Genomic DNA, 72089 nt, shown 5'->3' with positions numbered 1-72089 from the left:
TTTAGTGACTTTTCTCCTTTATATATATACTTGGAGAATAAAATGAATACGTTGATTCAAATCCGTTGGCTTTGTAAGTGCACCTTGGTGGAAAAATATGCAAATGACACTTTGTATAAAACTGAAATTTCGACACGTGACACCCCACTTTTTCAACCTAAATGTAGTTATTTTATGTTGTGATGACGTTATATGATTTATGCATATCAGAGGCCATAATATTCGAGATATAGCTAGCTATTCGGATAAATTAAATGATACATAAAAATAATAAAAACCAAGTATGATTATAATGTAAAAACAATAGCCAAAGTTTATGTTTCCAAGATTGTCATGAAAGGAGTTAGAGAAATGGAGGACGTGCCAACCCACATACTAAGTTCGCTTCGATCTTGTATATGCATTGTCAAACCTGCTACGATCTTGTATATGAATGGTTAAACCTTTCTTTGGTATGTGCCAACTCGTACACATCAATGAGACAATATTGTTTTTTAACAAATGGTTACAAAGGTTGATCGAGTATAGTGGTTTCTGGATATCCTCTTTTCTTTAGAGACCCGGTGACAACTTGCTTCTTTACCTATGATGTTTGATGGTATGGGCTTGTGCTACGGAAGATGTTTTCACATATACTTTTGTGGTCTCTAGAGCCAAATCTTAGATGTTATGATTCCACATCTTATGAGTCGGTGACATATATCATATGAATTTTTGATTGGTGCTTTTTGGCTTTGTTTTTGTGATACAATTTTAAGTTTAGACTTTGGCAATTTTACCAACAAGGACACTGCCTCTAAAATCAAACATACATTGGTAAGTACGTTTTTTGGCCTACAGCACAAAGCAGGATCGCATCAACCCACTACTACCATATGTCAACATATAAACAAACAAGGATCAAGTAGGCACAAAATACAGACAAACATCAAACATACAGCTTACTACTACCTACAAGTCCTCTCACAACATACAATCCCACTACCATCTAGCCTCCATGAAATGTGTAACCATAAGTAGCCATAGGTGAGATAGTCACCCAAACAGATGACCCTACTCTAGAGCCACAACCAAATAAGGAACATGTAAGAAAGCTTAGACCAAGAGTTCTCAGTCTATCCTACATGACTATATACAGTCCTTAAGGAATCCTTCTACTAACAAATAACCGAAAACCAGTAGGCCGACATTGGTACCTTCGACCCACGGTACAATGAGGCGAAACTCACATCACAGTCTGAACAATAGCTTACGAGGTCCCGACTCCAAATCTCAACTCTAACCGTCACCTATTCATCCAAATGAGCAATTGTCAAACACCATTCAAAATACCCAAAATACTCATTGGTTAAACTTGGTCAAAGTCAAAGTGGTTAGAATCAACAAGTCAACTGAGTCAACCCAACTGAGTCGACACAGAACGTGTATGCGGGGCGTACTCAAGTTACGCATACCCAAACCGTGACCGCATACGGGAGAGTTGACCTCGTACGTGTTGCGTACTCAAGTTATGCGGGGAGTATGCCCAGTATTCTTAAAACTTCATTAAGAGCTGAATGCCTTCAGCTCTTACGCCAAGCTTTCAGATCCAAGGCTAAATCATCCTCAAGAGTCATAAAGTTTCCAACTTTATGACTTTGCATGTCCATCAAGTGCTTAACTCAACATCTTAATACATTAAGACATTTTAAAGAATGCATGGAGCAAAACCAACCATTAAGACCCCATTTTTATGACTCAAGACCCTTCCTAAGGTCTGAAAAGATGGCTTAATGGGTCAAGAACAGACCATGCTCAAGAATTACCATTTTAGGACCAAAAAGTGACTTAACAGAGCAAAAACCTATATCTAGAAGATGGATTGGTAAAGTTGCAAGCTTTATACCTTCTGGAGGTTGCAATCAAGGTAGAAATTACAGATCCAAGGTGCTTCCTAACTCCAAGCTCTTCACACTTCACTCTTCACTTTCAAGAATTCCTCTAAACACTCCAATAGCCTCCAAAGGGCACTCTTTCACCTAGGGTTAGCTTGGGGGTTGTTCTCACAGAGGGTGGCTGAAGAAGGAAGGGGACATGAGGTTATAATGATGTTTATATAGGCCAAAACCCTAAAAATTAGGGTTTTCATGATCTTCACGTATACCCCACGTACGAGGTCTACGCCCAGTGTATGAGGTCTACGCCCGACGTACTAAGGCGTGCCCTAGTACGCTTAGCGTACACATGTACGCTCAACGTACTCCCAAAATCCTGAAAGTACCAAAATGCCACTATAAGCCCTTTTGCAAACAAAACTAATTCCAAGAGTAAAAAATGTAATATTTAAAAATATGGGTATTACAAGGCTAGGGTTTGCTCGCCTTTAACCTCCATCAGCCTCTTTAATATCTAAGAAAACCCTAATCTCTTCCTCTTTTATTTAAGCCTTGTTTTGGTGTTCTTTGAAGCTATTAAAGGAAGAAAGAAGAATAAGTGAGCTAAAATCCAACTAGCAAGACCTCCTTCTTCGTGGTAGCATTCTTCTGGACATTTGTAAGTATCTAAGACTCGATTTTTATTATCATAGATTGCTAGATCTTGATTTTTGTCCCTAAATCTTCATGTTTTTTACTGTTGTAGTGGTGAGATCTCATAAAGTTTGCAACTTAATGAATCTCCAGGGCATTTAGAGTTTTTGGTGCTTTGGATCTGGATTTGTAGTGAGTTTTGGTATCATGCATGGATTTCTAGTCAAAAACCCTCATTTTGACCTAATAATAACCTAAGACATGTATTGGACATGCATGTCTGGAAAGTAAGGTTTTTTATGTTATTTTATGATGCTAGAAACATTTATGGAAATATTGAACTATAAGTCTTCAAAAATAAGTGCTTAATGAATTAAGCCAGGATGTGTTTTGCCCTTTTTTGGACCTATGAGTGAAACGCTTACCTCTTGGAGATTCTAAAGGGGTAAAGTTGGAAACTTTATCCACTTGGACCATAATATGGACCAGATCTGAGCTTTAGAGAATTTGAGCCCTTAGAAACAAAGAAAAACGGCTTAACCCATTAAGTTGTTAGGAACCCATTGCCCATGGCATGTTCTAGGTTTCCACGACGTGATGTCTAGGCCAAGACTCATCTGTTTTTTCATTTAGTGGCCACAACGTGGCGACCAGCTGGAGTGACTGTTGACTTCGACTGTTAACCGTTGATTTTGACCAAGTTTGACTTTAGGTCATTGGGATATTTTGAGTAGTAAATTGATGCTTGGTCTCTAGGTGTTGTGCAGGTGACCCGTAGAGCTGGTAGTTGGAGTATCATTCATTTCCGCTATCTTTTTGTCATTGATGTGATTTTTCCCCATTGTACTTATGGGTCGAAGGCACCAATGTTGACCCACTGGATTATGTATCTTAGTATATTAGATTGATGTTATGCTAGTTATATGATAGACTGGTAGATATGTATGATTATCTATGCTCACTAATTATGTGTTAAACTGGTAGACCTGTATGATTACCCGTACTTGCTGGTTATTAACTGTTATTGTATATGTCGACATGTTATGGTTTGTTGGATTGAGGCGGTCCTGCTTTGTGCTGAAGGCCAAGATACCCGAGAGGTCTGGATAGACTGAAGGTCTGCGCGGTGGTCTAGTCAGGCCGAAGGCCCAGAGAGCGGTCCAGATAGGCTATAGGCCTTGCGAGGCGGTCCAGCCCAGCTGAAGGCTCATATATACATGATGTTATATGTATGGTTGTGTGCGGTACTTTAGGGGAACTCACTAAGCTTTAACTTACATTTTGATTGTTATGGTTTCATGTACTTTAGAGGACAGGGGCAAGGCAAATGCTTGGTCGTGCACATCCTTTGGATTTTTATGAGATTTGATTTTGGGATACTCTGATTTATGATATGACTTTTAGGAACTACATTTTGTAAACATTTAAGGTTTTTGGTTTGGTTTCGAAAATGAAATTTTTACCTTGATTTTTTGGATGTTATAACTCGAGCTTAGGCGGAGACTCGAAGACAAGTCTTTTTCAAAAAGGAGAGAATGATGGAGAGAAATTCAATTATAATTTGAAGATTTATTTTTATTAGTTTTATTTCATTTTAAGATTTTTTTGTTAAGATTTATCTTGATTGATAATTGTCTCCTAACTCGATAAAATCTTATGAATTTATATTGTTTCTTTATTAGTTGATTTTTATCATATTAAGGAGTCATATTAGGATTTCTAGATTATTATAAACATGATAGTCATCATATGTGGAATCAAAAGTAGTGTAGAAGTAGGTTAGATTTGTCGTTTAAAAAAAAGTTTATGAAATAATTAGTGATTTTTTTAAGAACATAGATTGTTCTTGTTGTCATTAAGCTTGATAATTTCCGATCCATGTTTACTTTACATCATTTTTCATGACATGGAATTGAAATTTGACATAACGATTAGACAGAAACTAGTAATTGAGTGTCTACAAACATTACATGTAAAAAAAAATCTATAATGATCCTTATAAATGGTCTAAGACAAAATGTATCATAATTGGAATATCATACTATCCTTAAATATCGTCTCATGTTTCAACTATTTTTAATTATTGAGTTATGTCGAGTTTATCGCAAGAGATGTGTAAAAGAAGCACTCGTAAACTTATTGAATGATGCATTGAAAGGAATATCATCATTTATGCTCACGTTCGTTTTGATTTTTGGATGGATAGACATGAAACATGCATGTTTGAATCTAAAAAATGTTTCCCCTCTCCTAAGGTTTAAGAATGAATGTTATTCTAAAAATTCATTCTGAGGTATGTTGTTTTAAAAAGTCATGTAAAACGACAAATACACGAGAAAACATACATAGATAATTAACACCACATGTTTATATCATTCGTGTTTGATAATTTTGATTTCTTTGCAACATAGATTACGAAGTTCTTTCGTAGAGTCTAAACGAGTCATGAATATTAGTTTTGTAATCCATAGTTAGCAACCAAACTTGTTACTTGTATACCTTATATCTCAATATAATTAAATATTATTGAAAATTTCGGAAAAACTATTTAAATATTTAAACAATTAATTAGTTAATTATTATAACTCTAAATAAAAAATCAAATAGCTATTTCTTTTTTCAACCAATTTTATTATAATAAGACATCTATCACTTCATATCCACAATTATCTCAAACCATAAAATATAACATGTCATGTGCGACTCACGTGATCCCGAGAATTGACAATGGAGCCCTAACTTCGATTGTCTATCACGGCGATTCTGCTGCTGCTTGATTGTTTCACCGGCACACCAAGCACGGTGCTTGATTATTGATCCAACATCGCCGAATTCTCATTCTGTTCTTGGACATTCAGCCAAAATCAATTTCACAAGGCTCTCTATTGATCGTCTTTCCTTCTCCATCTGCAACAGCTTCAGGCTTCAGGTTTCTTTCCGCCTATAATTGATTTCCGACATATTTTCCCCAGACAATAAGTTAAATCTTAAGACTCCTCTGTACGGTGGTCGTCAGATCGAATTCTATATGCTTTTGTTCTTCATGTACTCCGGTGTTTGTAATTTATGTTGCTTTGATTCTGAAGAGTTTAAGACCGTTTACTGTGTAATCTGTGTATCTGGGTGATCTAAGTTGAATTCCGGTGTATGTGTTTGGTTTCAAACTCTTAATTTCTTGAAACCTAGGGTTTATTTTATGATTAATTTGCGTGGTCTAAATTTCACCAGAGTTAATTACATATTTAAACTCAGTATAATAATTCGTGAAGGCTACTGCTTCCTTTCCACATTTGGAGAATTAACCATGCTTGTTCTTCATTTCTTCTTATTTTTCAATTATCTTATATTCTTCTTTCTGATTAAACCTATGACCTAGTTTTTTGCAGTTTCTTTAGTTTGCACTATCCTGTATTCCTTTTAGGAGTTATACCATGCTCTTATTCTATTATATGTGTGGTTAATGGTTATATACTTATATGTATTTGAAAGCTGTCAACCAATGTGTTCATAAAGAATTGTTTCAATTTGGTGCTTAATTTTGCACTTTTTGTATGTTTAGTGGTTCAGGAGTTCTGCTAATGACCATAAGGGAACAAGATTCTAAACATTGATTTCACATAATCATATTGCTTAAAGAATTAGCAAAATACTGATGGGAGCAAAGAACTAAATCACAATGACTTCATCACCTTCACCATCAACAGAGAATAGGTGCTCCGATGTTGTCACAGATGCTGCAAATTTATCCAAAAACAAAGATCTTTCTTCCGAACACATGGAAGATGATGAAGAAGAGGACGAAGAAGGAGACATCGATTTCAACCCTTTTTTAAAAGAAGCTCCTTCTGTAGAAGCTTCTTCAAGCCTCAGCTCTGACATTGAAGAATTCAATGCTGATGTGGACAGTGGACAAAAGCATTCACCTGTTAAAAATGTTGAACACACTCAGGAGACAGTAACAAAAGCTGCCGAATCTTTATGTAACAAAGATAATGAACCAAACATCGCCACATCAGACTCCCAAAAACCAATTCTTGACAGTGATGATGAGGATGCCATCTGGAGGCGGACAAGAGCCCGTTACTCTCTTGTGGGGTCCACTCTTGATGAACTCGAAACCTTCCTTCAAGAAACAGACGATGAAGATGACCTTTATAACATTGATGATGAACAAGAATACAGAAAGTTTCTTGCAGCTGTTTTACAAGATGGAGATGCAAACTCAGGGGCATTACAGGAAACAGAAAATGTTGATGAAGATGAAGATGAAGACAACGATGCTGACTTTGAATTAGAACTCGAAGAGGCACTCGGGAGTGATCTTGATGAAAATTTACAAAGTGTGTCACAAGAACACGAAAGAAGACCTGAAACAAGACAAAAAAAACGTCAAAAAACCGATGTTCATAAGAAAAAGTTTTCAGGAGAAATGAATAACAGACCATTACGCCCCATTTTACCATATGCACCAATTTCTCCCTATATGTTTCAAAATATGACTTCAACTTCAAATGAGTACACTCACATGAGTGCATTCACGCCACATCAGATAGGCCAGTTGCATTGCTTAATATATGAACATGTTCAGCTACTTGTTCAAGTGTTTTCTCTTTCGGTTCTAGAACCTTCCAGACAACATATTGCTTCCCAAGTTCAGAGATTACTTTTGGAAATGGTTCATAAGCGTGATCAAGTAGTGGCCTCTCAAAAAGCACCCTATCCTGGTTGTTGTTTTAGCTCGCCTTACATTCATTCCACTGTAAATTTCAGCTTTCCATCCAACAGCTCTGAATCTGAGGAGGGTTCTTTCTTCTGGGTGCCTTTTGTTAGTGAGAATTTGTTATCTGTCATAGATGTGGCCCCACTTAGTTTAGTTGGAAGCTATATAGATGATTCTTCTATTGGTATGTCAAAAGTTACTTACTTTATGTTTCTCTATTTGGCTTGTAAGTTGTTATGCTAACACCATGGTTTGATATATTGACAGCTATTCAAGAGTATCAAAGAAGACAGATAGAAGTTACATATGATGCTACTACTGATAAGGAATGTTTGTTTCCTTTCAGTAATTTTCCTTCTTCAGCTGACTCAGATCCTAATACAGTGTCTCCTAGAGCTAATGACCGGAAATCAAAGAAGACAATTGCTGCTACAGCTGTTGAAAGGTCTAAGAAGCAATCGATTGCTTTAGTTCCAAAAGAAATTGCAAGATTAGCCCTTAGATTCTTTCCATTTTTCAATCCAGCCCTTTTTCCACATAAGCCACCCCCTGCATCTGTTGCAAATCGATTTCTTTTCACTGATGCTGAGGATGGGTAAGTTATTTTGTTATGGATTCCAGAATTTATTGTGTTCCATTCTTTCTGGATTTTTTTTAATTGTTTGATGTATGAAGGTTATTAGCTCGGGGGTTAATGGAGTATAATACAAACTGGGAGGAGATTCAGAAACACTTTCTACCCTGCAAAACTCCACATCAGGCAAGCTTCTAATTTTCTTAATTTCTTTTTCCTTCTTCTTTCATTCAAATCCATAATTTAGAGATGATATGTAATTATGTATTTTCAAATTATGATGTTATAAGGTTTTCAACATTTATTATTACAGATCTTTGTGAGACAAAAAAACCGCGCATGTTCTAGAGCACCAGAGAATCCAATAAAGGTATATCTATATTTATATAAATTTGTTATTAATAATACCATTTTCATAACTTTAAGTATTAAAATAATACCCAATTATCAAAATTTGCAGGCAGTTCGGCGTTGGAAAACTTCTCCTTTGACTCCTCAAGAGAAAGCTCGAATAGAGGAGGTATAAATATAATTTTATTTCTTGATATTATTATTTAATAATGCCAAAATACTAAAAGTTATTGTGTTGTTTCAGGGATTAAAGGTTTATAAACTTGATTGGATGGCTGTATGGAAATACATGGTCCCATACAGAGACCCCACATTGCTTGCTCGCCAATATCGGACAGCTGTCGGAAACCAAAAGTCATATAAAGGAGATGAACTTTCAAAGTTAAAAAGACGATCATATGAATCAAACAGAAGAAGGTCTAAACTTCAAGGGTCAATTGTTTCTGGTCAAAATAGAGAAGGATGGTCAACCGAAGACGATGCTACTCCTGGATTTTGTAGTACCGATAATGCCCCTGGAGAAATCAACAGTGGGGACGATGCTGGAAATAATGAAGAAGAAGAAGAAGCAGCTTATGTCCATGAAGCATTTTTATCCGATTGGAGGCCAGAAAACCAACCTGCCACATCATCATTTACACAAGATAGATTATTACCAAACTACCCCCCAAGGGTAGTAAATCATCATCACCAAAACCCAATCCCTGCTGCTAATAAATTTTCAAGGCCTGAAGCTCATTTACAATCTTATCAATCCCGTAGATCTCGTTGTTCTCGTGTAGTCAAACTCGCTCCTGATTTGCCACCTGTCAATCTTCCACCTACTGTTCGTATAATGTCACAATCAGCTTTCACAAAATACAATGAAGCATCTTCTAAATCTGTAACAATGTCTGTAACCCCGTTGACTCGTCCAAGACCAGGTCAACCAGATGAGGAAAACACCGGAAAGGGCGATTCCGATCTCCAAATGCATCCGTTATTGTTCCAGGATAACGAAGACGGGAGTTTACCATATTACCCTTTGAATCCCAGTGTTGGCTCTTCTAGCTCATTTGATTTCTTCCCGAATAATCTTAACCTCTTTCGTTATTCTCATCAAGAAAAACATACGTTGAATTTCTTCAACAACTCTTTGAAATCCAAGGAGATAAGTTCATCCAGTGTCGAGTTCCATCCGCTTCTACAAAGAACAGACGACGGAATTCGTGATTCCGGTGTTACGGTTTTGAATCCACCTGCTGAATCATCGACACCGCATCGGAAAGTACCTCGGAGTCCGAACGAACTGGATTTGGATATTCGGTTGAGTTCTAGCGCCCGGAATCGTGATTCCGGAACCACCGAAACACAGGATACGGGTTTGCCGGAGGAGAATGGAAATGATCATGATTCCGGAGTTGGAAATAATGAAATTGTGATGGAACAGGAGGAGTTGAGTGATTCCGAGGAGGAGGAAACGGCGGAAAGTGTGGAGTTTGAGTGTGAGGAAATGACAGATAGTGAAGGTGAAGGTGGATCTGATTCCGATCATGCTGAAAACCTTCAAAATGAGGTAATATTACTCAAATCTTTAACTTTTTTTTTTTTTTAATAAACTGTATTCTGTCAATGAGAGTTCTTCTAACTTGATGATTTTGATTGTAAATGCATAGGAGTTGCAAGATGATGTTTTGGTGAAGGCTATAGACGAAGTAGAAAGGTGTAAATCTGACGTGGCAATGGGGTTGAGTTTAAACCCTAGACTCCCGTTGACCAGAAAGTCTAGAAGTTCAAAGAACACAACAACACTGCCAGTGCCAACGCCAACGCCACCTCAGATCAAGAAACCAAGAAAACGGGCACAAAAAATGGACCCCAGGTGACTTAAGGTATAAAATACACAAGTACTAACATTTTTATAAGCACAAATGTAAAAATTAATGATTGTAAATATGGATGGATTTAAATGTCGAAATTAAAAGGCTAGTAAGTATTTCATAGTTGGAACTTTTTGATTTGAAAATTTGAAGAGCTCTGTTTTTTAAAAGTTGTAAGGGCTTTTTGAGTTGGATCGTAAGGTTTGAAAAGTAGATAGTTTTATCTATAAGGCTTCACTCATGAAGCTTCCACATATACCTTTTTGTTAACCATAAAAGGGTTACTTCTAAGCACTACAAACTTCGAATGCTTTGCACTTGAACTTGAAATACATGACATTTAAAAATAAAGTAAGTAATACAATATTGTTTTGTGAGTTAAATGAGTTTTAGACACAATAAACTATTGAAATCATGTGACAAAAACTTTTACATATCATAATTTATGCAAGATGTAATGTATGCAATGCATGATCATGTTTCGATATAAATTTTGGCGACCCATCCCACATCATTATATAGTATGTCCTTTGATCTATCTATTATGTACCAAATCGTTGATCCTTATACATAGGACTTGGTCACCAATAGTGACACTCCATACTCTTGACCTATCATAGCATCATAATAGTGTGACATCTACTTCCCGGAAGAAGGTACTTGATAAGCTTTAGCTACTACAGAATTCACATTCAATAAATGCATGCTCATCACCATGTTAATCAATCATATTCAAGTGCCATGCCTACGTATATGCTTGAACATAAACTTTAAATAACTTGAAGAATATTAAAAACCTTTGCATAATATCAAGACAAATTAAGTTTTAAAATTATTAAATAAGAAATCTTATACAAGGAGCATGCGATCGACACAAATCAATTTTCCAAAGTACAATGCTAATATGAGAAAAAAACCTTCAAAACATGACTAATGCTTTGGGAAACATGGTAGTGTAAGCGTCCAGAAGTCAGCTTCAATAAAAATAAGCATTAGAAATCTTCGATAGCAAAACACAACCGTGGTATGAGAAACACAGTAGTGTAACTTGAATTTTTTGCGTTTCAGTCTTCAAATCTTCATTCCAAGATGCTTCCATCCAACTTCCAACTTCCTTCGGTATATTTTAATTCTAGTGAAGCTCCAAACCTCCATTTTGAATCCATAAGCCTCTGTGATCACGTTCCACAAAATATATATAAAACGAGCAATACGAGCCTTATGATCATGTTCCACACAATCTATCAAACGAGCAGTACGAGGCGTTCTATGACTTTACACATGTTGTCCATTTAACACTTAAAAATGGCAAAGAAAATATGTAGATAATGCTATGCAAAATAGAAACAAAACAAACAAAAAGGATGTATAAAATGCATCTAATAACCATCTTCCTATTTCCTATGAGCTTATGAAGGCCATTCTCATGTACCACAAAGATACCATGAAGTATGCAAATGTTACTTGAAAACTTATATTTGAAGAGAAAAATACTAGAAAGTAGCATTTATACTTTGTCAAAAGGAACAATTTTGATATACAGGAACAACAAGAAGAGAAATTCATAGAAGAATACGATATGTTGGAATTATGAAAAGTCTGTGCATGTCAAGTGAAATTACCCAGGTGGAGCAGATTCGGCAAAAAGCTCTAGTACAACTAACAATGTCTCCATTGTTATTGACGACGATGATTTCCTTTGAGATTCGACATCCTTATGGTATCCCTGTTACCATGAAAATGATGTATTTTTGTTAGCATGGTCATGAATTTACACATGGCATTTGTAACACCCGTAGATTCGAGTCAGTTAATTTATAAATAACAAACGTTGAAAATGATTTTTTGATAGAAGATTACCAAATAATCTTAACAAAAGTTATAGTATATGTAACAAGGATTCCATACATATAAAGAATGTTGAAATCTGACTTCGTATGAAGAAATTATGCTTCTTCAAAGTTTCACGATTAAACCAGCACGACTCTACGTATCGTAAAAAATGAATTTTTGATAAAATTACTTTTAGCCTAAGTGGTCTAAATGAAAGTTATAATATTCGTTAAATCGAGAACGTACATATAGAGAACGTCCAAATTTAACTTCAACATAGAAAGTTATGATTTTTCGAAGTTTTAGCGCAACAATATACAACTCAGAAATCGAATTTTAGATCGGTAGATTTTTAGCCGAAACAATCTAAACGAAAATTGAAGATCTCTTTAATAGGAGTTCAACGATATAAGGAAGTCGAATACAGACGTCGGATGACAAAATTATGAATTTTTAACGGATTTTAACTGTCTAAGCCTGTTAAAATATAACTTTAAAAATAAAGTCAAAATTAGCCAAAAGAGTCTAAACGAAAGTTGTAGATCTCATCGATAGATACTCTTGGATATAAAGAACGTCGAAAATGGAGTTCGTATGCAAAAATTATGAACTTTACAAGGTAATTCATTTTCGAATTAATGAGAGAGCAACACGTGTCGCGATCTGCACACATCGTTCTCCCCACTACTTGCCATTAGACGGTGACACGTGGCCCCATTACATCCAACGTATTTAGAGTACGCCCAACATACCGGACATTTTTACCATTAGATGGTGACACGTGGCCTCCATTACGCCCAACATACTAGGCGTCTTGGTATCGAAACTGGAACCGGTTCTTTAATTTTAGGAACCAATATAATCAGTTTGGTTTCCGGTTCTGACATCCGAGTTCTGGTTCCGGTTCTAATATAGAAACGGGGATTCGATGATTGGAATCCACCTTTTGTAGAATAGTATTGGCCAAGAATTTAGATGTGCAAGCCTTGACATTTCTAGTTGTAAGTATAAATGCTCATCAATCACTATTTTTACAAACAAGGGTTCCTCTTAAGTAGATATGGAAACTTAAATTGCAAAAGGACAATAATCTTATTTGTGAATTATTGTTCTACCTTTGCATGTATGTGACTTTATTTATCGTAGAGGGCCCACCATTAGTTGAATTTGGAACCACCCATTTCATTTCACTCTTACTCTCATCTTGTCATTTTTTTTCCATGTGTGGGGTCTTACTATTATGGATTGAAAACTACTTTGTATGTGCCTGGACATCTTTCTTTGTTTTAAAATGAGAGTGCAAGAATTTAGGGATTTCATGTGTGTTGTTGTATTCCAATGGTGATTAGAGTAGAGTGGAGACGAAAGGGGTTTCTTGGGGTGTGTTAGAGTGTTGGGGGGGGGGGGGGGGGGGGGGGGGGGGGTTAGTTACATAGATTTAAGCCTAAGTAGCATTAAATGAGCGCAAAAATTTGAAAAGACCAAACTACCCCCTACATGTGAGGCATGTGATATGCTGTAACGGCTAAAAGATGACGATGTGAGGAAAAAAGAGCAACCATGCAAGTTTTGTAAGCCACAAGGACAATGTTGGTAAAAACAAAGTTAGCAAGGATTGATTTTGATAGGCCACACTACCACAGGGACCATGTATGTAATTTTGTCTAAATGCAGTATAATACAGATATCGAACAATAGCAAGGAGACCCGGTCATCCCTTTGGGTTAAGCATTGGCAAAATTGGTTTCTGAGAAATGAGCGATTGCTATCATCATTAAAGCCACGGTAATCTGTGGAATTGTACTAGGTACGGAAATCGTCTACAGCAATCAATCAGGTAATTTTTGTGGAATACTTTTATATATCATTTCGATAACCTGATTATCTAGGAATTAATGGCTGCAATTCGAGAGTCGTTTACATCTCTTGTTGAAGTATTGATTTTTCTGCTTTTGTGGAGTAATCAGAGGTTAAAATGTTTAGCGTTTCTTGAAGCATGTTACAATACAAATTATGGTTTATCTTTGATGGTTCAGACAAGGAGTATGACTAGAAACCATGATAATGCATCTAGGAGCAGGAGCAGGAAGAGGAAAAATAGTTGTGGTGGGGTAGCCTCAGCCTGGTCGTGGTCAGATGTTACCCATGACGTGCTTTATTTAGTTATGATGCGACTAGCGGGAGTTGTTGAATTTCTTTCATTCAGCGGAGTTTGCAAATCATGGAGGTCACTCGCACTCTCTAACAGGAAGATGTTTATGGCATCCAAACCACCGATGCTAATGTTTATATCTCCTTGTGGTAATAACAAAACCTGCCTCCTGCAGGACTTTGAAGGAAGAAAGTTCAAAACCATGATTCCCCAATTGGGTGGCAGGGAGTGTCTTGGATTAAGCTGTGGTTACCTGATTTTGTTCGGGGAGAAAACCCGTGACTTTTGGCTTGTGAATCCTATCACACGTCATCAACTTCATTTCCCTAATGTCCCCACCATTAAGATTGACAAAGAAATCACGATCAGGATCAGGGCTGTCCTTGTCTTTTCACCTTCACTAAATAGCTGGGTATTTGTCATGACAAGTAGAGCGACATATGAAATATGGTTTTCTATAGCAGAAGAAGGTGAAGGTAAAGGAGGAGCATGGAATTGTGTTTCCTCGAGTTTCCGCATCATTGATATACACGCTTTCAAGGGGAAGATATATACCCTAACTTATGCTGGTGATTCATGGCTACGGAGACATGTATGTGAATTGCGACTAGATCCACCGGTGCCTAAATTAACATTACTCGATACACATTTTGTGGGTTCAACTTCCTGCGTTTTTAATTTTGTAAGTTGAGACGAAAACCTTTATGTGATGCAATGTGTGTCGAGATATGCATACATGGTTCACAAACCTGTAGGATTAGGATCTCAACTGAATTGTGTTTGGGCGCCTTGTGAAAAGACAAGACAAGAATATGCATTGTTTCATAGCGGCTTGAAGTTTAGTGTTGCTGTAAAACCAGAGTCATGGCCATCATCATCATCATTCTTTTGATGCTAACAGGCGTGGAGACAGATTCTATAGTGCAAAAGGGTGGTACTTCCCCCATGCTTGTTTGAATGTAAACTACTATACATAATCACATACTCTCATAGATGAGAGTCATGTTGGACTTGTTATTTATTTATTTTTTGTTTTCATATCGATCCTTGAACCAATTTTAAACATATTTATTCATTTGAATTTTATATGTTTCTCTGTAAGTAAATTATCTTTGCATTTCGGGTTTTTTGTTTTTAGCTAATTAACCACCCTTGAAGATGCATGATTATCAATTAATTATGTGTATCTACCTACCTACCTAGTACCTACTTCCTCTTAGCGATTTAATTTCTACTTGCTAATTTTTGACCCTCCATGGTAAAAAAGATGAGATGTTTTATGGCACCTATAATATTTTTCTTCACTTGGTGCATACATGGTGCAGTTAGTCTATATCTACCATGCTCTTCCCAGCCCATCTTCTGATTTCAAAGCTCTGGTCATCAAGTCTGTGATCTGCTCCTTTGCCCCACAGTGCAACTCACTAGCTAGCTTGATTTGCTAATTCCCTTAAAAAATGAAATCAACCTCTGATATGCTTGCAAGTATTGTCACACACATGATGGTGATGGTGACTTAATAATTTCTTCAGCACTCGTCTCATCCACACTGCAGCCTACGACTCAGCTTCAGTGGATTAAAGAGTTACAATTGGTCTGGTTGCTTCTTGGACATCAACGCACATGACATGTACTTTTTGAATCCTTCTCCTCATCCCCTGCTGCATAGTCTGAATCTGTGACTGTTAGTAGCTCCTCTTAAGTACCTTAACATCCTATAGCAGCTTCTAAGTCTTGCTTAGTGGCCTTTGACATATACCTACTGATTAAACTCACACTCAACATGATAGGCTTGCTCTTGTGACCTAATTGAGGTACCTTAACTTTCCACCGCATGCACCTGTTAATTTGTTTGTAATTAATGAGTACCTTAATTAATATCCTATAGCATCCTCTAAGTCTTGCTAAGTGGCCTTCATGCTGTAATTATGTCATGAACATTTTTTTCCCTGTTTCAGATAATAATTGGTGAGCTCTTCTGAAAATAAATTTAACATTACAATTGGTTAATCACAAAATACTTACGCTTTCGGCATCTCTAACTGCATTAATTTGGCATAAACATAATGAAGTTTTTAATATCCCGAGTATATATATATATATATATATATATATATATATATATATATATATATATATATATATATATATATATATATATATATATATATATATATATAAGTTTCATATTTTTATAAATATTTTAAATATTGTACATTTGTAGTGGTCCAAACTCAAAAATTAAAAGTAAAATTCAATCTTTCAAAGTGACTTAATTTTTACTCCTCCTCATTACGTATCTCATTTGTTTGCCAACTCTAACTCTTTTTATTTTGCTTTCTAAAGTTATAACTACCTCCGTTCCATATTTATTGTCCAATTTTGACTTTCAAAGTCTTTATTCTTCAAATTTGACCTTAAATATTTTTGTTTTTGATATATAACATTTAATGCAAAATGTATGAATAGATTGTGTTTTAAATATCTTTTCATTGGTATGAGTTTTATCAATTTATTTATTACACATATAAAAATGTTTAAAGTCAAAGTTGAAAAATAAAAACTTTCAAAGTCAAAAATGGACAATAAATATAGGACGGAGAGAATATACTTTTTTTTGCTTTCCACCTCCCAACTCCAGCATTTCATTGTTTCATTTTTTTCCACCATGACTCTTACTTTTCAACCTTTAAAATGTTTCAATTCGACATGATGCAACATATTTATAAGGTTTAAACCATAACCCGAAACCCGACACGAAAATAAACGGGTTGACACGACACGACATGATAATTAAACGGGTCGGGTTAGGGTCAAGCACTCTCAACCCGTTTAATGTCTTCACACGACACGACACGTTTGCCAGATATATATATATATATATATATATATATATATATATATATATATATATATATGTTTATTTGAGACCACCTATATTTTGTGAGACATGAGAACCAAATCTTAGTCTTTGATCAAATTTGATCTTGTGGCTCATAAAAAAATGGATTAACACTAATTAATCTAACTGATTGGTTAATAAGCTGTAGATTAGTCACTAGGTTAAATTTAAGATGATCAGATATCAAGTTAGCTTAATTTTCACGTCATCAAGAAATCATCTCATGTGTTCCGGTTTTTTACCAGTTTATTCGATGAATCAACATTTCTTGTTCTTCAATTCAATTTGATCGATATTCTATCTCCAATCTTATATTCTTTCAACCGATAATCGATTTGATTTGGACATTGATCGGATGATGCTAAATCATAGCTTTTAAATTCGCGATTTTTGTGTTTTTCGAGTTCATGTTCTTGATTCTTTTACATCTGCAATTGTTAATCTGAGTGATTGATGTTTATGTTCATGTATCGACAATAGCAATTTAGTAGAAGATTTTGATCAATTTTAAACTCTATGATCATCGATTTCGGTAGAGGTTCAAGTGTTCAACGATTTCTGCTAATCTTCGTCTTCAACAATTGTTTATGATCTTTCAAGCTGTGAATTTTACTCAACATCATGAAATCTTCAATTGATCAAGGTTTGAGCTTTCATCGATTTCACTGTTACTTGCATATAACATATTCAATTTTCAACCTAGTTCTTGAATTGTATCATCAAGCTAATTATCGATTTCTCCAATTTTATATTTGTATGATTTGTGATTTCAGCAATCAAACATCATTTGTTGTTGAATTTGTTTGACCTAGAAAACAATTTAATCTATAATATGTTATTTGACAATGCATCATTTATTTCATTGTTTGATTTTTAACTTTCATTCAATCATTATGTTTTTCAGCAATATGTCATCTGTTTTCTTTTGATTAACATCATCTATTTGCTTTTCATTAACATCATCTTAGTGATAAGTTCATGAGACTACATGTTATTCTTATAGAATATTGTACATACATTTATATATCAATAATGATAACAGTTATGGATGATTTGGATATGCATGACATCGAAAACAATCATCTCGATGAAGAAAATCATCAGTTCGTTTCTAATGATTCATATATTCCTTATAACGAGGAAAATCAATTGGAAACCCAAGGTAATTTTGTTAAATTTTACTTTATATCATGATTTGATCAATTGATCAAGGTTTGAGTTTTCATTGCTTTCATTGTTAGTTGCATATAACATATTCAATTTTTAACCTAGTAACAGTTATGGATGATTTAGATATGCATGACATCGGAAATGATCATTACAATGAAGAAAATCATCAATTTAGTTCTGGTGATTCAAAGATTCTGCTTAATGATGAAAATCAATCGAAAATCCAAGGTAATTCTGTTACTGATCTCTTTAAGTCTTTAGTTGATACTTTTGGAAAATTGGTGTTATAGTATATGGTGTCACAACTAGAAATTTTGTGTCTTATAATCACTACACTCAAGTAAAATGTAGAATCAAAAACTTAAGAGCATGTATGATGCTTACTCTATGACAACAAAAATTTCAATCCAATACACCATACAAGTACTGCAAATAGTCAACGAGCAATTGGAAACCCTAGAAGTTCTTGTTTAGGTCCATTTTGGACTAGGACTTCCTTATTGGACTCAATGGACCAATAAGCTTCCGATTTGACTATCATGGGCTTAGAACCTTTAAATGGGCTCTAATTGGACCCACATTCATTTATTTCAACATTTTGGGCCATATTGGGCCTAGAATGAAATAAATTAAATATTATGAACCATAATTAACCTAAACTAGCCCAACAAAGTATAAAAATCACACTTATAGGGCCAACAATCATCAAACCTAACTCTAATATGGGCTTAGGGGCATTAAAGCCCAATACTCTCCTTTTTCCTTCAAAATCTCGGCCCAAAGCCTAAATCCAAGGGTGAAGAGTTGACTATTGGAGTGTCACCTCACTTATACCTCACATGCCTCCATGCATGGACCAACATGTATCTAGAAGTGTCACTTCCACTCCCTCTCTCTTCTTCTCCTTGCTCTCGGCCGAACACAACACACACACACTCATAAAAATTTGTTCCACTCTCTCTAAGTCTTGAAGAACATCCCCTCACTCTTTCTTCAAAAATTTCGAGATCTAAGGAGCATTCAAGAAAATATCTCCACAAATTCTCTACTTAAGGTAAGATCAAGTTAAGATCTATGATTTTGGTACTTTATTTTATCAAAATCTTCTTCTAATCCATGTAAAAATCTTGATCACTCTCCTAGAAACTCTCTAAATTCGAGATCTTCCAAGGAAAGGTTGCTTAGGCCGAAAATCATCTCATTTTCTTCCATCTCTCTCCAAAACCGAAACCACACCCAAAGGTGAGCTTCATACCCCCTATTTTTCGGTTTTTATAAGTTTTGGGGGGGGGGGGGGGGAATACAAGCAAATGTGTAGATCTATGAGTATATGTATGCTTTGTATGATTTCTATGTTTATTTACATGTTCTTATGTGATTATGGTGTTGAAACTAGTCAAAAAGTCCTTAAAATCGAGATTTGCATTAGGATGTATGAAACAAGTGTTAAACATATTATTATACACAAATCATTTCTAGAAAAATAACCAAGTTGGTTAAGATGAACTCCTTGGGCTAAAAATCCCATTTTTGGACTCAAAATGTTAAAAATATAAGGTTAAAGGGCCCAAAATGACAAAATACAAATTCTGATGGATGAAATGAGTCAAAACAGTTTCAATAATGTATTTTTCTGGAAATATTCTCTTTGAAGGATTAAATGTGAAATTTTTAAGCATAATGGACCAAAAATGAATTTTTCGGCCCAATAAAGCCCAATATGCGAGATTTTCAAATTAGAGGGTCTGAAACTGTGATTTTCTGTAAAACAGGGGACTACTAGTGCTCCAAGTCCATTTCAAGGGTTAAAAATGCTTTTCATATTCAAAAGGGACCAAAAATGCAAAAATTTTCTATTTTGGGCCAAAAGTGTAAAAACTGCGAAAATAAGGGTTTCAGCCGAGAAAAATTTCATTTGATGGACTAAAACTGTTTTTCAAATAACTTTGAGCTGAAAAATAACTTTTCTACAAGTTTTGATACTAAAGTGTCAAGAAAAATAGTTTGAGGACTAAAATAGAAATTTATTTTATACAAAGGGTTAAATGTGTAAATTATCTAAAAGAAAGGGGCTGCAATAATGAAACATCCTAATGTTTTAGACAATAAATCTGACATGATGAAATACTAGCACCTCGACTATCGGCGAATTATAATACACCTTCAACACCAAAAATCGTTATCAAACGAATTGATTCGGTCCCGAATCAATAATGAATCCGAAATTACTAACACGACGAAACTTCAATACACACGCGGAAATTTCGGGAAGTCAATACACACGTGAGAATACACCAGACGTCGATACACCGTCTTTGGGCCCAAAAGTTTCAAATCATGTTTGTTGGGCCTAGCTAGCCCAATGACATGATCTTTAGGCCCGAAGGAAACTCGCTTACATGTAGTTGGGTCTTATATGACCCAATTTCGTGTAAAAGGACTTTTACAGGCTTTGTGTTGTTGGACCCCAAGGGCCCTCCGGTGCTGCTAGTAAAGTCGAGAATTCACCAAATGCGAGTCGGGCTAAGGGCCCATCGCATTCACGATAGCCTTGAACGACTTACGGAAAATATCGAGGCTTCGCACCCTCTTTTCCTCCTCGGCTGTGGGGCTACAAGAGGTCCGGGTGATTAGATTAAGTGAATAGTGCGAGCGACGCCTAAGGGATCGTTTGTATGGTTGTAAACTAGTCATTTTCATTAATGTGTGTTTATAACAATTCACAATCGATAATTAATCCAACGTCACTGGGACTCAACGAATACACCCGTCGTAATGTAACAATACATAAATCATTTGATGCAAAGTATTAGGAAAACATCGGGTTTTCCTAGGGTTTTCAATAAACACACCTACGAGATTACCTACCGAGTTTTACAAATTGTACTTTTACATTTATAGAAACAAACAAACATACTTACGGATCTTCACACTTTTTATACTATGCTCTTTTCAGAAAATATCGGATTTTCTGGTGATTTTCAAAACAATACAAACCACTATATTTCAAACATTACTTATGAACTCATCAACATTTCATATGTTGACCGTTTTCAAAATACTTGTATTCTCAGGTAACAGGTAAATCGAAAAGGAAATATGTATTCAGTAACGTCTTGCTGTTGTTTTAAATAATATCGAGCAATGTACTTTTGGGCATGTAATATTATGTATCAATGTACTGAATGTAAATGCTACCAGTTGTAATATTTCAATGCTTGGTAATGTATGATGTTATGTTTCATGTATATTCATTATGATGGTATTCAATTGAGTCACAATAGCCCTCGGACGTTTCCGCCTTCTGGTTCGGGGGTGTGACATATGGTGTACAAAAAATGAACTAAATATAAACAAAAAAACAGTTCATTACCCTCCTAAATCATTTTCCCTTAGTTTAATGACATTGGTCTATTAAATATGTTATATCGGCTTTTATAGTTAAATTACATCAATATGGTATCAACAATTTTTTAAGTGGTCTCCATTGCCTTATCATTCTGTAACAAATATCATAACTAAGATTATTATTAATTACCTGATAATAAATTTACATAAAATTATAAAGGCTAAAAGATCTTTTATTGAGTTTTTTCGAATTAAACTTTAAGTTCACTTTTTTCCTTGTAAAAAACCTTGTATTTTTTAATTTTTCCCAAAAAAAGATCTTAAATTTTTATTTTATCTTTATGAAAAAAACTCACTCATTTTATTTTTTTCGAAAGAAAAACCTTCAACTTTTATTTTTTTCGAAAAATCCCTATATGACAAGACCGGCCAAATAAAAAATGAAAAAAAATAAAAGGTCTTTTCCAGTGGCGGATGCAGACTGTTTTATTAGGGGTGTCTATCGTATTTTAAGCCGGTACACCTAATTGAAAAAAAAAATTTACACTACGTGCCGGAAATTAAGTTGTGGCCGGGGACCCCCAATGCTCCACTAAGGTCCGCCACTGCTCTTTTCAAGGAAAACATAAAATTGAGGTTTAATCAGATATAAATGTGTGTTTGGTTTGGAACTTTTGAAAACTTTTAACTTTTAATTTTAACAAAAACTTGAGAAGAAATTTCGTTCGGTCATAGGAGTTTTTAACTTTTATTTTTAACAAAATGTTCATTATCCAAAAGCTTTCAAGTAGTGTTTAAGATTTTTTGTTTTTATCTAATTTTATACCTTTAAAAATTAATTATTTTTGTCTAAAATTTCTATTCAAATAAAACCCACAATTTCTATTTTTCCTACTTTCAGATTTCTATCTACCGACCAAAAACAAGCACTCACACATAGCTAGGAATAGGAGGTTCATTTAATATTTTCTTATATTAACCCTAATTTAAATTAACTTTTTTTTTTATTTTTTTATTTTTTATGTGAAGTGAGTTGTACACAACAGTTTTTTGACATACTCAACAATTCATGCATTATGGGAGTGTTTGGCTTAGCTTTTAAAAGCTCAAAAGTTCTTTTCCAAAAAGTTACAAAAAGTCAAGAAATCCTGACTTTTCCAAAAAGTTGTTTTTCTTTGTATTAAAACTCCAAAAGTTACTAGCTTGCCAAACATCTTTTTGTTTTTTTTCTTTTACAAAAAGGACTTTTGGCTGTGAAAAGCTAAGTCAAACACCTCCTATATAATTGTACAATATAACATTTTAAAACACAAATTGTTGTGTATAAAGAAAAATTATTATGTACGGATCAATTTTTTTTATACATTATGAGAACCGTTGATTCAAGTTAATGGGCCAATAAACCCCAATCAAGTTCATGGGCCAATAAACCAAAAACTTACTATTGGTATTCAAAATCAGTTTGAAATAGAATAGACAATCGTTGATTTTCTTTAAACAAAAAACTTACTATTTATTTTGTTTTTTTTATTGCGAAGGATTCAAAAAGTCTGGGGAGAAGTTACACCTTCGACAAGGGGTTTTGCCCCTAAAACCCTATTGCTATGTCTTCGAAGCTTTGATCATCTCTTTCTTTCATCAATTCCCAAACTTGATGCTTTTACAACGCACCTTCTTCCCCATTAATCCGAACCTGATTTGGGCTTTCTCAGTTCTATGTTTCTGAAGTTCCTACGAAGTAATCTTTCTGCACGAAGCGTTCACTTTGGTAAGCATTTCAACCTCCCAAACCCCGAAGATATTGCTTTTAATTCAATTTGTGTGAATTTAAGGCAAAGAAAATGGAAATTCCTAGACCAAATATTGTCTTCAGATCTCACAAACTCATTAGTAAATCGTGTGGTTTCAGAATTTCGAATGTCACCAGAGCTAGTTTTAGGGTTTTACAAACGGGTTGGACTGCAAACGAGCTTTTCACCATCACTGGAATCTGTTTGTATCTTGATACATGTTATGATTAGGTCCAGAAGATACGATGATGCGTTAGTTTTTATGAATAACTTGCTGCAAACAATGGGTTATTCTCATTTAGATGTTCTGGAAGGCTTATGGGACAGTTATAATCCCGATATTTCATGCCCTCATGTGTTTGATACATTAATTAGGGCTTGTACTTCGTTTGGTGACATGAATTCTGCACATGAAGTGATTATAAACTTGAGAATGGAAAAGGGCTTTCATGTTTCAGTTCATGCTTGGAACAACTTCCTGAATCATCTTATAAAGTCCAATGAGCTAAATTCTTTTTGGAAAAAGTATACCGAAATGATTTCATATGGTTATACAGAGAACATTTATACATATAATTTGGTTATATATGCCCTTTGTAAAGAAATGCGATTATATGAAGCGATTAGCATATTCTACCGAATGTTAAAAGTAGGAATATATCCAAATGTGGTTACTTTCAATATGATTATCAATGGTGCGTGTAAAACAGGTGATATTGAATTGGGGTTAAAGTTGTATAGGAAGATGGGAATCATGTCAATGGAGTACATTAACCCTAATTCCATTACTTATAATTGTCTCATCAACGGGTATAGCAAGTTAGGAAATATGAAATCCGCAGAAAGCCTTAAGGATGAAATGACGAAAATGGGCATCAAACCGAATTTAATTACATATGCAACTTTAGTCAACGGGTATTTGAGAAAAGGGTGTAAGAAAGACGCGTTTAGGTTATGTTCTCATATGGTAGATAAAGGCATAGCTCCAAATAACGTTGTTTACAATTCAATCATTCATTGGCTTTTCTTTGAAGGTGACACCACAACAGCTTCAGTTTTCTTATCATACATGATAAAAACCAACATCTTATTCGATAAATTTACTAATTCTATATTAGTTACCGGATTATCAAGAAACGGGTACTTAAATGAAGCTCTGGATTACCATAAATGGCTTGTGGGAAAGAATCTTGTTGATAAAGATCTTTTCTTGGAAAACACCCTTGTTCATTATCTTCTTAGAAGTGGGAATGAATCAACATTGAAGGTAAAACAAGTTCTTGATGATATGATTGCTCGTGGACTTTCTTTAGATAGTGTCACTTATGGTTCTATGATTGATGGATTTAGCAAACAAGGGAGCATATCAAATGCAATTAGGGTTTATGATGATATGATAAAAGAGGGCAAGAAACCAAATTTAGTGATCTATAATTCAATCGTGGATGGTTTGTGCAAGAATCTTTCGGTGGATTTAGCCAAGATTATGGTGGATGAGTTAAAGAAACTCGGGTTATTTGATGTCGTGACTTTAAATAGTTTGTTAAACGGTTTTTGTGCGAATTGGAATATTAATGAGGCGTTGAATTTGTTTTTTCAAATGCAAGAAGGGAATTTAGCGAATGAAGTGACATATAATATACTTGTGAACTTTTTTTGCAAAATTGGATCGATTCAAGAAGGGAAGGAAATTATGGAGATGATGGTGGATAATGAGGTTGCTCCAAATTCTATAACTTATACAATTCTTGTTACAAATGCTTTTAAAAAGAGTAAAGTAGGTTGCTATTCTAGGGAGGAAGTAATTGAATTGCATGATGATTTGATGGTCAAAGGGGTAAAACCGGATGGTCAAACGTATGATGCGATTGTTGGTAAGTTGATTGGTGAGGAAAGTTTTGAGATTTCATAGGTGTTGATGATGGATGTATTAATGTAACATTGTAATGTGTATATATGATTAAAATGTACAAAATGGTAATTTTAGTTTGTTTTTTTGTTGAAGTTTTTTCTTTATTGTTTATGGAGTTATGATTCTTTTTTCACTCTGTTATTTGAGTTACCTATTTGGGATTTTTTGTTGCTAAGATATAAATGCAAGAAGTAACAACTTACTTTTGTTTATATGTTTGTTATGGCTTTCTACTTTTGAATGTGAGTGTTGTACCTTGTGCATTGTAAGCTGTACATTATGTAATGTAAGTTGGACCTTACAATTGTTGAAATAATATTGAATTTTAAAAAAGTATATTCTATCAAGTTGTCAACTTGCATTAGAGACTTGTACTTTATGCAGTAGATGTTGTCTTGCATTGAATTTATTCAAAACTTCAGTGAACGAAAACATGAATTTTTTGAAGTCTCAAACGGGAAATAGCCTATAAGAACTTGTACATGAAGCAGATTGAGTTGTACTTTGCATTTAGTTCGTTGAAAACAAAAGTATGGTGGCAAAAAGAGAAAAAATGAAACTTACTGGGGTTTATTTAAAACCCCTGATCCATATACATGATCTTGATCATCTCCCTCCACTCAAAAGCCTCATCCACATTCTAAAATTCCCACACATACACAATCCACCATACAAGCAAAAGATAAGATTTTTATCAAGAAACAAAAACTCTTTACGCATCCCCAACCTCCATTGTTGAATTCTGGAAGAAAACCCTAATCGGACATTATGTCTTGCTCGAATCTAACAATGTGGGTATCTTCAAAACCCTCATCACTCGATTCATCTGCCCTCTCCTTCAGATCGTTCATCAGCCCAGTTCAAATCCCAAATTCCAATCCATCAATTTCGAATTCCAGACCTTCTTCTTCCTCGATCAATTGCAGTCTGAAGGAGCTTCGTGGTCGTATAGAATCAGTGAAGAACACCCAGAAAATCACTGAAGCAATGAAGCTTGTTGCAGCTGCGAAAGTGAGAAGAGCTCAAGAAGCTGTCGTGAATGCGAGACCATTTTCAGAAACTTTAGTTGAAGTTCTTTACAGCATCAACGAACAGCTCCAAGTAGAAGACGTTGATGTCCCACTTACCAGTGTCCGACCGGTGAAGAAGGTGGCGCTTGTGGTGGTCACCGGAGACCGTGGTCTCTGCGGTGGTTTCAACAACATGATCCTTAAAAAAGCAGAAGCAAGAATTCGTGAACTCAAAACTCTTGGACTTGAATACGTAGTCATCAGTGTTGGCAAAAAAGGTAACTCTTATTTTTCCCGGCGACCATACATTCCGGTGGACAAGTTTCTTGACGGAAGCAACCTCCCCACTGCAAAAGAAGCCCAGGCGATTGCAGATGATGTTTTCTCACTTTTTGTAAGTGAAGAAGTCGATAAAGTCGAACTGTTGTACACAAAATTCGTCTCTTTGGTCAAATCCGACCCTGTGATTCATACATTACTTCCATTATCGCCCAAAGGTGAGATCTGTGACATCAATGGAGTCTGTGTTGACGCAGCTGAAGACGAGTTTTTCCGGTTGACCACAAAAGAAGGAAAGTTGACCGTTGAACGAGACGTCGTGAGGGCTGAAACCATTGATTTCTCACCGATCTTGCAATTCGAACAGGACCCAGTTCAGATTCTTGATGCTTTGCTACCATTGTATCTAAACAGTCAGATCTTGAGGGCTTTACAGGAGTCTTTAGCGAGTGAGCTTGCTGCTAGAATGACTGCTATGGGGAACGCGACTGATAATGCTGTGGAGTTGAAGAAGAACTTGTCGCAGGTTTACAATCGGCGACGTCAGGCCAAGATCACCGGAGAGATTTTGGAGATTGTTGCTGGTGCTGATGCGTTGGTTTGATTGGGTTTTGGAATCGGTATACTTCTTGATCTTATAATGTTTATCTGTCTTTTTCGGAATTAATTGCGATATGTAATCATGATACTCCCACTAAGCAAATGAAATTTGTGTATTTGAATATATATATATATATATATGTATATGAAGAAGTTTATCATCTCCTGTATCGAGGTTGTGCTTTAATAAGTTTTGCATCTAATAAATTCTTTAGAATATTGATAAAACTTCATCGTTGCCAATAAATAAATGATTTCGGAGCTTTTCAGTGAGATATAATCACAGACTTTATTAAATATTATGCATGTTTAAAATTTATACTTTATACAATGATATATGTATTTGTTATGCTATCACATTTCAGTGTCTATCTTATATATATCATGTCATTCATAAATATATCATGTCATGCATAACAAAGTGACTAAAGTGTTCATGAAATTCATGATCATGTTAGTGTCACAAGGTTTCTGCGCATTCGACCATACAAAAACACGATTAGTGTCACATGGTTTCTGTGACCCTTATATATGTTTGTTAATGTTCTCCCAAACTTTGCAATGGCTACACAACATCGAGGATGCCTCTGCACGTGATACATGAACATGGGGGCGGAGTATCAACAATTGCAACCATACACAATATCGTACATGTAATGTAATCCACATATACACTTAAGGATAACTAGAATGTATGTTTAAACATACTTATTTATACGTTGGATTTTAGTGTAACACGAAATATAATGTTGTATAAAGAACAATATACTTAAAATATTCTTTTAGTGTTAAATATAGTATAATAGGTTGGAGGACTTTAGTGTTTACATTATTTTTTACATTATAATTATAAGTATAATGTAAAAAATAGTGTTAAAGGTTGAAGATGATCTAAGTAACTACATCACATACAACAACATATATAGTATACAAACTAGATAAGACGTCACCTCATGACCCAAGATCGGTTTAGGATAGGATCGATTATAGGAGACCCATTCCCATATATTACCAAGCTTTGTTCAATGGACCGGATCAAATGACCCGTTGTTGGCATGGTTTAGACCAAATCCAGTGTCAGTAGTAACATCATCAAATATTAGTAAACCGTTCGATGGCAATCAAGTAGCACAACTTTTTAATACACTCACCATAAGAACATCCACAATGGTGAGTTTAATGATAGGATTTAATGAGGTGACATGTCTAGTTGTCAATCAATGGATGAAACTCTACCATAATGAAATGTCACCTTGACATTTAATGAATTTGAAGTTAATAGTCATTGAACTCTACAATAAAAGAAAACTTTTCTAATCTTAAATGTATACTATAAATTAGTTTTTGTAACTTTCTATTGAACTTTGTAAAGTTCAATGCAGTGTAGGAAAAAATGATAGAGTTGTATGGAGTGTAAAAAAATGATGTGACAATCCATTGAACTTTATGGATGCCAAGACCCATGGACTAATGTGGCTACGCCACTGGAATTAGAAAAGTGTATGTGCTTAAGTTTTATAAATTTTAGCGAGCATTAAGGCATTTAAAAATCTAAATCCTTATTTTAGTTGCAGGTTTATGGAACCATAATCTCAATTTACTAACCCTTCAAACTTACATGATAGGTAATGAATCATTATTTTAGTTGCAGGTTTATGTTGGTGTGGTGAATATGGAACCATACAACACCTCGTAACACTTGATTTGAGACGCATTACCGGTTCAGGTTTTTTTTTTTTTTTTTTTTTTTTGGCTCATTCTCAGGATTGCTTTTTCTTGTATTTAATTTTAGGCCTAAGACCGGTTCTAAGTTCTAACCTATACAAAGCACAGTTACACAATTCACATTAATAACCTTTTTAAAAATGGGTTTTGTCTTGCATGCCATTCATGCAACAACGCTCAATAAGTCAATATGGCTGTGAAATGGGGCTTAAGCCTTTTTCCTTCGATTATGGCCCAACTCTGTATGTTTTATCTGGGTTTTATTTTGGGCTAGCCCAATGAATGGCAAAGGGATATGATCTATCTATTCCTATTTCCTTTAAAAAAAATCATTATTTCACACACACATACACATACAAATACACACACATATATATATATATATATATATATATATATATATATATATATATATATATATATATATATATATATATATATATATATATATTACTTTAATAAATGAGGCTTTATAAGTACTGCATGAATCACTGACAACCACCATTAACGCATGTTTTACTGGAAACCTAAGAACCACCGCCCGTCAAACCTAAGAACCACCACCCGTCAACCACCTCTTTGAGTTCGCACCAGGAAGAAAAGAAAATAATAGAGGTTGCATTTCTTATGTTTTGTGTGTGGATGCAATTGATCAAAGAAAGAAAATAAATAAGGGAGGAGAACTTTATTTGAAATACAAAAAGAACGACAACTATATTTATAAGAGATAGAGTATGTAAAAGGTAATGATTAATGATTTCAAAATTTAAATCCTAATTCGATGATATAAAAATCCCCGAAATTTCCCGGTTGCATTCGCTATCCAATTAGAATACAAAGTGTACTGAATTTCTACCTTTTAGTTGTAAATTAAAAAATTTCCACATTAAATTGGGGTCCAGTTGGGGCACTAAGAAAATGCTAATTATTTGAAAAATTAATCCAAGTCTCTAAGCATATCATGAAATTAATAAAAAAAAAAACTACTCTAACTTTGACTTTATCAAAATAATAAAATCTAAATATTAATTTTAATATTTAAAATTTTATATTTTAACTTTTCAATCATTTTTTAAATAAGCTCATTAATCATTTTATAGTTAACATTTTTTTAATGAAATTTCAATTTTTTTTATTAGTCATTAAGATTTTGAATTATAAATATTATTTTTCTTTCTTAACCGTGGTTTTCACGGACTTAAACACAATAATAATACCGTAAGTAACGTAAGTATAATAAATCAAGTGCAAATTTGGAAAGTTGAAGGGATTAATTGATGATTTTGAAAGTAACAAAAATTAATAGAAATTATGAGGTGGGTAGACTGTGGAAGATGGACGAATAACCAGGAACCAAAGATTTAGCTGGATTTGAATTGTGATCATGCATATCATCTATTGAAGTTTTTTCTCAATCCATGTCTTCGCCGAGTCTACATCTATGTCCACAAGCTACATATTTTTATAATAAAACTTAAATTATATATTATATTAATTTGATTGGCTTGCATAATGTAACATACATGTTTTGAAATCGTGTTTTGTAATGAATAAAATTGTGAAATATTATGTGAAATTGAGTGTTGAGTTCTAACAGATAGTTTTTACTAAAAATGAAGTAAAACTATGTTTAAAATCACTCAGAAAATATTGGAAGTCTTATGAGATTCCAATTAAAAGTCAAAAGGTGAAATTTAGCGAAAATATAAAATTTAAAATAATTAAAATTTTATTATTGAAAGTTGTAGACAATCTCGTTAGAAACATTAAGGCGAAAACCTCATCGAAATCCGAGTTATAACGAAAAAGTTATGACCAATCGAAGATTCGCGACAAAACCGACACGGCGCCGAATGACATAAAAAGTGAGTTTTTGATAAACTGCTTTTTAGCCTTAGTGATCTAAATGAAAATCGTAGTATTCATTAAACCGAGAAGTTCGATAAAAAGAACGCCAAAATCTGACTTTGTATGAGGAAGTTATGATTGTTACAAGTTTCAGCTTAGCAGTAGACAACTAAAAACTCGAATTTTAGATCGAGTGATTTTTAGCCGACACAACCTAAACAAGAATTGAAGGTCTCGTCATTTGTAGTACAACGGTAAAAAGTATGACGAAAACGGATGTCGGATGAAGAAGTTATGAATTTTTAACGGATTTTCCTGTCCCGGTCTGTTAATAATAATAATATAAAAATTAAAGTCAAAATTAGCCGACGAAGTCTAAACGAAAGTTGTAGATAACAATTTTAGCTACGCGTGCATATAAATAACATAAAAACGGAGCCCGTATGCGAAAGTTATGGATTTTAGAAGATTTTGGCTCATTTTCCGAGGAATCTCGCAAGGATAAGGCTGATTTCGGTGAGTCAGCAGCCATGTGTCACGTTCTTCTTGGGTTCGATCTCGGTCCAGTAGGCGTCCGACGCGTGTCGCGGTGACTCCTCGCTTCCGAAGCCGTGGCGTGTCCGAGGAGCGACGCGTGTGCAACCTCGTCCGAGCGTCGCTCTCCCTGCCGTGTGTCCGACCTTCGCACCATCTGTCCTCCTTACCTCTTGCTTCGGATCCGAGGCTCGTTGCTATATAAGGCTGCGAGACCTCCCGGGTATTTTGAGAATCTTAGCACTTTGTTACCCTTAATCAATATTTTTAGTATTTCCAGTTTCCCCGAAGCCCCGGTATCAAATTTAGCACCCGAAGCTCCCGAGAAGCCCGGAAAATTTATCTTTTCGGTTTTGAAGCCCTACCTTCGCAGAGCTCGGTTTTCAATTAAGCTCCCGGTTTTCAACATAGAAAGTCATATTTAAAGCCGAAGCACTGTCCAAATTACTATTTTGACCCCCGATTAATTCAAGGTGAGTTCAATATATAGGAACAATTGTATGTTATGTGCTATATGTGCTATGTGCTTTTCAGTGTTATTATTCCGAGTTATTTTCCCGTGTTATTTTATTCACTATTTTTATAGCAAAAGCAATACCTTTGACCATGTGATCAGTGAAAGGACTTAGATTCACATTGGTACTGGTACGTAGCCTCTGGCCATGTAGAGTATGTCTTCGTAAGAGAATGACTTCTATTCTATGGCATTGGCAAATGGTTAGACAGGGCTATAAGCCTGAAATCTACCAAGATGTTAATCAGAAATCTTATGTCTTCTGTGCCATTTGGGGCGAAGCTTTATTGATGTATATCAAGTATGGAAATTGTTATGTCTCATTGATTGTATACCTTTGAATCAAGTCATTGATTGATATGGAAAGCTTAACACATGATTCATATATGTCTTTGTTGCTCCTTGATTCTCTTTGCTTCTGCCATATTGAAGTATATATATGACATAACATTATATTGTATCTATTATTGAACTCACTAAGCGTCACCGCTTACCCTATCAATGTTTAACAGTTGCAGGTGATAAGTAACCAGTATAATCATATATTGTTGAAAGAAGTAGAATAGTTTGTAATAATACTTTTGTACTTCAGTTTATGTTTGAATAATTACAATATCCTGGATAGTTATGTAATATATAATACTTTGTAATAGTTGGTTTGAATTCAGTAGTTTCTAACCTCTTTATCAATGTAAAATATTGATTTTATGAATATGCAAGTAGCATGTTTTGGAGTAATAGTATTGTGAAGTATGAAAGTTTGGGTCTTTCAGAAATACGAAAGTTGGGGTCTTTCACATAATATTTCTTTAAAGTTTTAAAAAATGATTAACAGAGTTAAATAAAAAATGAATAATCAAAAGAAAATATGTTAGTATGTCGTGTGTCACCTTATAAATAAAACTGTAAATTAAACATAATTTCTAGAAAAATGACATTTGGCACGTCGACATTTTTTTATTGGGTAGTATATATATATATATATATATATATATATATATATATATATATATATATATATATATATATATATATATATATATATAAAAGGAAAAGAGAATATACCTTACAGCCCCACCTAAACTTAGGTACTAAACCTCTTGAAAATACATTGTTTTACTATATAAAGATTACGGTTAATGGATTCATGATTAAAACTTCAAGATGTAAATTCAAGATTGACACAACAGGGTTTAGGGGTTAGGGTTTAGGGTTTACATAATGTTCACTTGGGTGGAGTAATAAACGATAACGAGGAAAGAAAATAGAGATGGTAAAACGATAATGAAAGGAAGAAATGTTATGGAGGATCTTATATTTATCAAGTGAAACTAAACCGGGTATATTTAGTAAGTTAAAACGACATATTTTAGAGGTTTAGTATCTAGGCTTAGGTGGGGCTGTAATGTATATTCCCTATACCCATATATATATATATATATATATATATATATATATATATATATATATATATATATATATATATATATATATATATATATATGAGACGCTTAACTTGAGATTCAAAAAAAAAAGATAGAGATCTTGAGATTCAACCCCAGCCACATATTTCTCATTTGTCTCTCTAACCCTCCAGCGTATCGGTAACAACGGAGGTTCGCCTATTGATCCATGTTCAAATCCTGGCACTACTAAGCCCTTGTGGCCATGGAGGTTCGCCTGCATTGACTCCAGGGCATGAGGCAAAGTCTCATGTTTGCAGCGGGGGATTAGTCGGTGCGCGAAAGCTGACCCGGAAACCCTCGTTAGGGAAGTTTCCTTTCCAAAAAAAAAAACAACGGAGTACGCCTAATCATAAATGATTATATGGCAGAGAGGTATAATCATATATGAGTATATATGTTTATACGTATATGCATAATCATAAATGATTATACATATATGTCTGATCAAAGATTGAGTAATCATATATGATTATAACGGTTGTTGGCAGAAGAGGTGGTGATGACAGAGATAACGTTGGTATAAGTGACAGGGTTGGCAATGGTGCGGTCGGCTGGTGGTGGCGATGGTGGTTGTGGGGAAGGTAGCGGATGTGAAAGGAATGAGCGACGCTACATAATCATTTATGATTATAATTGACTGTACCGGTATGTCCGATGGTTAGAGCAGCGGATGTAAATTATGTGGTTGAGGTTGAATCTAAAATTTATTTTATTTTGAATCTCAACATATATATATATATATATATATATATATATATATATATATATATATATATATATATAGAGAGAGAGAGAGAGAAAGAGAGAGAGAGAATGGATAAAAGTAGATCTCCAATTATACTATACTATATATTAAAACAAAAGTTTTTAGGAATAATATACTTTATGTGTTTTACATATTGCCATAAAAGTTTTTTCAGTTTGAGATTTTAGCCACAATAAACTTGGAATAGTATAGTTTTTTGTTTCACACTTTTTCCACAAGAATTTATTATTTCAAAATTTGGCCACATGACTTTTCTATCTCATATGTTTGTTCCAACTGTTTCGTATGTTGGCATTTTCCATCTTCTAATTTGTACAACGATACTTTCCACCCCTTTACTTTTTAAAATATCACTTTCACCCCCATTAAATTTGGACAACAATATTTCCCACCCTTTTACCTTCCGTACTGTCCCCATAATTTACAGATGAGGTCCTTGTGCATTATTTTATATAGAAATGGCCAATGTTTTTTAAAAATTTACAAAAATGGGCATGTTTTGTCTCTAAACTTTTTTGTGTTCATACTTTTTCCACATGAATTTTGTATATTTTCAGGTTTACTTCATCCACTTTTGTAATTACGCAGTTTCAACCCGCTTGCGTCCCCCGCGAAGCAGGGATTATACAGTTTCTAGTTATTTTAAGAAAACGTGAGTTGATGTATTGATGTTTTCTTTCTTAACCAAGTTTTGTTTTCTTTTACGTGTTATGAAATAAATTTAGGTTTAATAAGCATGCATATAGTACATGATCGGTCTTCCAAGCACCCTAATTTGAAATTCATCCAAACTAGAAACGAAAACTGATTACTAAAATCAACAGTATTTTCACCATGATAGAATTTTGAGAGCGGAAACGAAAAGAAATTTTTTAATTAATCTTTACTTTGATTTATTGGAGATACTAAAATTAATTAAGGATGGGTGATAAAAGGATTAATAAACTGAAGTCATATTTTTACTCCATCTTATGGGTAATTTAGAAAGCCCAAAATGTGATTGTCTACATAAACTGATGTATTTGATGTATGTCTCACATTTCAATATTTCTCTTGTAACTGGATTTGAGCTCCTTGTGTAACACTCTAAAAATTCAAGCCAATTTAAACTTTTCAAAAACAACCCAATTTCATTAAGTTATTACAAAAAGGTTTTCAATACATTTATTATCAGAGTATTTCCCAGAAACCACATCGTAAACGCATAAAAACTCGAGGTACGGTACGATTATGCCTTCGCCTTGCCACGGTCTCCTGAAGTACCTGAAACATTTAAACCACAACTCTAAGCCCGAAAGGTTAGTGAGATACCCCCAAAATACCAACCACATATACCATACACATAACATATCATAACAGAACAGAACAGCTATGCACTTCGGGTCTACTGTGTGACTGGTCCGCCATACCGGGCCTTCAGTCCACCTCGTCCACCCTCCGAGTCTAGCCATATACATTGAGTCTACAGTGTGATTGGTCTGCCCGCACCGGGCCTTCAATCCACCTGGTCCACTCTCTGAGTCTTCAGTATGACTGGTCCGCCCACACCGGGCCTTCAGTCGGCCTGGTCCACTCTCTGAGCCTCGGCATGTCTGGTCCGCCCTCATGGGGCCTTCAGCCTATCCGGACCGCTCGCTGGGCCTTCGGGATAACCGGTCCACCCTGGGTATGTTGGCCTACAGCACAAAGCAGGACCCGCCTCAACCCATCCCCAGTCCAACAACCATGTGCACATAAAAATACAATCATATAACAATTCGTATCCAATCAAACCGATCTAGCAGATCACATAACATAACATCATCCTAACCAGGATACCGACCTAACCGGTCACTAGCATAGCGTCATCCTAACTACCAGGATGCAAACATAGCAAAGCAATAACATAACAACGATACCCGGATTACAATCCAATAAAGGGTCGGCCTTGGTGCCTTAGACCCTGTTGATATAGTGAGGATAACTCACCTCGCAACTGCTGACTGAAAAGGATAAGATCACGCTGCTCCGACCTCCGACACGGACTCCACCACTGATCAATACCAAAAGACTGAACTCAATAAATACCCATAATTACCGAAATACCCCTGGAAGTCAACTGGTCAACTCTTGGTCAAAGTCAAAGTCCTCAGTCAAAGTCAACCCTCCTGACTGACTCTACTCGCCGAGTCAACCTGCTGACTCGTCGAGTCCCCATGCTCTGAAACTCCCATAACACGACTCAACTCGCCGAGTCTCCCCAAGGCTCGTCGAGTCTCACAACTCTGAGTCTAACCATACTCAACTCACTAAGTCATCCCTTGACTCACCGATTCACAGCTTAACCAGAAAAGGTTAGGACCTCACGACCAGACTCGCCGAGTCCTAGGCTATCTTCAACCAACTCGCCGGGTTGTTCTTCCAACTCGTCGAGTTGCTGCCTACCTTCATGCAACTCGCCGAGTACACCCATGTGACTCGCCGAGTACCACTAGCTCTTAACCCATACAGAGGCTTTCCAAGCCATGCAGGGTCTTAAATCCATAGATCTACTCTTATACAAGCCATCCATCACGTAAAGTAGCAAACTTTATGTGAATCCAAGGAGATCTATGCATAATACACTATTGACTAAGGTTTGGGACTAAAAGGCTTCATCAACAGCTCTTGAACAAGGACTTTATGCTCTTTTGGATCATCACTACTCTAGATCTGAGGTAGCAACCTCAGATCCAACCTCCAAACTCAAGATAGCACTAGATAAATTCCCAAAAATCACACAAATGATAGATCTAGATGGATAACAGCTCAAGCAACGAATCCTTACCTCCAAAGAAGACTCCAACAGAAGAATAAGCCAAAACCTTGCAAAGCCCCTTGCTCCAAACCTCTTAATCTTCAAAGATTTCTTCAACCAACACTCATTCAAGACCCAAATGCTCTCTAATTCTCTCACACACGAAAAGTTAGGGTTTCTGGACTTCAAGGGGGAGCAAAGAGGTTGGGGAGAGGGTATTATGTTCTTTATATAGGGCTTAATCCCCAGAATTAGGGTTTTCTCCACACAGCACCAACTCGGCGAGTCCAGCCACCGACTCGCCCAGTTGGCCATTTACCACGCGACCAGAATCGCGACCCTACTCGCCGAGTCTACCCATGGACTCGCCGAGTTGACCATCCATATTTTCATTTTGAACCCTGAACTTGCACTCCTAAACTCGGGATGTTACAATTCTCCCCCACTTAAATTAGGCTTCGTCCTCGAAGCCTGCGGCAACACAAATCCAGAAACTACTCTCGCAATGCACCACCTGACATTAACCAAACCAGGTTCCTCAAAACACAACCAAAGGAATCCAAAACCTAACTCTTCCCCTGTGGTGTCCTGACCACCGCCTCATCCTCTGATAACCACACTTATCAACCGAGTACCATTCCAGGATACTTCACTCGCCTCAAGTCACAACGATCGTTTGACCCTTACACAGCTAGACATCCCCCATACCTCCGGGTCCTGACCCGGTACCAAATTGCTACATACATAACCTCCTGATCACAACCATACTAGGAATCCAAGGCTCCATCCTTGCATCCCCTTTCGAGCCTTTTTGGCTCTACACCCTCGGAATTCCTTTTGATCTCAGCAGACATCCAACCTGGATGTGCTCCATACCACCGACACAAACACTCTGCTCAAAACCATAATTGGAACACCTCAATCATACCCCCGCGCTACTGATTTCACTTCCGTGAACTTACACTCCCTCTCGGAGCTACATACCTTTCCCTTTCCTTATCCAAGGAAATCTACTTGGTCGCCTTGTCACTACAACAAGTGCCACGGTGTACACACTCCATTCAACACTATTCCCTTATAGCATAACCGCTATCCCATGCACCACACATGCTCTGAATCTGCTCGCAAGTACTCTCGAGTCCATGCACTACCTTCCACTAATCATGACCAATACCCGGGGCCAGACCTTCTGATGCTATCACATCGCAACATACTCATTCCATGTCCTCATACAGATCTATCAACACATGCAGAGTCTTCACCATGACTGAACCGCCTTACCAGACCTTCAGCCACTCTGGACCACTCTCAGAACCTTCAGCATGTCTGGACCGCCCTCCAGGGCCTTCAGCCTGTCTGGACCGTCCTCCGAGCCTTCGACCTGACTGGTACGCCTTCTGGCCTTCAGTCTCCCCGGACCGCTCAAACTATCATGCATCATCCCGAACTATTCCTCCTGGGAATTCCGTCCATACATACTGTTCCAGCCTTCTAGGGGTTCCGAACTCTAACTCCATTCCATATACTCAGATCCCGGCCTGATCCTAGGCCTTACAACCACCAATCACCCTATCCGAAATCCTTGGTCTGTATTCCGCCCCATCAAACTGTCACTTACCCAAACCAGCCCACACTCTTGGCTGACTGAAACACTGCTGGATCCCAAACAGCTAATCGAACTCTAACGCTTATCGATCCTCCTGAGAAATTTCCAATTCTCCCCACTTAGAGCACTGACTATCCACCACCGGTCGCCATAACCGACCTTCCTTAACAACCCTTCACAACACATTCCCTTACACACGAACTGATTCACACTAGAACGAGCAACCTTCACCAAATCACATATCAACACTAATCATCTCGAACTCGAAAGAAACCCGACCTTCAACTAACCACTCCTCAGACTGCAGATGCTACCCGACATTCAGGCCAAAAGCCTGATTTTCCCACTAATAGACCCCATGGATGATAACCAATAAAACTCCCAATACCAAAACCCTTAACCATACCACAACCCTCAAGGAACAAACGAATACAATACCCAAAATTCACACAACGAGACTAGCAGATATACAGTACTCCATAATAATCACAAGATAACAAAATATCAAGAAGGAAACATACCCACAGCTGCATCCGGCACTACCCTGACCTCCTCTGCTGTAAGCTGAAAAGCACGACCCTGAGCCCTCGGGGGCTCCGCTCCACCCTGACCTCCACCCGAAATCCTCAAAGTGGCCGGTGCTGGAGCCTAAACCGGTCCTGCAGCAAGCTGTGGACAGTTGACCCTCAAGTGTCCAACCTTATGGCAATGATAGCAAATCCTCAAATACTGAACCGGGGCTGTCTGCTGACAGTCCCTCGCATAATGCCCCTCCTTTCTGCACTTGCGGCATGCACCACCGGACCTACAAACTCTAGTGTGACCCTTCCCGCATTTCCCACAAGTGCGGCTGCTCTGATCTCCCAACCTTGAATCAACGGTCTTGGACCGTTTCGGCGTCGGCTGCGACTGTGCCGGGGCCTGCCTCTGTTCTCTCAACTGTAACTCAATCTCTAACTCACGCCGTCGAGCGGCCTCCTGCAACTCCAGCAAGGTCTCGCACCTCTGTGTAGACACAAACTGTCTGATATCCCTCTTGAGCATACTCAGATATCGGGACATCTGAGCCTACTCCAAAACAAACTCCGGGCAAAACATCGCCCTCTCTGTGAACATCCTGGTGATCTCCGTCACCAACTCTGAATCCTGCTTCAGCTCCAGGAACTCCTGAGCCAATCTCTCCCTCTCAACTCGCGGAACATAGCGAGTACTAAACATCTCCCTGAACTGATCCCAAGAAATCGCAGCTCGCTGCGCATCAGAATACGATCCCATTGTCAACCTCCACCAATCCTTCGCCCCGAGCCTCAAAAGGTTCAGAGCACACCTCACCCTCTGATCAGCAGGGTATTAACACATGAAGAAACACCCCTCCACGGCTGACAACCATCTCATAGCAACAATCGGGTCTTGAACTCCATCAAAGGTAGGGGGCTTCGTATTATCAAAGTCCCGATACTGAAAACCTCTACTGGCTCCTCCCCCTGCCGCTACTATAGCCGTTGTAGCTGCCTCGGCTACTGTCTCTGCAAGAGCTGCATAGCACTCATCAAAATACTCGACCATGGCGGACTTGATCGACCCAAACAGTTCCGACAACTCGGCTCGAAACATAGCAGCAACCTCAACATGCAGGATCTCACGAATCCTAGCTTCCAACTCGTTTGTGCTCATCTGACCGATAACCTCGGGTGGTGCAGACCCACCCTGACCGCCTCCTCCTGCTCCCGATCCTGACCCGGATCCACTCCCAGCATGCCTCGTAACCACCATACTGAAATTACCGCAAAACATCAGACGCTTCTCACTAACCCAAGAACCGACTCTCGACCCAACCCTAGGGGTTGTGACTTCCTTGATACAAGTATGGGTCCTGTGCTTTCGGTAGTACATGCCCATACTACCTTCCACACCTACCCATATTTATATCAAGTATCACCACAACGCCCTAGTGAAGAACAGGCATAACAAGCACTCAACCCTCACTCCTAGACGAACACTGGAAATCTCATACAGAGGGAAACCCTAGGCTAGCAAGCATCATAAATCAGGAAACTCTATCATGCAATTCCTGAAGATCCCTAGCCTAGTACTAGCATGCTGTTCTATTATATCTCATAAACAAATAACTTGTATGGTATTTTGGGGTTACTTACTGGCTCCGGCTGATCGTACCTCTACGTCCTCCTTTACTTATTTTTGAAAACCCTTTTTAAATTCTCTTTTGAAAACTCTCCTTGATTTGAGACTGGATTCACATGAATGTTCCTCCAATTCACTCAAATCATGGCTCTGATACTAACTTGTAACACTCTAAAAATTCAAGCCAATTTAAACTTTTCAAAAACAACCCAATTTCATTAAGTTATTACAAAAAGGTTTTCAATACATTTATTATCAGAGTATTTCCCAGAAACCACATCGTAAACACATAAAAACTCGAGGAGCGGTACGATCATGCCTTCGCCTTGCCACGGTCTCCTGAAGTACCTGAAACATTTAAACCACAACTGTAAGTTTGAAAGTTTAGTGAGATACCCCCAAAATACCAACCACATATACCATACGCATAACATATCATAACAGTACAGAACAGCCATGCACTTCGGGTCTACTGTGTGACTGGTCCACCGTACCGGGCCTTCAGTCCACCTGGTCCACCCTCCGAGCCTAGCCATATAAATCGAGTCTACAATGTGATTGGTCCACTCGCACCGGGCCTTCAATCCACCTGGTCCACTCTCTGAGTCTTCAGTATGACTGGTCCGCCCGCACCGGGCCTTCAGTCGGCCTGGTCCATTCTCAGAGCCTCGGCATGTCTGGTCCGCCCTCGTGGGGCCTTCAGCCTATCCGGACCGCTCGCTGGGCCTTCGGGATAACCGGTCCACCCTGGGTATGTTGGCCTACAGCACAAAGCAGGACCCGCCTCAACCCATCCCCAGTCCAACAACCTTGTGCACATAAACATACAATCGTATAACAATTCGTATCCAATCAAACCGATCTAGCAGATCACATAACATAACATCATCCTAACCAGGATACCGACCTAACCAGTCACTAGCATAGCATCATCCTAACTTCCAGGATGCAAACATAGCAAAGCAATAACATAACAACGATACCCGGATTACAATCCAATAAAGGGCCGACCTTGGTGCCTTAGACCCTGTTGATATAGTGAGGATAACTCACCTTGCAACGGCTGACTGAAAAGGATAAGATCACGCTGCTCCGACCTCCAACACGAACTCCACCACTGATCAATACCAAAAGACTGAACTCAATAAATACCCATAATTACCGAAATACCCCTGGAAGTCAACTGGTCAACTCTTGGTCAAAGTCAAAGTCCTCAGTCAAAGTCAACCCTCCTGACTGACTCTACTCGCCGAGTCAACCCGCTGACTCGTCGAGTCCCCATGCTCTGAAACTCCCATAACACGACTCAACTCGCCGAGTCTCCCCAAGGCTCGTCGAGTCTCACAACTCTGAGTCTAACCATACTCAACTCACTAAGTCATCCCTTGACTCACCGATTCACAGCTTAACCAGAAAAGGTTAGGACCTCACGACCAGACTCGCCGAATCCAAGAACAGACTCGCCGAGTCCTAGGCTATCTTCAACCAACTCGCCGGGTTGTTCTTCCAACTCGTCGAGTTGCTGCCTACCTTCATGCAACTCGCCGAGTACACCCATGTGACTCGCCGAGTACCACTAGCTCTTAACCCATACAGAGGCTTTCCAAGCCATGCAGGGTCTCAAATCCATATATCTACTCTTATACAAGCCATCCATCACATAAAGTAGCAAACTTTACGTGAATCCAAGGAGATCTATGCATAATACACTCTTGGCTAAGGTTTGGGACTAAAAGGCTTCATCAACAGCTCTTGAACAAGGACTTTATGCTCTTTTGGATCATCACTACTCTAGATCTGAGGTAGCAACCTCAGATCCAACCTCCAAACTCAAGATAGCACTAGATAAATTCCCAAAAATCCCACAAATGATAGATCTAGATGGATAACAGCCCAAGCAACGAATCCTTACCTCCAAAGAAGACTCCAACAGAAGAATAAGCCAAAACCTTGCAAAGCCCCTTGCTCCAAACCTCTTAATCTTCAAAGATTTCTTCAACCAACACTCCTTCAAGACCCAAATGGTCTCTAATTCTCTCACACACGAAAAATTAGGGTTTCTGGACTTCAAGGGGGAGCAAAGAGGCTGGGGAGAGGGTATTATGTTCTTTATATAGGGCTCAACCCCCAGAATTAGGGTTTTCTCCACACAACACCAACTCGCCGAGTCCAGCCACCGACTCGCCGAGTTGGCCATTTACCACGCGACCAGAATCGCGACCCTACTCGCAAAGTCCACCCATGGACTCGCCGAGTTGATTATCCACATTTTCATTTTGAACCCTGAACTTGCACTCCTGTTACACCTTGCTTAAGTTTCGTTTTTTCTTTGGTGTTAATGATATTTTATATATATATATATATATATATATATATATATATATATATATATATATATATATATATATATATATATATATATATATAACATTTTAGACCTGTTAAAATCTTCTTTAATAAATGAAGGTTTTTTTTTTGCCACTTGTCACACTCTCATTCATTTTGCCACATGTCATTTTGTGGTTATTTTGAATTAATTTATATTCCATATGTAATTTTGTGGTTTTCTTATTTTATTAAATTTCATATAGTATTTAAATTTAATAATAAATGCATATCAATTTCATTAATGGACTTTTCATATAATTTTAAAATTTTAAAATAAAATATGATTAATTTGTTTTGATTATTTTATCTAAATGATTTGTTAAAATTTAAAAAAGAAAAAAAAAACATTTTAATTTTTAGTAATTCAATATTTTTTTCATTTTTCTTATAAATTTAAATTTCTCAAATGTTTATAAATATTTAATTATTTTAAATACACCCATATAATACATGGGGCTTACATCTAGTTTATAATACATAGTGTATGCTCTATTTTTGGCCGTCGGTTTAAGTTACGAAAATTGTCTTTACATTTTAAATATTAAATTGTATGGCAATATAAATAAAAGTTATCGTATTTTGATTATTTTTGTGGTTTAACAGTATATTTTATTTTAGTCAAGAAAAGTTAGCCATTTTAAAAAAAAAAATATTACGACCAGTGTGACCCCTTATTTTATATTTAACATGTGTTAAAATTGACATGCATTCTCATTAAGCTACATGGCATCGTAGGTATTTCAGAAAATAACATCAAACTTTATGAAATGACTTTTCATTTATCGTACATAATATAGTACATAGTATATGTATAAATGATAAGGCATTTTAGAAAACAATATGTTTTTTATAAAGTATATATGATGTAATCTCGACATATTAGTTTTATGTTGGTGTCAAATCCAACATTATAAAATAATCAAATAATCAAATAATGATAAAAGATCAACATGCTTAAACATACAAACAACTCGTATGAGCATGAATAGAAGGATTCGTCTTTTTAGGGATACTAATTTCCAAATTATACTAAAAATGTTCGGTTAAAAATATGATAGTTACTTAAAATAAAACAAAATAATGGGAGCTGATTGCGAAAATTACTAAGACAATCATGAAATATAATGAAACTAAATTCAGATAATGTTACACATTCCTACATGAGAGTTACATTTTAACATGATTCGACTTATGACCATTGATAAATATGGTACAATAATCTTTTAAAAAAATGAGTTGTATTGACGTGGGATGTTTTTCTAACAACTCTTCCATTTTTGTAATCCAAAAGAAAAATTTTGAAAAGGCATTTGATTCGGTAAACTGGGGTTATTTAGATTTGGTAACGGAGCAAATGAGGTTCAGCAATAAATGGAGAGGTTGGATACATGGCTGTCTTACATCTTCAAGAACCTCCGTCCTTGTCAACGGAGCTCCCACAGAAGAGTTTGCTATCACCAAGGGTGTTCGGCGAAGTGACCCTCTGTCTTCTTTTCTTTTCATTATTGCCATGGAAGGCCTAAACCAAGGTATCAAAAGAGTTTTGGAGAAAGAACTTATTGTGGGTGTCACATTACCAAACAATGGTCCTTCCATTTCACGTCTATTTTATGCAGATGACGCAATCTTTGTAGGAAGATGGGATATCTCGAGCATTAAAAACCTAGCTAGGATCTTAAAATGCTTCTACATTTGCTCAGGTTTAAAAGTCAACTTTCAAAAATCTCGATTATTTGGGATTGGCATTCCAGAAGTAGATCTTCAACATCAAGCACAAGTGCTTGGTTGTCTCAAAGGCTCGTTCCCGTTTACTTACCTTGGAGTTCCCGTAGTAGCAAACATGAGATTAAAAAAACATTGGAGACCGATAATTGACAAATTCCAATCACGACTATCGGTTTGGAAAGCGAAAACATTGTCATTTGGTGGTCAACTTACTCTAATCAAGTCCGTTCTTAATAGACTCCCCACCTACTATTTCTCACTTTTTAAAGCACCAGAGGGGATCATTGAAGAATTAGAGAAACTACGTAGAAGGTTCTTATGGGGGTGATGATACCAAATCTAAAATACATTGGGTATCATGATCACAAGTTGTAGCGGACAAAACTGACGGTGGCCTAGGAGTTGGGATATTAACAGCACAAAATCTAGCACTACTAACAGAATGGTGGTGGAAACTTAAAACAGGGCCTGATAGTTTATGGAAGGATTGCATTAATTACATACATAACTTGAACAAAAAACCTGTCACTTGCATGGCAAAGAAAACAACAAATGGAGCTTGGTGCAACATAGCAAAAGCTATCAAATCCCTCCTTGAATTCGATGTTAATTATCACGCCATGTTCATCATAATCCCAGGTTCGAACACAAGATTCTTATTTTGGAAGGATAGGTGGTGTGGATTGCTTACGCTCCAAGAATGTTTTCCCCGTCTTTATGCGTTGGAGAAAGTTAAGCTTTGTTCAATCGCTGATAGGATTAGCACCAATGGCTTTAATTGGAATTGGAAAACACCACATAAGGATACTGAGGTTGCAAGTGATTTCGAAAGCTTGTGCTCAATGCTTTGTAATGTTAATTTGTCCCCTGATGCTAATGGTTTTCGATTCAAATGGAGCAAAGACGGTAATTATATGGTAAACACTCTAAGGAAATTGATCGACTCTAGGGCCTATACATCTCACAATAGAACGTGCATCAATTGGTCCAAAGTTGTCCCATTAAAGATAAGATGCTTTATATGGAGGGCATTGTTAAATAGAATCCCGGTTGCAACAAACCTGGAATCAAAAGGAATCAAGACTCAATCAAATATGTGCCCTCTTTGCAACAAAGAAAAAGAAACAAGTGATCACTTACCGATCAATTGTGAAGTTGTTACAGAGGCTCGAAATTGGATTTTCAAATGGTGCACATTTGCTGCTATACCGTTCGATAATGTGACAAATTTGATCAATTTCGCAGCAAACTGGGGTAATTGCCCAAGATAGAAAGAAAGGATCAATGCAATAGTCTACGGATTGTTATGGTGCACATGGGAGGCAAGAAACAATATAATCTTTAGACAGATACACACAAACCCAACAAAGATAGCGGATGAAGTGATTTCCCAAATTATGTGTGGTTGAAATATAGAACTTCTAATGTAAAATTAAGGTGGATAGATTGGTGTACATCTCCATTTTGTTAAATTGTTGTTTTCTGTCATTAACTCTTTGAATTTGCTCATGTTTAGCTACGTGCTAATCATGTAGCATTTTTTTTAAAGAATCTATTTGCCATTTCAAAAAAAAAAAAAAAAAAAAAACCAAGTGCGCTCTATTAGTTAAACCTACCATGCAACTTTAAATTCTAGCAGTTCTAATATTAATGTGCACAATGCAATAAAGATGATGAAAGTGTCGGTTATAACAAACATTCATGTCGTTCATAATGCTTTAATCATATTGTATGAATTTATAATGGAATTGGTTTTTTAACACAACACCATTATTTGTTCCTGTTACCAAGAATCAAAACTATATCAAGATTTTGAATATTGAAAAACACTGTTAGAAAAACTAACAAAGTGATTAATATTATTAACAATCTAACATATTTTCAAATAAAATATGGAATTAAGTATAATAATTCATACAAATAAAACATAAAAAAAATATCTAACATAATTTCTTCACATAATTACTCGAATCACAAATTCAAAAAACAAAGTCCAATTGTTGTGATTTAGCTAAACATAATGAGTAAATCAAAAACTAATTTAAGCAACAAAATTTTAAATTGTACTTGCAATAAAAAAAATGTCTTTTTTCACAACAAAATTTATGTTGAACCCACAAGTCTAGCAAGGAACTAGACTAAAAATTACAATGAATTTTTAAGTCAACTAATCCTAAAAACATTACAATTAAATTTTTATATTTAAACAATTAAAAAAAACTTTTTTACTTTTTGTAATATTAGTTTTACGTATTTGATGAGAATCAAACACAACATTATTCATATCTCCGAATCAACCAACACCTAATCAAACACACAACTTCCAACAACAACACATAATTAAACCCACAAGTTCAAACTTTTATTTCGTTAATTAAGTGTCATCCGCCCAAGACAACCATTCACTATTGAAGAAGGTCATTGACCACACCATATTGTACCAGATTTAAACACATTCCAAACATCCACTGCCAGGTCATAAGAGAAAAAAACATGATCCAACATGCTCCAACGTTTCATCTTGCAAACTACAAATCGGGCAGAGAATAGATTGCAACTCCACACCTTTTTAGATAGGTTAAATCGGGTCGGCAACCTATCTAAAGTCGCTCTCCAAGAAAAAAAAATGTTTTCATTTTATGTGGCGCCATCTTATACTCTCTCGCAATAGCATCATTACTCATCAAAGAAACATCATATATATATATATATATATATATATATATATATATATATATATATATATATATATATATATATATATATATATATATATATATATATATATATATATATATATATGATGAGATTTGAGCAAAACATCATTCCTATGGTGTACATGCAAACCCTAATAGTTTTTGGATCTAGTTTGTCTAATGAACATGCAATTGAATATCCAAAGCTATAAACCTTAGATCTATCATATAAGAGCTGAAATAAGGGTTTAGTAATTACCTTTGATTGTTATATTGCAATAACAATCAATTCCTTGCTTGGATTGGCTTAAAAAACTTAGTGCCTCAAGTGTTGCACCTCTAATGGAGTCACAAAGACCACTAAGCAACTAGATGAAGAAGGAGAAGAGAGGAGGCACCCAAAAACATCTAGAAACCCTAAGGAATCAGTTGTACACGTTTTTGGGACCTAAGGGGTCCTTTATATACTTGTGTGGGCTGCTAGGGTTTCAGTCAAAACCCTAATGGACAGCTTAAACTCTAAGCAACCCATGGAACCATCTGGATGAGGCCATGGACGAAAATATGATGGGCTCCCATCATAATTTCGTTCACCCCTTATTCCTTTAGCATTCCTCAGCCCAATAACTCAATTATCCAATAACTGCAGTCTAGTCCCCCATTTTAAATTAATCTCTTTTAGCCACAAAAATAATTATCAAATAATTTTTGACTAATATTAATTAAACAATATGATTTCTCCATTAATATATTATTCTTATAATATATTAATAAATCATAATTAAACCTTTCTCTCCTTAATTCATCCTACATATTGCTATGGTGAAGGCAACCCAAAAGGACCATGCTCATAATCGGGTCAAGTACATACCGAAATAGTTATGGACTTAAACACTAATCCAACAGTCTCCCACTTGGATAAGTCTAATAACTATTTTTTGTATGACTTCAGAACCTGATCAGCAATCGTAGCTTTCAAAAGTCGTTTTCAACTCTGATCTTATTAGATAGCGTGTCCTTTAGATAAGGGATCATATATTCCTCCATTCTCAAGATTTCGTATATACATAAGACATGAATTTTAATCATTCTCTCTATACTGTTTCCCGACTTCCGATTTATGACAACTGACAACAGACTACAATTGAACACATCAGTTTAGTCCCGGCTTGGCCAAGCGCTTAGATGTCATCACTAAATCATCGAGGGGCCCACAGATATCGCTTTTATCCCACTTTGGGTAAAAGGAATGGAAAAACTTCGACTCAAATGCTCGCTTGCATTTACTAATCGAATCACACAAAACAATAACTTTTATAACACCAAGTTACTGGTGCGTTTACTTATTATCAATGTGCAACCGACCAACAAATAACAACTCACACGTCTCGATTTCAAGAATATACAATATTATTGTCTCACTAATCACTCGTGATAAATCCATGAAGTGATCCAAGTGAGCGTGGGTTTAATCCAATACTCTAATCTTATCAATGAAACAACCCAAATTTCACGTCCAAAAATTTCATTTTTAAATCAATACTTTGGAAAACATTTGTAAATAAAACATTGTCTGATCAAATCATTTCGCAATCATATAACGTCTTTGGAAACCAGAATACGAGTTTATCTAAATATCAGAGTACAAATCCCAGAACAATCTCGTAAGGTGGAAAACAGTGTTTGTGTATGATGTGCCGCTACCGTGCCAGCTTCTTTCCCTTCGATGAAGAGGTACCTGAAACCAAAACTGAAAACTATAAGCACAAAGCTTAGTGAGTTCCCCCATCGTACCACATACCATACAATCATATATCATACAGTACAATCATTTAACATACCATACTTGCCAGGCATTTCTAGGGTGCCCGACCTACCTGGTAAGGCCATTCTGGGGTGCCGTCCTACCCGTGCGGCCATTCTGGGGTGCCGACCACCTTCGGTCCTAACAACCGAGCCTCAGGGACTATTTCACCCCCTACCACTACCCGTGCGACCATGTTGGGGTGCCGACCACCCTTCGGTCCTAACAACCGAACCTCAGGGACTATTTCACTCCTACCACTACTACTATCACATATCATCACATAACATACCATCAGACATATCTGGGGTGTCTGACTACCCTTCGGTCCTAACAACCGAACTCAGGGACTGTTCCCCTCCTACTACCCCTAACACATATCTCAAATCATGCTAGCATATAATCATGACATCACATACTTTCAGACGTGTCTGGGGTGTCTGACTACCCTTCGGTCCTAAAAACCGAACTCTACTACTATAACACATCAAGCTAGCATATAACATATCAGGTAGTAGCAAACCTAGATGATATCACAAAGAAAATCATCTAACACACAACTCCTACTGGTAGGCCGGCATTGTGGCCGTAGACCCACCGCTACTGGAAGGCAACTCAACTCGAAGTAGTTGCTGATCTGTGCGGGAACTGTCTGTCTGCTGCTGCTGCTCCGGAAATCCTCCGGCTGTAATTCCCACGAAACACTCAATCAAACACTGCTAACTTTCCTTAGGGTAAAATGACCTTTTTACCCCTGACCAAGTCAAAAGTCAAAGTCAAAGTCAAATTCCAGTTGACTCGACTCGCCGAGTTGGCTCGCTAACTCGTCGAGTCCTTATCCAGTCGATTGTCCTCACTCCCATCCCTACTCGTCGAGCTAGGCATTGACTCGATGAGTTATCCTTCTAAACAAATATCCAATGGTCCTTCATCCGACTCGCCGAGTTGTATAAACAACTCACCGAGTTCATCTTCATCCGATGAACACTCTGGTCTGTCACTCGCCGAGTTGTATGAACGATTCGTCGAGTTTGTTCTTGAGGCAAGAAGATTGCCTTGGACTTGCCGAGTCCTTCCATTACTGAGTCTGGCTTCCGACTCACTGAGTCCACTTATAGCTCACAGATCCCACTCGGCATAACTCGAAAGGGGAAAAATCGGGGACTCGCGACTCGACTCGCCGAGTCCGATGAACGACTCGTCGAGTCGCATGCATGCAACTACTATATACTCGATTCTGCTTTAATCCAATGCATTCCATTCATAGATCTGGGTTCTTAGGGTAGGTTTTACACGTAAAGTTTCCAACTTTACGTGTATCCATGCATCAAAAGGGAAATAAGAGGCTTAACAAGGACTAGAAGAGTAGATCTAGGACTTATACACAAGTTAGGCTCATAAAAGCAATATATCCGAGCTCCTAGAGCTCAATCATGCCTAGACCTGAAGTCCCTTAGCACTATAAGCTCATTATTCAAAGATCAAGACTAGGAGAGGCCTTAAAATGGCTATCTTAAGCTCTTAAGGAGATAATAATGAAGGAACAGAGAGTATTTCGAGTCTAATACCTCTAGAAGCTCTGAAATGGCACAAAGATTCTGGATCTTCTTCCTCTTCTCTTGATCTACCTTCTTCTTCTCTTCAAAACTTCAAAGAATTGCACTAAAAGCACTCAAATCACTAAAAGAAGGGCTAGGGCTTTGTGAGGGGTGTTCTGGACGTAATGGGGGCCGTTATGAGGCACAAAAAGATGTTTAAATAGGGTGCAAACCCTTGAAATTAGGGTTTCATCCAGACTGGCGGACTCGCCGAGTCCAGGATATGGACTCGTCGAGTCGCCAACTTAAACGTGCTTGATATCTCGTCTCTACTCAGCGAGTCGGGCCTACAACTCGTCGAGTCCCAGCTAAAAATGCAAAAATACTTAGATTAAAATACATACCAGGAACCAGGTGCTACAAATCTCCCCCACTAATTTTAGACTTCGTCCTCGAAGTCTGCCGCTCGCTCCTGGAAAAGCTCGGGATAATGTTCCCTCATCTCTTCTACTGGTTCCCAAGTCCACTCCGAACCCTTCCAGTGCTGCCATTGCACCTTTACTAGCTCTACCCTCTTGTTCATCAGATCCTTCTAATTCCGGTCGATGATTGCTACTGGTCGCACAATGTAATTCAGGCTGTCATCAACCTGAATATCCTCTAAAGGCACCACCGCTAATTCGTCCACTAGGCACTTCTGCAGCTGCGAGACGTGGAAGGTGTTGTGGATCTGACTGAGTTCGGATGGCAGGTCCAGCCGGTACGCCACCTTGCCCACCTGGGCCAGAACCCTGAAGGATCCAATGTACCTGGGGCCCAACTTGCCATGTTTCCTGAATCGGATGACACCCTTCCATGGCGACACCTTCAGGAGAACCATATCCCCGACATGGAACTCCAGGTCTGATCGTCGCTTGTCGGCATAACTTTTCTGCCGACTCTGTGCAGTCTGAAGCCTACTTCGAACCTGGTGAATCCTCTCGGTCGTCTTGAGCACCACTTCGGTGCTCCTCATGACCCTCTGGCCAACTTCACCCCAACATATCGGGGGTCCTGCACCTTCTTATTTATGTTTTGTTTTATATGCTTAAAAAAATTAATAGACCCCACATATTTGTATCTCTTCACCGTAAACTTGAAACCACATTTGAGAAATTTCATCTGGGTCCCACCGGTCACCATCCTATCTCACATCCTCTTCAACCTCTATTTTCTTTCCATCTTTAGTGACATTAGAAGTCTTAACCATCCTTTTTTTGGTCCTTCAACTCTCGCGAACAAAACCATAACCCATTGTCTCTTTACTTTAGTAGGTTGTGGTGTTGGTTCGCTGGAGTTGAAGGACCGAAAAAGAACGGATGGTGAAGACGTCGATGTCACTAAAGATGAAAAAAAATAGAAGTTGAGGATGATAAGAGATGGGATGGTGAGAAGATACAAATATGTAGCGTCTATTAGTTTTTTTAAACATATAAAAAAATACATAAATAAGAAAATTAATTAAAAAAAATAAATTAATAAGGGCATAATAGTCTTTTTAGGTAAGACATGGACCAGACGCAACAAAAATAAACAGTAGGGACCATTCGAATTAAAAAAATAAGTTAAGGACCAAACACATAAATTCTCCCAAACCACAGGGACCATTCATGTAATTTACTCTTACTTTTGGTTTTGTTCATATTTTGGTAACTATTTTTCATTTGTATACATCTAGGTAACGAACTTGTTAAAAGTGTTGACATATAACCATTATGACCTACTGTATCCGGATGTAACCTGCTACAGCAGGTCATAATGGTCATATGTGAACAGTTCCAAAAAGTTTGTTACCTAGAGGTGTACAAAAAAAGATAGTTACCTACATGTGAACAAACCAAAAAGTTAGGGATGAGCATATGGACCGGGGAACCGGCTGGAACCGGTACCGGAACCGGAACCCGATGGAACCGGTCGGGCCGGGACTGGGACGTTATTTTTGTGGATTTTTGGAACCGGGAACCGGTAGAACCGGCAAAAACCGGTAGAACCGGTAAAAACCAGAACCGTATGATGCTATTTTTCGAAGACCGGTTCCAACTTTTGAAGACACGACAAGAACCGGTAGGAACCGGGAACCGGAATCGGTAGAACCGCCAGGCCAGTTCGGTTCTTGATTTTGGCCGAAGCCGGTTCCCGGTTCCGGTCCGGTTCCGGCCGATTCGGTCCTTTTGCTCATCCCTACAAAAAGTTAATTACCTTAATTAGTCATATTCCCTTTTACTTATTTAACATTTATACACAAAATTTAGATAAAACATTAGAAACTGTATATATAACGATTTGCATTTTAACATAAGTTTTTCTTGCGTTTTACTTGTATTTTTCCCCCTAAAATGTAGTAAAGACATGAAAATATTGGGGTATGAACTCATCAGGTAAGTGTGATGATTTGGAGAAAACGAGACTTTTCTCGGGCAGCACTTCGACCGGAAAGTGGGAAATTTCTCAGGAGTTTCGAACCTTCGTCGGAGCTTGGATACGTAAACAGGGCGTCGGGGTAGTCTCAAGAGGCTAGAAAGTGAGAAATTTGGGGAGAGAAGTGGTAAATTGGCAAATAAAATCGGCAGTCTCGCATCTTATTTATACGGTGAAAAATTGGAGTTCACGTCATGAATTATGTCATGATCAGTTCGTAAACTCGACATCTTATAGGCCGACTGTTGGTAAACATCTATCACTGGTTCACGTCGTGAACCTCCTTTGACTCACGACGTGAATCCTAACAGATGCGGAAGTTCGTGCCCCGAATTTCATAAATTCATATCTCTCGCATACGAGCTCCGGTTTTGACGTTCTTTATATTCACGCGTAGGTGAGATTATGCTCTACCACTTTCGTTTAGACTCCATCGGCTAATTTTGATTTATTTTTGATATTATATTTTTAACAGGCCGGGACTGGAAAAGTCCGTTAAAAATCCATAACTTCTTTATCCGACTTCCGATTTCGTCTGTCTTTTTACCGTTGTACTACTATTGACGGGATCTTCAATTCTCGTTTAGGTTGTGTCGGTTAAAAGTCGCTCGATCTATATTTCGAGTTTTTAGTTGTCTACTGATGTATCCGAAACTTAAAAAAATTATAACTTCCTCATACAAAGTCGGATTTGGACGTTCTTTTTATGTATGTTTACGGTTTAATGATATCTACGACTTTCATTTAGATACCTAAGGCTAAAAAGAATTTTATTGAAATTTCGTGTTTTATGCTTAACAATGTTTTACCAGTTTTGACGCGGATCTTTGATTAGTCATAACTTGTTCGTTATAACTCGGATTTGAGTGTTCTTTATATTTCTGAAAACCTTGACACGATATCTATCATTTCATGTATCCCAATTGAGACTTTTGAACATTTCATTTCTGACGCTATTTTTATTTATTTATTAATTCACAAATAGATTACAATACTTGACTTAGGTCATTATATTGACTTGAAATATCGGGTCATCACACCACCATACTGTACTGCAATACCATAAAACATAATGGTCATGATGTTTATAGAGGGGATCCCCCCACACCGGCCCTCCTTAGAGCTTCCAGGTCTAACACTGGTTCGGGTACAGGTCCTGTGCTTTCAGTAATATGGGCCCAATACTACCTTCCACACCTACCTGTACCTTTCCCATGGCTCTACCTGATAACTCCAATTCGTCCCAAAATAAATCATATACCACAGACTACTGCATATCTCAAACCCTAGGCGACCCTAAGATTTGCTCTACCCATATCAATCATACCAATCATAACCGGTTGCCTTTATACATGCAAATTATACACAGAAAATGATCAAATAGACTTTCGAATAATGGATTCTACCCTAGGACCACAACCAGACGAGGTACAGGAAATAAGGTCAAATCAATCATTCTAAGGCTATAAGCTCCTAACGTATACAATTTTAAAATCATACACATAACAAGATCCATACTATTATCATAGCTCAAGCATCAATATAACATGGCTAATATATTGGGGAACTACTTACTTGGCTCGGTCGATCATACATGTTGCACTCTTCTCTTTTCCATTCTTTAAAAGTTTTAACTTTAATTTTTACTTTTGAAAACAATTTTACCATTTCCTTAGTTTGACTCCCGATACACCCGAGGGTGTGCCTGAATCCGTCTAACCAAGGCTCTGATACCAACTTGTAACAACCCAATTTTTCAAAAGAAAATTTTCATTTTTAAATATTCAAAAAACATTCGATAAACCATGAAATCTTAATACAATTTTTTCAAATTCATATCCATAGCAATATTATTTCCAAACATCAGAGTGTCCCATAAAAAATGCCTGAGAGAGTGCACGCCACGCCATCAAGCCTTGCCCTTGCCCTTGGACTCATATGTACCTGAAACAAATCCACAAACTGTAAGTTAATGCTTAGTGAGCCCCCCAGAGCAGACCCCACACACACAATCCACATAACACATATCATATTAGCTATAACAGCTACACAAATCACATAAGCCATGCATACTATCATATAAGGATGTCATGGGCTCCTCCCAGTGTCTTATACCTTCAATTCATAGGCTCCCCCATGGTCTTTACCTACATGCCATGGGCTCCCCCATGGTCTTTACATTGGAACGCCATGGGCTCCCCCACATGGTCTTATATCCAACTGTCACGGGCTCCACCCGAGGTCTTCCATGCAATAACATAATAATCAACTAGCATATCATATTTCACAGAAGTATCTATCGTACTACATAACTCATACATCAACATATGAGGATGTCGTGGACTCCCTCCAAGGTCTTACTCCAATGCGCCATGGGCTCCCCCACATGGTCTTATTTCCAACTGCTACGGGCTCCCGCCGGGCTCTTCCATGAAAATATCATATAATCACTAGCATGTAGCTAACTATCACTCCACATATCTCTACTACAACTAGTGTACCACATTGATGGGTTATGGTCATAAGACATCCTATGTGCTCATACAAACCCTAATGCTTGGATCTAGGTTTCTCTATTGTACATGCTTTGAATCCAAGACTATAAACCCTAATTCTAGCATATGGAAATTGATATTAACATATAATTAGGTTTATGATATTACCTTGATTGTTATGTAGTAATAACAATCCCAATTCCTCCTTTGAATTGACTTTGGAAGGCTTAGAGTCACAAGTGTCACTCATCTAATGGCTTACAAACACCATAAGCAAGTGGATAAGGTATAAAGATAGAGGAGAGAGGTTAGAATTCGTCCTTAGGACCTCTTGGGAAGGGTTAGACGAATTCCTAAGCCCTAGGGGGTTTACATAGGTGTAAAGATTAAGGTTTTAGTCCTTATCCTTATCTAGTTGCTTGTCCACCAAGCAACCGTAAGATAAGTCCTAGAAACCCTTATCCTAGTCGAATTCTAAGGGATTTACACCTCAAATTCGTTCACCATATATATAAGATAATCCTTACCTTATTTTGTAACTATCACATAATTACAATTCAGCCCCTCTAGTTTAATTAATTACACTTGATCACAAAATTAATTCTTAATTAATTATTGACCAATATTAATTAAACAAATATGATTTCTCCTTTAATATATTATTCTTATAACATATTAATAAATCATAATAACCTCTCTCTCTTTATTTATTTCTCCAATCAAGTTGCTTTGGTGAAGGCAACCCAAAAGGACCATGCACCATCGGGTCAAGTACATACCAAAATAGTTATGGACTTGGACACTAATCCAACAGTCTCCCACTTTAATAAGTCTAATAACTATTCTGCGTATGACTTCGGATCCCGATCTGCAATCGTAGCTTTCCAAAGCCGCTGTCAACTCTGATCATATCAAATACGCGTGTCCTTAGATAAGGGATCATATATTCCTCCATTCTAGATATCATATGAGATATGATTTCAAATCATTCTCTTTGTACTATATCTCGATTCCGATTTATGACGACTGACTAATTGAACAAATCAAATTAGCCCTAGCCCGGCCGAGCATTTACGTTTGTCATCACTAAATCATCGAGGGGCCCAAAGATATCGCTTTTATCCTACTTTGAATAAAAGGAACAGATAAACTTTGATACAATGCTCGCTTGCACTCACGCACCGAATCACACACAACAATATGTTTTATAACACCAAGTTACTAGTGCGTTTACATATTATCAATGTGCAACCGATTCGCAAGATACAACTCACACTCTCGGTTTCAAGAATATAAGATGTTATCGTCTCACCAATCACTCGTGATACAATTCATGGAGTGATCCAAGTGAGCGTGGGTTTGATCCAATGCTCAAATTCATATTCATAAGCACTCATGAACGTTGCAGCAAACATTTGCTTATGTATAATACTTTTCTAGACAATCCACACACCAATTCACGACAATCTTCATTCATATCTACTTCCAACATATGAACGACTGTGGCCCGTTTGAATAATTCGATTATTCTTAATAAACTCAATTATTCTGGAAGTCAAAACATGCAAATGTGAAACACAAGAATAATACTAATCCCATATGGCCTCAACCCTTTGAGCATAAATAAAACACCTTTTATTTATCACCATATTGATTACTCATTATTTGTAGTTCCGGGTAATTAACTTCTTACTTGAATTACAACACTTGTCCCATGCTCCTAGCATGCACACAATGTTTACCTATGGTTCTTACTTTGTGAAATAGATCATATTGAACACATTTCCAATCATTCTCATTTCTCAACTCCAAATCCTTTTTCCATAAGTTAAAGAATATCAAATTCTTGCTACTTATAGAATATGCTAGATTCTAACATTCTATGCAACTTATCCTTTCGTAATGTCACTGCACCAAAGTCACAAAGACTATTGCCAATGATATTATAAAGTCCTCTATCGGAGATTGTTACAAGACAATTCCATAGACGTGATGTCTCTCACTCAAAGTACATTCTTTGAACATCCTTTTGCATAGAAGTTTCTAATCTAATCATAGATTTCTCAATATTCAATTCCCAATATGGACACGCTTCCATATTTTCCATATGACAACTCATTCTTAATAGAATCTTATCTATTCGTAATGATGTCGATATGGTCCATCCAATATGGAAACATTTCCATATTTTCCAATACTATACTTCCAACTACTCACAAGCGACCAATCATCGTCGAACTTTGGATTGTCCTTTGATAGTTGTTTAATCATTTTAGTCAAAACCGATTCTAGTCCCTTTTCCCTCTAAATGCGCTAGACATTTGGAAAATTTTAGAATGGTCAAACATTAAAGCATTTGCAATCGATCCTATACCCGAAGCGTATAGGACACGACGCATAATGTTTTATTTGCTATGTTCTCAAAATTCGAATTGTGAAGAGGAATGTCGTAATCATAATCTAAATTTTAAGGACACACTATGTACCTTTGACTAAGTTTATTAACATTTCTCAACCTAAGCCTTTAGATTTGAAATGAAGCAAAATATTCTCTCCCTTAATTATGGCAAAACAACTTTATAACCCTTACTACTTTGCAAGGTATAACTCTTGTTTTCTATAATTAATATTGCCAACTTGCAATACGTGCCTTAATAATCATACAATCATAACATTTATGCTCCCACTATCATGATGATTATTTTAAAACATAACACTTATGCTCCCACTAGCTTCGACATGTATTCATAAACATCTCAACTTTCAGAAAAACAATACTTATTGAATTCCTTAAGTTCATGTTTTTAATACTTAGTGCTTTGATAATCTTTTATCAAGGCTTTTTGAACTTATACACCTTTGCCTTCGATAGTTCATATGTGTGTCTAAACAATTAAGACTAATTGCCAAACCTCACAATTCAAATTATGGAAAGGGATACCGTAACCATAATTGAATTCGAGAATGCAATTTTATAATCACTATCTTCTTAAAATCTTTCTTAGTGAAAGCATTTCCTCACAATCATTTTCATGAAGGAGGAAATCTTATGACACTTAGATTTAAACGGTGTATGTGTTCCTATCCATGTGAATTTGTTAAAAACAAAGTTTACGACAAATTCAAACTCATATGGACCGAACTTTCTTAATCTTGATTTCTCGCCTTATGGTAGCACAGCTGCCCACCACGTCTTCCAAGTAGTTAAGCAGCTCACCCTTTCCTATCAATGTACCTTTCATTGATTAAGGTGCTTTGCCTTTTATGCATTCAAAATGAGAACTCATAGAACTCACATGCATAATTAACTCGATTGGATTGGCACAAAAACCAAATAATGTCATCACGATAGGTTGTAAACCTCAACTCGTGTGCTAGTGATGATCGATAAGGTTTATTTGATTTGTTCTTGAAACCTTTCAAGACCATTAAGACTCTCACTGACTCCTTGACATATAAGATTCTCTTGTCAAAACATTTCTTGACAAACAAATATTCAAGAGTTAGTGCAGCGTTTATCAAAACTCTTCATAAATTGGTCCTAATTGGTCTTTGTCTTATCTAAGACATCACAACTTACCACATTTAATGAATGTTTTAAACCTGCTTAATACTTTTCACTCATTGTCACAATCTTAACTCTAAGACTTGTTTTGGAACGAAGTATGATTGACTTCTTGATTTGACCATTTCTTCAATCTTTGATTCCTCTTCTTGGACATACAATTGTACCAAGAATCACTTAGAGGATCAATTGAGATATGGTTCTTAATCATTAAGACCTATCATAAAACATAAAAGGTGCTCTCCCTTCTTCTTAGAATTGAGAAACTTTTATCTCTCTGCCTACTTGATTCTTGTTATTCATTCTACTATTGATTTAAACTTTTTCAATCAATTCAGAATTACACTTAATCTTATAAGTATAATCATATTTACTAAGCCTTTAGTAAATCATGACGAATATCTTTGTTACTCTTATGGTGGACTTGATCAATACGCAACTTTGTGCACTCGATCTCCTAGTCCTTCACTTGACACTTTGTCAATGAATTAGTCTAATTTCCAAATACGAAATTTCTCATTCATCGTGCATCCACGTTGCATGATTCCAAGTTTCTGTCCAATTGAAACTTGGGCGATGAGAAACTATCCCTATTTGGTAAATTCTCGACTTTTCATAACATAATAAGAACCAAATCCATTATTGCTAATAATAGAAACATTTTAACATCAATTTTTCATACACGCCATTGTAAGGATAAATAAATAAAATTTAAAATCAAAATTTATTTTATTGCGGAAAAATTTGTCCTTACAATGCAACTCATTGAAAAACTTATGCTAATACATCTTTCTTAGCAATCTAATTCTAACTCTAAGTAGTAGCTCAAGAATCTAATCTTCGAGAATTGCGATCGAAATTCATTCCTTCACGGTTAGATTCTGCTCACTTCTTCCCTTAAGCTTCCTTTCTTTTCTTCGATCCTACAAAACATCAATTGTAATCTCATCACATTATGTATTAAGAATCTAGAATAGAAGCCTAAAAGAGTTAGTAATGGATTTTACCTAAATTAGAGCCATACGTTTCGACTCTCCCATATCTTAGATCTCTTAGGTAAATAGGGCAGCTTCGTCTCCAATGCCCCTTCTCTTGGCAATAAAAGCAAATCGACTCTTTTGGAACAGGACATGGAACTACTTCAGACATCGCCTTTCTCTTATGATCAAACTTTTTGATCGTAGCATGTCTTTCGTTGCCATTGTCTATATCCATAGAGGTCTCGAAGGCAGATTCACCAATCAATTTTGCTTTTCTATTGTGCCAAATCATTGCAGATTCAGCAGCAATAAGCATATAGGTGAGATCTATAAGGGTCACGTCATAGTTTATCATATAGTACTCTCTTACGAACTCACTATATGAGTTAGGAAGTGACTGAAGAACCCAATCAACAGCCATTTCCTCACAGACAACGGATCCCAACATTCTTAACCTATCAATGTGTGACTTCATCCCTAGGACGTGTGTACACACAGACTTTCCTTCTTTATGTTTACTTGCCAAAAGGGCTTGAGTGATTTTGAACTTTTCAAGCCTTTGAACTTGTGGGTTAGGGAAAATAATTGGAGGAGGTAGAGGAAGTGAAGCATGATTTCTTGTTCCTTGATCGAATCATGGAATATCATCTTCACGTGGAATGCTTGTTCCACGGGATTTGAGAACACCATAGTTGTCAAACTTTGACATCTACAAAACAGGAGAAAAACGAATTCAAGTTAGTTGATAGATTGAGTCCTTAGTAAATCACCCAAATGAGATACTAAGGCTAGGACCCAACACAATATTCCACAACTCGGGAGAGGGATGCCGTAACCCTAATTGCAGAACATTTGAAGGTAAGTGAATGACGATTCACTAATTTCCACCATGAAAAACAAAAAAGAAAATTTAAGTTTTAAATCTATGAAAACTCCTAGATTCTTTGAGATTCATTGAACTTTCAATGGCATGTTTAAATCTCGATATGCCCCTCTAGTTTGTGACTGGGATGCCGAGGATCACAAAGCGGGTGTTAATAACCATGCAAACTTACATGGTGCCCTCACATGTTACAGTCACCTATTCGATGTGCCGGTAAACCACGCACGCTCCACCGAACTATGACAAACATTGAGTCACCCTTTGCTACCTTTGCTTAGAACCATTTAGTGTGCCGGTAAACCACACACGCTCTACTAACGTCTTTGCAAGGGCACAAAGTGTAATTTCATGGAATTGCATCAATTCACTTTTGCCTAAGTAACTAATATTGAGAATTTTATGAAAGCAGTTAGTTACTTTTATACTTCATTATACTTATAATGGAAGGTTTTGTCCTATCATACCCGTTCGGCTAATGACCCTCCACTAGTCAAGAGTGCGGTGGGTAAGAGTGGATACCTATTCAATCGCCATTTTATAGGCAATTTCCTTAAACACCCCTTATAGACCAGCTTCGTGAATGAGGCCTACTAACGGTAAGACTGACTTATACTCATACATATATATAATGTTAGACTTTTAATGTTATATATAGTATAGGGTGTATTTTATACTTTCAAAATACTATGTGGTCTAATTTAACAATTATACTTTTAATTCAATTAAATTGTAAACCTAAACTTTTATGGATTTATTAAACCTCTTTTAATTATACACCTTAATTAATTAATAAAACCATAAGGGTGTGATTTGAACTTTTTCAAAACTATGCTAGGGTTTTAGAATTTAACATTCCTAATTAAAATTTTAATCAACATTTAAATTCCAAAACTTGAGGGCAAGTTTTGAAACATTTCAACACATTAGGGTTTCAACTATTTAAATTTCAAAACTACAAAACTATTGGGTTCAAATTTAAACTATAAAACCTAAAGGGCAAAATATGAAACTTTTCATAACAACAAGGATCAAATATCAAATAATCTAAACTAATATTTAATTACATAATTATCCATATTTGATTTGTTTAATGATTTCTTGCAAAACAATTTATCAATTTACTCAAAATACTTAATCAATTATCTTATAAGGAAATAATTATTTTATTAATTGATAAATATCCTCAATTAGATCAAAAATATAGTCAAATATATCATATAATCGGATTAATATTGATCTAACATGATAAGGTAACTATCCCAATGCAAAAACAGCAAGAAATCCCGAGATAAGCTCTATCTGACGAGTTGACTCGTCGAGTCACCTTGGACTCGGCGAGTTCAGCTATGGACTCGGCGAGTCCAGCCTCCAAAACACCAAAAATCGAATTTTTTAGATATACAATGCATCAAGACAATTGAAACCAATCTAGGCTCTGATACCACTGATGGGTTATGGTCATAAGACATCCTATGTGCTCATACAAACCCTAATGCTTGGATCTAGGTTTCTCTATTGTACATGCTTTGAATCCAAGACTATAAACCCTAATTCTAGCATATGGAAATTGATATTAACATATAATTAGGTTTATGATATTACCTTGATTGTTATGTAGTAATAACAATCCCAATTCCTCCTTTGAATTGACTTTGGAAGGCTTAGAATCACAAGTGTCACTCCTCTAATGGCTTACAAACACCATAAGCAAGTGGAGAAGGTATAAAGAGAGAGGAGAGAGGTTAGAATTCGTACTTAGGACCTCTTGGGAAGGGTTAGACGAATTCCTAATCCCTAGGGGGTTTATATAGGTGTAAAGATTAAGGTTTTAGTCCTTATCCTTATCTAGTTGCTTGTCCACCAAGCAACCATAAGATAAGTCCTAGAAACCCTTATCCTAGTCGAATTCTAAGGGATTTACACCTCAAATTCGTTCACCATATATATAAGATAATCCTTACCTTATTTTGTAACTATCACATAATTACAATTCAGCCCCTCTAGTTTAATTAATTACACTTGATCACAAAATTAATTCTTAATTAATTATTGACCAATATTAATTAAACAAATATGATTTCTCCTTTAATATATTATTCTTATAACATATTAATAAATCATAATAACCTCTCTCTCTTTATTTATTTCTCCAATCAAGTTGCTTTAGTGAAGGCAACCCAAAAGGACCATGCACCATCGGGTCAAGTACATACCAAAATAGTTATGGACTTAGACACTAATCCAACACACATATCATAAAATGGGTCAGCCTTGGTGCCTAAGAACCATTGGTGTGGTGAGAAGACTTACCTCTCAAATGCTGAATTGACAAGCTAAGATCCGATATATCCCACCTGCTGCTCCAACTCAACTGCCTATAATCATCATGTAATTAACTTGTCACGATCCCGGAATACCATAAATACCCTCAAAGTCAACCATGGTCATAGTCGAGGTCAACAATCAAGGTCAATAGTCCATGTTGACCTTAACTCGTCGAGTGCATCCAACAACTTGTTGAGTTCCTCCCGAGTCCATTTCTCTGAATCTCGTACCAACTCGTTGAGTCACCCTAGTGACTCACCAAGTTCATCAAATGTCCAGAAAGCTGAAGTCCATTCAGACCAAAACCCTAATCCTTCACAGTACTCATTCTGAAACTCAGAAACGGGAAAACCCTACCCTGACTCGTCGAGTCAGCTAAGGGACTCGACGAGTCCTTTTAGTCCCTTTCATGTTCAGCCCTTTTCAATGGGATCTATGGTCACAAAATTTAGATCCAACCTCCCCTAGTGCATATACCAAGTAAAGTTGCAAACTTTATGTGCACGAAAGGCCCTCCAAGTCTATAACATCAAAACTAAGCTTCCTATAATGTTTTAGTGCATGGAAAGGGGCTAAGCTAGATAAAGTGAGCAATTTTATTTCATTGGGGAACTAGACTTTCTCAACCATGCAAAGGCTTAAAATCACGAACTTTATGGAGCATGAGCCTTTAGTGAGTCCAGATCTGAGAGTATAGCTATGGTCTTAACGGATTAAGACCAAGAGAGTGGGAAAAACAAGTCTGGAACATACGTCGAGCGTACTCCTAGGTACGTGCAACGTAGTGTCGAAGATCCCTGATGCATGCATGGCGAAGTAGTACACCCAACCTAAAGGGGTTGTACACCCAACGTATACACTGCTGTTGATTTTTGTTGACTTTTAGGGTTTGGTCAAACTATGGACTATAAAGGCCATGGAAGGGTAAAATGGTCTTGTATCCTTCTGAGAATTAGTAGTGGCTTTAGCCTAGCATCTTTGAGGATCGTTTATTAATTAAAGATAATAATGGTATATGTTAGGCGGAGGCTAAACCGGTGATTCAAGTACGAGACATATTTGCTTAACTTACGAGGTGAGTCTTCTCACTATACATACCTGAGTGGTAATACTGAGTGACCGAAGGGTCTTATTTGAGTTATATGATATAATGGATTTTGTCTTTGTGATATATGTTATATTATTCTGTGAATTACTGAGATCGGACCGGAGGGTGCAACCCGAGCTATGAGACCGGAGGGTCCAACCCAAGCAATGAGACCGTAGTGTCCTCACTGAGACACATGACCGGAGGGTCCACACCGAGCTGTGAGACCGGAGGGTCCTCATCGAGACGCATGACCGGAGGGTCCACATCGAGCTATAGCCACGAGAGGCTTATTATTTGGGTATGTGGTATTTTGGGGAACTCGGTAAGCTTCGTGTTTACCGTGTTGGGTGTTATGTGTTTCAAGTACTTCTCAGGATCGCGGGAAGGCGCTGGCTTGATTGTACACATATGTTTGAGACTATGTTTAAGGATTCTGGGATACTATTATTTATTTTTGTGGATTTGCGTTTGACATTTAAGACAATTGTAGTTTCTAAGAAATATGACATCAGTTTTTATGTGTTTTAAAAATGAAAATTTTGTTTGAAAATTTACGATTTTACAAGATCTATGACACTATGGCTTATCTTGAAGTTTTGATGGTTTTTGAAGTTGGAACTAAGCCATTTTGAGCTAGGGTTAGGGCTCATTTCTTCTAGGATGGGTCTTAATGGGTAATGTCAGAAACTTTAAATTCCTAGAGGCGTATTCGACCCAGATATGGAATATGGGACTTAGATTCGAAGAATAATGGCTTAATACATTAAGATAGCTTAACAGACTGAAGAACTCGACATGCTCATAAAGGAACTCGACGAGTTGGGTCGAAGTGTCCCGGTTATGTAAAAGGAAGGACTCAACGAGTTCAAGTACGGACTCGACAAGCTGAGTAGGAAAGTCCTGATTCTGTTGATAGGAGGAACTCGACAAGTTCGTGAAAGAACTCGACGAGTTGGATCGCGATTTCAGGGTTTTATGATTTATGGAACTCGGCGAGTTAAGTCAACCCAGAATGTTGACTTTGACTTTGACTTTGACCAAAGTTAACCCTTAAGGGGTCATGAGTATGTAAGGGTAATTAAGGAAATCTCTTATATATAGGAGTTTGAGTTGGGTGGATTGTCAGAGCCGAGGATTTTCAGCTACTTTCCGATATTCGAGGTGTGTTACCTTCCAGTAGAGGTGGGTCAAAGGCACCAATTTCGACCCACTAGTAGTTGATTATAGTAGAGATGATTTGTAACAGCCCGGAATTTCAGGTATTGTTATAATTATGTTTTTGGGATGTTTTAGAGGGGACTCGGCGAGTTGGAGCCTAGACTCGCCGAGTAGGATCGCGGACCTGGTCGCGGGTTCGCGACTGGACTCGACGAGTCCGGATATGGACTCGGCGAGTCTGCGCTGTTCAGCGAAAACCCTAACCGTTTAGGTTTGGGACGTATATAAGGGACTTATTGGCCATCATTGTTCACTTTAGCCTTCTGAGAGAAACCCTAATTCGATTATGTGCATCTGGAGCAAGGTTGAAGACCATTGTTGATTTTGGAAGAGTTGTTGTGCAAGGAAGAGAAGGCTTGGTGAAGGGAACAACAAGAGAAGTCACGTTCTGAGGATTGGGGACACAGAGGGCACATTATTCAGGTAATAATTCGAATTACATTCTTCTATGTTGATGTGTATATGGATTTAGGGTTTATGGAACCCTTTTGTGGCTAGATTGAATGTTACATTAGTCCCCAAACGATTGGAACCCTGTATTGGGACCTTTAGAGGTCCAAAATGTCCCATGCCTGAGCATTTCGGGAATCAATGGAGGTTTTGGATTGGAATCCTTATGCCTTAGGTCAAAATGTAAATTATGAGTCATGGGGTGTATTATGAGCACCGAAATGGGGACATTACGTGATGAATCAGTCTAGGAAGGCCAGACCCATGAATGGTCGGAGCAGTTCTGACCTTAGAAAACAGTTTGAGCGGTTGCATGGCATGGACTCGCCGAGTCCGATGAACAGACTCGACGAGTAGCTTGAAGATTAACTGGAACTCGTCGAGTTGTTCTTCAGACTCGGCGAGTTGAGTCGGGGTGGCCCCGCGATTCTTCCAGGAGAAACTCGTCGAGTCAAGGAGGATACTCGACGAGTAGAAAGGGGATCTTAGAGAATTGGTGAGGACGTCTAGACTCGCCGAGTCACCCTAGCACTCGCCGAGTCAGGTCAAGCTAACCGTTGACCGTTGACCAGAGTTGACCTATGTTTGACCTCTTAGGGATAATCAAGCTTAGAAGATAAAAGTGTTAATAAGAGATGTATGATGTTATAGGGAGATTGTAGCTCGGCGGATCGAGTACGAGTGACTTCAGGATTTGTTAGCTTTCGACATTCACGAGGTGAGTCTTCTCACTATACTGTACCCGGAAGGGTTTGACTGTGTGACCGGAAGGTCGGATATGATATGTGATATACGTGTTATATGTGGTAAGTTAATTGTTATGCGTGCTATGTATGTTTATGTGGGCCGGAAGGCAATATGTTATGGGCCGGAAGGCGATTATGTTATGGGCCGTAAGGCGTTGTGTTATGGACCGGAAGGTCGGCGTGGGTAGGACCGGAAGGTTTACCCAGCAGGGACGGAAGTTCCCTGAGACACATGGACCGGAAGGTCAGGGCCTGGAAAGGCGTATGTGCGTAAGTTGTATATTGGGGAACTCACTAAGCATTTATGCTTACAGTTGTTATGTATGTGTTTCAGGTGTTAGCGAGGACCGTGGGAAGGCGCCGGCGTGATCTGTACACACTGAAGGATGTTTTGTGATCTTGGGATTTGGATGACTTGTATTTTTGATATGACACTTGAAATGTTTATGCCTTGTTTTGAATGAAAATAACTTATTTTGAAATGAAAAATTTGTTTGAAAATTTGTGTTGTTACATGATTGTCTTTGTGATAACTGTCTTTTATTCCACTATCTGTTATGCTTTATATGCTAGTATGCTATGATATTTTGTGATAGTGGTAGGAGGGGTGAAATAGTCCCTGGAGCCGATTGAAATAAACCGAAGGGTGGGTTGGGCACCTAGATATGCTTGACAGTATGTTTATGCTATGTATTATGTGGTAGTGGTAGGGGTGAAATAGTCCCCGTAACTAGTTGAGATAAACCGGAGGGTAGGTCGGGCACCTAGATATGCTTGTCAGGGTAGCTCGAGCACCCAGATATGTTTGACAAGGTAGGTCGGGCACCCAAATATGCCTGACAGGGTAGGTCGGACACCTATATATGTCTGGCAGTATTCTATTATGTGGTATGATGGGGGAACTCACTAAGCTTCGTGCTTACAGTTTTCAGTTTTGGTTTACTTCGTTTTCGAAGGGAAAGGAGTCGGCATGATCAGAGCGCATCACACTACATTTTATGCACATGAGATCTCTGGGAGTTTTACTCTGATATTGTTTTATCATGACATGTTTTGATTGTGGATACACTGGTTTTGATATGAGTTAATTCTATGATGTTTTCAGATAATGGTTTTATAATTATTAAATTAAAAATGAAATTTTTAGTCTTGAATTTTGGGAGTGTTACAACATGGGTCTTAAAGTGCTAAGACCCATGGGATAAAGACTTAATTTTGGGAGTGTTACAACATGGGTCTTAAAGTGAAAACCACGAAATCTGTGGCTTCATATCTCCATATTCTCTTTAGTTTTTGTCTAAAGTGTTAAGAACATAAAGATGAAGATGATACTTGAATACTCTCTTTTAAGGCAAAATAGTTTCTTTATCTTAAGAGTTTAAGAGCTTAAGAGATTCTTTTATTACAAGAAGAAGACTAGCATCTTATCAAATTGATTTATTGTTGGTGGATATCTCTAGAGAACTTCTACCTTGAAGTTTCATGCCACACTTCATCAACTTCCAATTTCTCATGAGAATCAAAGTCTTCAAAGGCTGTAACACTTTTCTTTGTATGGTTGTTTTAATCTTTCTAAGTCTTGCAAAATGATCATTTGGTGGGAAGATTTTTTTTTTGTTCAAATCTTAAGTCTTCCGTTGCATTGTTTATGTTTTTGAAACAATTTTTGAATAAAAACTCAACATAATGTTCGTTAGCTTGAAACATATGAAATATCTCTACGAAAAGCTACATAAATTGTGTTAAGAGTGAATCATATGGTCAAAATAACCAAAAAAAATATGTTTAAAGGAGGTGATTCCAAGCAACTTTTACGTCAACACTACCCTTAATATGATAAAATTAACACGATTGTGTGGTTCGTAGAAAAATGTCAAGCATTTGCCTTAGCACAACCGCATGACATTTATTTTCAAAATTCAACATGACCATTTTGTGTTGCTATTCTTCATTTTCTAACTTTGACCCCAAGGTAAAAAATGTTAGGGTTTAGAAGGGTTTGTGGTGGAAATTTGGATTCCTAGTGGATCATGTAGGTTCGCTTTCCGAACTGATATTTTTACCCTACGCCCGAAGTTCAAGAAATCAAATCTAAGATAATCCAAATGGACACTTACGAATCTAGGCATAGAAACGTAAGTCAAATTTCTTGAAGAATTATGAGTCCGTCAGATAAGAAGAAGAGTGGAGAAAAGGGTTGTATACGAATCAAAGAGAGGAGCCACATTTATACATGACAATTAGGGTTGGGATGAGGGTTGTCGTCTTTTGAATTAGTAATCACGATATTAATGGCCTACTCAATGGTTTCCAAAACTGACGAGCTTTACCAACGTAAGCGCCAGGGGATCTGCCCTTTGAACCTTGCAAAGGGGTGCAACCCCTTTGACCACCATAATTTTTTCGTACAGGATTATAATTCGATCTTATATATACATACAGTGAACAAACTGCGAACACATAATACATAGTACAAATTATAAACCACTTAACTCACATATTAATGTAAATATATGTGGAGCCCAATATTATCTCTCCAAAAGAGCCCTTATGGAGAGAAGAGAGACTCTAACATATATAACCACTTATAAGACCATGCCGCATCAATATGGGATACAATAACACTCCCCCTCAAAGTCAAAGACTCAATGAGGATAGACGGGGATATGCTGAGCCATAGGGATGTGCAATAACACTCCCCCTCAAAGTCAAAGACTCGATGAGGATAGACGGGGATATGCTGAGCCATGGGGGTGCGAGACGTCGACTCTGATACCGTATAGATATATATGGAGCCCAAGTTGTCTCTCCAAAAGAGCCCTTGTAGAGAGAAGGGTGACTCCAACATATATAACCAGTTATAAGACGGTGTCGCACCGATGTGAGATACACTAACAATTAGTTCAAATTACACAATATATCTGGTAACACTAAAATCTCTAACAAAAAATCATGTATATAGTTCCTTTTATCATCCAAAATCGTATGGGGGTCCTTGATTACCCCCCTCAAACACTTCAAACCCACAAAAAAACGATCAAAAATGCCCTAAAGTATAATGTGTTCCGCAAAAACACGTATTTCTAATAATGATATGATGTTCACCGAATAAATGAATGAAATGCAATAAAAACAAATATAAAAACGTGACAAATCATATATAACCAAGGTTCTAAAAAGCTCGCCATGGCTCTGCCATGACACGCCACGACTCCAAGGCTTGCACCTACCGCCAAACTTTGCCAAAACGCCGCCTTAACTCATATATGTGTATAAAAATGAATAATAACTGAAAATACATATAAAAAAATAATTATATAGAAAATTGTCGCTTTAAGTCACGCCTTACAAACGTCATGACTCGTCAAGGCTCGAAAAAGCTTGAGGCTTGACATTGCCGCCAAGTCACGCCTTACGTTATTTAGAACCTTATATATAACAATGTTCCTAACATCTAAAAAAGTATTAAACCGAAAGTAAAGGTGTCAGTGAAAGTTTCTTTTATGAGTAAATTACACCAATGGTCCTTATGGTTTGGGGTAAGTTGCGTGTTTGGTCCCTAACTTATTTTTTTAAACTCGAAAGGTCACCGATCTTTGTTTTTGTTACCCACTTGGTCTTGCCTTACCTAAAAAAAACTATTATGCCCTTAATAATTTATTTTTATTTAATTTTATTATTTATGTTAATACAAGTGTAATTAAAATGTCCCACCTTTTATCAAATCCCTTTTATTTATTTTAATTATCGTTTTCCCTTTTCTAGCCAGCAAGAATGATTTCTCGCCTTCACCTTCTTTGCCTGAAATAATGACACACAATGAAAGCTCGTCTGCCACCATGTTCCTCTCGCCGGAAACCTTATACCAAGGGTGTGCACCTGTGTTTTCTGGATACGTATTTGGAGGAGATCAAAACTGAAACCATCAATTTCTAAAACTTCCTCTTTATTCCGCCCTATCTTCCTCTCTCTTTACTCTGGCGACTCTAAAACCGTCGATTTCCAAAATCAAAACCCCCACCCCCAAAATTACAGGTCTCGTTATTTTTGTGTTTTTAGGGATGATCGATTATAAGAAAACAATAGGAACGATTGATTTTTTTGGTTGTTTTTTTAGGGCTGATGGCTATTTTTTGTGTTTATAGAGCCGGTCGGATTCAAGATTAATCCAAACAAAATCAAATTCAACCCAGATTCAAAGATCGTTTCTTTGTGTTCTTAAATTAAACCTAGAGAATATAAGAAATTATGTGAAATCGTTTTGTGGTTCAAAGAATCATTTTCTTTTTGAGACTCATTTGTATTTTTTTCTCCATGGAAATCAGATTCGAGACACATCTGCAATTTGTTTCTCGCCAGAAGTCATATTAAACATTCATCACTTAATGTTCAGGCTTTGGAGGCATCTGATTAATTTCAAGCAAGCCACAACCATGGAAACTGTCTTTACATCCTCTGATTTTGTCTTGTAGCTAATTACAATGGGAGATGTGAAAGAATGAAGATCGATTGTAGAAGATGCACTTACTGGGGGAGTTTTTTTTTCTTGTGAAGCTTAAAGTGAATGATCCGGTAGGAGGAGAAAAGAATGTCATAGGAAAACCACTTTCAAGAGAGTAAAAAGAATATTTCAGCGGTGGAGAGAGAGAGAGAGAGAGAGAGAGAGAGAGAGAGAGAGAGAGAGAGAGAGAGAGAGAGAGAGAGAGAGAGAGAGAGAGAGAGAGAGAGAGAGAGAGAGAGAGAGAGAGAGAGAGAGAGAGAGAGAGAGAGAGAGATGTTTTGGTGGGTTGGGAAAGGGCCCCATGGATTTTATTCTTTTATTATTTAAAATTATAAATAATAATTAATTTATTAAAAACAAAATAGTAAACGGCAAAAAAGTTCATATGAGGCACGAACCAAACTTGTAACAAAAACATACCTTAACGATTGTCTGAGTTAAAAACAAAAGTTAGAGACTAAGAGTGTAAATTTATCCAAAACCATAGGGATCATTCGTGTAATTTACTCTTCTTTTCAAAATAAAGACAAAATTGCACAAATGGTCCTTGTGGTTTGGCAATTTCGGTGTGTAAGATCCAAAAAAAGTTATTAGCAAAAAATGTCATTAGTTAATGGTTTAGTTGTAGTTTTGGTCTCTATTTCGCTAACTTTAACACTTAGTTGTTAAATTTTGTTAAAAATAACAATTAAACCCTTAGGACGATATCTATAATTGTATCTTTTTACCAAACAATAAGGATCATTTCTGTCATTCTTCTTTTTAATTTTATTGAATTATTACACATTAATTTTTATTTTTTTTATTGAATTATTATTTATTTTTTAAATTTCATCGTTATTAT

At 36.9% G+C, this 72089-nt stretch overlaps 4 protein-coding genes and 1 long non-coding RNA gene across 6 annotated transcripts; all 5 read left to right on the top strand.

Moving 5' to 3' along the window:
• Positions 1–5182: 5182 nt before the first annotated feature.
• LOC111891008 (uncharacterized) lies at positions 5183–10134 on the top strand. The gene is made up of 8 exons (XM_023887089.3): positions 5183–5436; positions 6067–7411; positions 7495–7822; positions 7903–7987; positions 8115–8171; positions 8262–8321; positions 8397–9707; positions 9808–10134. The coding sequence occupies exons 2-8, from the start codon at positions 6184–6186 to the stop codon at positions 10015–10017; spliced, it is 3279 nt and encodes a 1092-aa protein (XP_023742857.1). The 5' UTR covers positions 5183–5436; positions 6067–6183; the 3' UTR covers positions 10018–10134.
• Positions 10135–13526: 3392 nt separating this feature from the next.
• Positions 13527–15102, top strand: LOC111890998 (uncharacterized). Its single transcript, XM_023887081.3, has 2 exons — positions 13527–13681; positions 13881–15102. Exon 2 carries the CDS (start codon positions 13890–13892, stop codon positions 14685–14687), a length of 798 nt encoding a protein of 265 aa, XP_023742849.1. The 5' UTR covers positions 13527–13681; positions 13881–13889; the 3' UTR covers positions 14688–15102.
• A 7553-nt stretch (positions 15103–22655) lies between these two features.
• On the top strand, positions 22656–25588 carry LOC111891020 (pentatricopeptide repeat-containing protein At1g11710, mitochondrial). 2 transcript variants are annotated; one of them, XM_023887106.3, is made up of 2 exons: positions 22656–23184; positions 23326–25588. In XM_023887106.3, the coding sequence occupies exons 1-2, from the start codon at positions 23133–23135 to the stop codon at positions 25116–25118; spliced, it is 1845 nt and encodes a 614-aa protein (XP_023742874.1). In that variant the 5' UTR covers positions 22656–23132; the 3' UTR covers positions 25119–25588. The 2 variants fall into 2 exon arrangements, with proteins under 2 accessions (XP_023742874.1, XP_023742873.1); XM_023887105.3 differs by having other exon boundaries at positions 22657–25588.
• Positions 25589–25743: 155 nt separating this feature from the next.
• Positions 25744–27168, top strand: LOC111890958 (ATP synthase gamma chain, chloroplastic). Its single transcript, XM_023887034.3, has one exon. The coding sequence runs from the start codon at positions 25887–25889 to the stop codon at positions 27009–27011; it is 1125 nt and encodes a 374-aa protein (XP_023742802.1). The 5' UTR covers positions 25744–25886; the 3' UTR covers positions 27012–27168.
• A 43091-nt stretch (positions 27169–70259) lies between these two features.
• Positions 70260–71519, top strand: LOC128127071 (uncharacterized). The gene is made up of 2 exons (XR_008225125.1): positions 70260–70779; positions 71070–71519. It is a non-coding gene; the product is annotated as an uncharacterized LOC128127071 (long non-coding RNA).
• The last annotated feature ends 570 nt before the right edge of the window (positions 71520–72089 follow it).

This window comes from Lactuca sativa, chromosome 7, assembly GCF_002870075.4.
Source record: "Lactuca sativa cultivar Salinas chromosome 7, Lsat_Salinas_v11, whole genome shotgun sequence".
Taxonomy (NCBI): Eukaryota; Viridiplantae; Streptophyta; class Magnoliopsida; order Asterales; family Asteraceae; genus Lactuca; species Lactuca sativa.
This window is presented reverse-complemented; position numbering and strand designations above follow the sequence as displayed.

What these genes read in the sequence shown, in the direction of transcription:
- LOC111891008 (XM_023887089.3), top strand. Translation starts at nt 6,184, where the DNA reads ATGACTTCATCACCTTCACCATCAACAGAGAATAGGTGCTCCGATGTT. An exon ending in TATAGATGATTCTTCTATTG is followed by an intron (nt 7,412 to 7,494) that starts GTATGTCAAAAG and finishes ATATATTGACAG; the next exon opens with CTATTCAAGAGTATCAAAGA. An exon ending in CACCAGAGAATCCAATAAAG is followed by an intron (nt 8,172 to 8,261) that starts GTATATCTATAT and finishes CAAAATTTGCAG; the next exon opens with GCAGTTCGGCGTTGGAAAAC.
- LOC111890998 (XM_023887081.3), top strand. Translation starts at nt 13,890, where the DNA reads ATGACTAGAAACCATGATAATGCATCTAGGAGCAGGAGCAGGAAGAGG.
- LOC111891020 (XM_023887105.3), top strand. Translation starts at nt 23,133, where the DNA reads ATGTTTCTGAAGTTCCTACGAAGTAATCTTTCTGCACGAAGCGTTCAC.
- LOC111890958 (XM_023887034.3), top strand. Translation starts at nt 25,887, where the DNA reads ATGTCTTGCTCGAATCTAACAATGTGGGTATCTTCAAAACCCTCATCA.